At 47.3% G+C, this 61,516-nt stretch overlaps 1 protein-coding gene across 1 annotated transcript; it reads right to left on the bottom strand.

Annotated features, from left to right (window-relative positions):
- Positions 1–12,726: 12,726 nt before the first annotated feature.
- NTN4 (netrin 4) lies at positions 12,727–59,767 on the bottom strand. The gene is made up of 10 exons (XM_058804870.1): positions 59,700–59,767; positions 56,548–57,077; positions 39,369–39,647; positions 29,706–29,832; positions 28,204–28,392; positions 21,828–22,038; positions 21,029–21,141; positions 19,807–19,875; positions 17,998–18,168; positions 12,727–14,404 (listed from the first exon to the last, which is right to left on the bottom strand). Exons 1-10 carry the CDS (start codon positions 59,713–59,715, stop codon positions 14,268–14,270), a joined length of 1,842 nt encoding a protein of 613 aa, XP_058660853.1. The 5' UTR covers positions 59,716–59,767; the 3' UTR covers positions 12,727–14,267.
- Positions 59,768–61,516: the final 1,749 nt, after the last annotated feature.

The following is a 61,516-nucleotide window of genomic DNA, read 5'->3' as shown; positions in this document are numbered from 1 at the left end:
CAGACAAAAGTACTCAATTAACAGCCTGTCAATCCTACTGGGTGATGATTCCTGAAATAACACCTTTTCCCACCCCTCCTTGCCTGGAGTGGGGTTTTTTTGTGAGCTCTAATCAATGTAAGGACTAACCTGCACCATGGGAACACCTATGCAAAGATATACTTTTTTAGCTGTTTCTTTTCATAGCCAAAGTGCCTGGAGAAAGGCCAAGAGGAATTCTCAGGCATCTTTGAGCTGCTGGGCAATTCAGTAAATCTCAGGCATCTCTGAGCTGCTGTAGGACAATCATGGGTTAGGGAGTCAGGGAGGCAAAGGATCAGTTTTATCTGGCTCACAGATTTACAGTCACTCTTTCCAGGAACACATTCCAAACTACTCTGGTTCAAAAAGTGCATTTCTTTGTGCAGCCATCATTGCCTTCTAGCTCATTTTCTGATTTCTATCCTGATTTGAATATTTAAAAGGAGGATGTGTGCCAGGAAGTCACTGCTGGAAAGCTGCAGCCTTCCTTCTTGTCTCTCAGGGACTACCAAGGCACCAGAGACCACAACACGTTTTTCCTACTGCACAAAACATTTTGAATGCTAAAAATGTTAATACACTATTGAAGCCTGGAATTTTTCCTTCAGGTGTGATGCCTTTAGGCCATTTGTGCTTCACACACGACTGCAGGTAAGGGCTTGTTGCGCTGCCAGAAACATGCAGTTAATGAGAAGTTATTCACTGTCCTATTATAGTCAATGAGAGAGCTCAGCAGGCACTCAGCTTTAACATACCCTACTTTTTCCTCAAAAGCTTTGTTCTGGAGTCAGGGCTGCAGTGAGGCTGAGGCAAGAGATCCATCTTTCCTTTGAGGAGGGCCCTACATGGGTGCAAACACTCCAGGAGCAGACTGGCTGCTGTGGGCTCCTGCTAAAGCAGCCAGGAGATGTGCAGGGAGCAGGAGGTGATGGTGGCACGGGAATGATCCCGAGGACAAGAGGCACTGTAGAGCACCAGGAATAAAACCTCTTGATATAAGGGATGGTGGAGGTAGGGCACCAGATTTTGCCCTCTCTCTGACTGTGTGCCAATATGATTTCACTGTTAGTCCCTGCTAGAGCTGCACAGTCACAGTGCCACAGTTCAAAGCAGCAGGGAGGCTGCCCAGGAGGCTGGGGATGTCCCCGGGCAAAGGAAAGGCAGGTGTCCTGTTGTGCCAAGTGTGGCACCTCTCACCCAGAGGTCCGGCAGGGAGCCACACATCCCAGACGTAGCCTGCAGGGGTCCAGTCAGTCCCTGTGGCCCAGTGGGACCATGGGCTGCTTTACACCAGGAAAGGTTAGTGGCATAAGCCCTTGTGCTTGGAGAAGCTTCTTACTGCTCTCAACAACTTTGCAGAAGTTGGCTGTAAGTTGGCTGCTCAGGTAATACCCCAGTGGAGTGTTCATCTCAGGGCTCCCTGGGTGACTTAGTGCTTCCTTCTGGCAAGCTTTGTCATCAGTTGTGGTGTGACTCTTTCATTCTGATGGCATATTATTAGTAAAATAGTCCCATTCTGGCTCACCTTTTCCAGCAGGCTCATTTCTCAGGAAGGTGCTGATCAAAACCTATGGATAAGGGCTGGAGTTCTGCAGTATACTTGAATCAACATCAGGTTTTATTTGGGTTTCTCAATTTAGATTTAACTTCAGGCAATTTGAAGATGTTAAGGTACCAAAGGGCACATTCCCAAGCAGCTGCACTCAACACAAAGGCACAGGATTTTTACTGGATGTTGGCAGGGTCTTGTTCTGTGTCCATAGGCAGCATCTTGAGGCACAAAGTCAGGGCCTCAGAGTTCATGAAACAAATTCCTTTTGCAAGGAGAGAAATCCGTATGGCTTTGCAGAAGGGAAGGATTTTGGGGGGGATCACTGCGCTGAGCTGTATGCCTGAACCATGGTGTATCCTCAGAGCTCACTGAGATGGCTGGGCTGTGAGTTCTCCTCTCCCACTGCTGTCCTCAGCACCTTGCAGGACCGTGCTGGTATTTTGGCTCCTGAACGTGTGGCCCCGGCGTGGCCGGGCGCTGATCCCACCTCTGCAGCAAGCAGAGCGTGTTGTTCCGCCTGTCTGCTCGCAGCTTTCGCCTTTCTTCTGTCCTCCTGCTATTCTACCGCTACCATAAAATGCAGTTCTGACCTTTTTGTCCTCAGCAAGCTATTCATTTAAAATACAAATGCTGTCCTCAAACAGCAGTCATTAATATGAGGCAGCAAATTCTTTTCTTTGTTCTTTGTTGTTGATTTCCCCCCATTGGGAAACTGGGTGGCAGGAGAACTGCATAGCTGCAGAAGCAGCTTGCTAATTGCATACTTTCAAATACTAATTTGTATGGGTTGGTTTGGTTAAAAAGGGGAAAAGAAACAAGGCGGGGGGTGATAAAAAATGTCAAGGTTATAAACTCCACAGAAGCTCTGTAGCCTGGAATTTTTATTAATTCTTTAAATGTAAATTGCAGGCCCGTGGCTGCACATCCATGCCCCCCGCAGAGTGCCAGGTAGTGTGGTGCACTTTGCCCTGCAGACCTTCGGTGCAGCAGTCAAGCCGAGGAGCTGAGCTCTGCCCTCGGCTGCCCGCAGCGCGGCCGGCGAGGTGCCAGCCAGGAGCCATTCCCAACGGGAACATTGCTCCCAGCTGGCGCCCGCCTGGCTGTGGGCAGCAGCCATGCCCTGGCCCAAGTGGGGTCAGGCGTTGGTGGGCACAAAAACATCTCTGCCTTTGTGGAGATGAGGTTTGGAGTGATGGCACACAGAATCAACAGGTTGGAAGAGACATTCGAGATCATCGAGTCCAACCCAGCGCCAACACCTCAACTAGACCATGGCAACAAGTGCCACATCCAGTCTTTCTTTAAGCACATCCAGGGATGGTGACTCCACCACCTCCCCATTTGCCTCCCCAGGCAAACCATTCTATCACCCTCTCTGTATGAAACTTTTTCCCAATATCCAACCTATATTTCCCTTGGTGCAGCTTAAGACTGAGTCCTCTGCTTCTGTCAGCACTGCTGGGAGGAAGGGACCAACCCCCACCTGACCACAACCACCTTTCAGGTAGTTGTAGAGTGTGCTAAGGTCACCTCTGAGCCTCCTTTTCTCCAGGCTAAACAACCCCAGCTCCCTCAGTAATTCCTCATAGGGTTTGTGTTCCAAGCCCCACACCAACCTTGTTGCCCTTCTCAAGTCAGCCTTGTGTCCGTGATGGTCAAAGGGAAGAGGTGAAAGAAAGTACTCATCAAGGAGTTACACTTTTTACTAAACAAAGAGGTACAGCTGGAAAAAAGGCAAGTCTTTGAGCATACCAGCTGAGATTGCTACTCAGGGATTCCCCAACATGCATCCCCATACCTGCCAATGAAAGTGCTTACTAAACATGAACTGCAACTTTCAGTATTTTGTAACGTGTCTGGATGATTTGTATTGGAAAAAACCCCAAGACTTACAGATATTCAGCTCTTTCAAGCTCTTGACTACGAAGAGGTGATTATTATTGTTTTGAGTGGTTGTCTTTTTTGCTCACTTTTTGGCCACATTTTTGCCATGCTTGATGTTTTTGTACAGATTCTTCCTTGCCACCAAATAATGTTTGCTATTTCTCTTTGAAAAAGGATATTTTTATATGCTCTTTTCAGAGAAACTTACAGCGCCCATGCATGGTACTCATGCATAGTGGGGACATTTCTGCCTGCAGCAGTTCCATTTGGATATTATTGTCCCTTTATTTCCTTTCCTGTCTCTGTTTCATGCATTTTCTTGTTTGGAGAAGCTCTCTGCACTCACCCTCAGCACCAGTACTGCCCTTGCAGCCTGCAGAGATGTTTCCCCAGCACGGCTGCTGCCCATGCAAGGCTGCCCCAAAATGTGTGCTGAACTGTTGTGAATGTGGGAGAAAAGCAGCCCTGTGCTGCTCGTGCATGAAGGATGTGACAGGAGCCAGTGCCCCGAAGGACCTTCCCAGGGCAGCGAGGGCTGGAGGGACAGGCACGGCACAGGGATCTGGAATTCACTGTCACCCCCAGCACAGCGGGCAGAGCATCAGCAGATAAAGATACTGGAGGGCTCCAAGGCTGTGAATGCGAGGGAGGCAAAGTCAAGGAAAAAATTTATTAACTGTGTTATTTTGTGGCTGTTTGCTCAGAACAGTAGCTATCTCTGTTTGTTCTCTCTCTTGTCACACGATGTGATACAGAGTCAAAATGGATTTTATTGTGTATTATTTGCATTAAAAAAAAAATCCTTCCCAGTATATGCTACAATAGATCACTGTTATTATTTCCCTCTCTGCTTAATAAAGTTATCATGGATGCATGGCAGCATCAAGGGAAAAAAAGCATGTGGAGGCACCAGCTCTCTCAAAAATAACTTGTATTTTGTTGCTGAGAAAAGGTCAGAATCATTGGCCAAGTTCCACAGCTCAAGTGGGTTTGCAGTGGAAAGCACTGTAACTACCTTGAGCAGCAACAAAACCAATATCTAATTATAACACATGCAAATGTTGTGTTGGCTGGGAACTGATGCCTGAAGGTTGCTTCTCAGTTTAAAGGGCAAAAAAGTCGATCCTTTAACAGGAATCTCAATTTTTTTGAGTTTTGTGATGCTTAATATAATTGACCAATTGACCATTTTCTTAACGGTAAGAGAAAGGATGAGTCAGTAATCTTTATGGCTTATTATTAAAATAGGGTTTAATCAGTGAGTGGCAGGGAGAAATTGCAGTGGAAGCAATGCTTAGCAGCTTGTGAGCCATTAGGATAAACCCAGGGTGAGGTCTGTAGCAAGCCAGAGGTGACCCTTACTGGCTCCCAGATGTCTGCACGCTCAGTGAGGGATCCCCCCTGCCCCAAGCCTACAAGAAGGGGCCTTTGGTGGGCTCCAAAGCCACACGTTATGTTTTGTGACAGTTTTATGTGTGCCGGAAAACAGAATCACACAATGGTTTGGGGTTAGGAGGGACCTTAAGGATCATTTGGTTGCAACCCCCTGCCACGAGCAGGGACACATCTCACTACACCAGACTGCTCTCAGTACCACCCACCTTGGCCTGGAACACTTCCAGGGATGTCAGGGTGGGTGGATACAAACCACAGAGTTTGAAGTGCCATATATTTCTGGTTCTCAGCAGGCTTGTTCCATGGCAGCTGAGCTGTCACCAGCAGGCTGTGAGCTCGCATGTGTTCTCTGGCTCTGGGGTTCCTGCAGCCAGGCAGTGGCTTCTGCCTCCACCCTGGGGCATCTGCTGCTTGACAGTGGCCTGCTGGCAGAGGAGATGGGCTGCAAAGCCTCTGTTGGGACTGCAGAAAGTGGGAGGTGTGGTGGTCTTACCATGGGAGCACTGCCAGCCATGAAGGCCCAGCTCCATGTTGCTCCCAAGTAATGCCAGGGAAAGAAAACAAAATCCTCCAGAGAAGACAAAGGACACAGCTCTTCTCCCCCAGAACTGGTCTCCCTGGAGCCCTCAGACACTGCAGTCTTTTGGGAGAAAACTTCTTTGGACAGCACTTAGTATAACCCAGCACCAGCATCCACCAACAGAGTGCAATTCTGCACCAGCTTGGGAGGGGGAATTGGGAAGACATGTATCTCCATGGGGTACAGATAATTAAAATGAAAATGTTTCTTCAGTTTAATGAAGAAACATTCATAACATTACAGAAATTGTACTAAAATGATGGTAACACACATATTCCTTTGACAGCAAAGCAATAGGCTCTCTTTGCTACAATTGACTCAGAAAAAAATCCTTCCTTAACATAACATGGAAGCAAAATCCTTGCTTCCCCAGGTGGGGGAAACTTGAGATTACCCATGTAGGTCTATTTTACTGGATGCCTTCAGACAAGCTGTTCCTCAGAATAAGCTGCACTGCTAACACACTGCAGGAAAAATAACAGTGCATGAAGTGTAACATGAAGCAAGAAGTTATCGCAGTTGTGGGTTCAAGTTTGAAGCTGGCATCCAGCTGGCAGAGACCAACTGACTATTAAATATGTCAACAGCCCCAGATGAATGCCAGGATAGCCTTGTGAACAGGAACTCCTGATGGTGTTTTTTCTTGTACCGTTGCTATTTTAGTTCTTTTTGATTTCTCTCTATTTTGGATGTTACATAGAGGATAAAAAAAGACTCTGCTAGAGAAATCAGAGTCCTGGAAGGAAAAGAATGACCAGCTGGTCGCTCCTCCTTTGCCTCTGGCTAGTATAACTGCAGTGTATTTGATTTTTTCAAGTCACAGAGGGTTTAAATGACAGGTATAGTACGGCCTCAGTGTATGTCATCATCTGCTGGGTATTCAAGGATTTCTAAGGATTTAAGCTTGCCTGTTGTTTGAATACAGGATGAGCACTGATTTCTGTTCTCTGGCATGTATTGTGTTTCCCTGAGGGTGGAAAGGGAGACTGGAATTTAAAGCGATTCTCATTTACTTAGTATTTCCCTGTACAAAGCAGGGAGTTTTCCAAAGCTGACTGGAGTGCAGTCATTTGTGGCGAACAACCCCTGGCTGCTACCTGGGTTACGTCGGCATGTAACAATACCTGTCTGCCCCATGAATGTCAGACAAAGCTGTCATAAATCTTGAAGGTCAGGCAGTAAAATTAATAGGAATTACAGAGAGCAGGACCTTGTCAGCTTCATAATAGTGCTGTGGGTGGAAAAAAAAAAATCTCATGGTTTCCTTCAGGCTTTCGGCAAAGCACCTACCGATGCTCAGCGGCCATTATCCAATTATAAGTGCTTTTGGCTCAGAAGAATTCAGTGGTTACTGCTTTTAGTGTGTGAAATAGTCACCGGCATGGAGCAGACCCCGCACGGATGGTGCCCCTCCTGTTGCCGTCGGTGTGGAAGCTCCTTGCAGCACCGCTCCGATTTTGTCATTTGCAGTAATGCTTTGTCATTTCAGAGGTGACCGGGGCGCAGCCGGGCCCCGGCCTCTTCCCTCTCCTGCCTTGTCCAGCTGATCGCTATCTGCCAGAGGTGGGGCGTCCTGTTTATGTCCCCGAGCAGGACCGGGAGTGCAGGCCCGTCCCAAGGGCACCGCCGCCACTGTCCCTGGTCCCTGGAGCGCTGCCGCCGGGCTGCTCCTCGGGGCCGGGGCCGGGCTCTGTGCGAGCCGCCGGGCATTGTATTCACTGCGCCTTTCGGGGTTTCTGCCGGTCACCCGCCGCGACCAGGGAAATATTTTTATTCCCCCTCTGCTGCATAACTTGGCTTCTGTTTTCTTGTTGTTGTTTCTTTCCTCCTGCCTTTGTAGATGTTGGCGGTGGCCAGGGCCAAGTCACGGGGCAGGATGTGCTGCCTCTGCGGAGGTACAGGCATGGGAATAAATGACACAGTTCTCTGGAAATTCTCTGGGCACTGCAAGGTGAGAATCTGTACCCCAGAGTTGTCAGCTTGGCTCTTGGCACAGCTCTGCACCACTCCATCCTCTCCTGACCCCCCCGCCTGGGGGCTGCCCAGGGGCAGCATCCCTCCCAAAATGTCTGTGTCAGAGGTGATGGATGGCAGAGACAGGGGTTTGCTGCACTGCAGAGTGGCTCTGGGCACGTTTATTTTGCACACACAGCTCCACTTGAGCATTTTCAACCCCCTTAGGTGACTGCAGGCTGCATGTGTGGCCATGACCAGGTTAGACTCCCTTGAAGCAGCCTCCCTGTTCCAGTCACACCAGCAGCTCTGGGGGCCTTTTTGAGGACCTGCTCTGCAGGTCAAGGCTTCTTCTTGTAGCACTGTAATTAGGAGACTGATCAGGTCCAGGCAGCCATGCCCTGCAAGGGGCAAATGCTGAGGCTTCCTTGTCTCCTGTGGCTGGGGTCCCTTGTCACTGTATGTGCCCACAGCTGCAGAGGTGACAGTGTCCCGGCTTGCACCTCTGTTCTGTTTAACTGCCCTTAAGCATTAGTTTAATCCTCTGCTTCTATGCCAAGAGCATCTTGCTGATGCTCCTCGAGTTGCACAAGGACCTGTGCATCTTCCTGCCCCCTCACCTACCCCTGTGGGGCGGATGGGCAGCTCTAATGTCCCCTCAGGGTGCTCCTGGGTCTCTTCTGCAACCCTGGGGGGGCTGGGGGATCCCGTCCTGACCGTCGTCTGCCACCAGCACCGCACGTTAGGTGAGGTGAATCTCTCCTTGGTTGTGTATCTGAAATAATGTTTTCTGATCTCTGAGTAACAGGTGTTACTCAGATAAAGCCCAAGCAGAGATTATGCAGCAGATTTGACCACACAGAGGCTTCACAAGTGCTCGAGGTCAAATGTGAGTTGCACCTGATGCAAATCAAAGAAAGCTCTCATAAACAGCAGAGACAGAGAGCAAACATATTTTTTAATGTATAAATCTTAAGGTAATAATGTGAGAAATATCTCCTACTGATCCAGGCAGAGATCATATGTGAATCTGCCACAGGAACTGCAGTGAGGAATGCCCTTTCCTCCAAGCTGATGCCGGCTGAATGGGTGGTTGTTTGGTTTTGATCTTTTTTCACCTGTTGGTGTACCTCAGGCATGTGTCCTGAGCCTAGAGCTGGGCTGCATTTTGCACCTGCTAGAAGGGGTGCATATCCATGTCCACAGCAAGTCAGTTGGGGGAAATTTCACTAATGTTTGCTTTAGGAAGCAATTTTATTCTTCTCAGCAATTTTCATACAGATCTGAGGGTCTTTTGCCAGCCCTCATTTCCAGATGGCTTAAAAGTCATGTCCTGTGCTAAATAACTGTATTTAATTTCCATGTGTAAATCTGAGACAAGAGGCCAAAGAAAGAAATGCAGTCAGTATGAACAACCTGCCTGGTCAGGAGGAGCTCAGAGACATGAGCAAACACCTTCTGGGAAATGAAGAAGTGAGCATGGGGATGCACACATGCACACCTTCATCCAGGCCCACAATCCCCCATGACCTTTAGTGACCTGGGAAACTTTTTTTACATGTCTTCTACAGCTGAAATTGTCCAGGTAGTACTTGGAGATACCTAGAACTGCACATGGCATTGCAACAAAGCTTGGGCATGATGACATTTTTCTGGGCTACAGGACTTGGCTGGGCTTAAGTGCCCACATGGGTGCATCACACCAGTGATACATCACATGCTCAAGCAACCCAGCGTTATTTTTGCTCAAAGGACCCCTAAGAGTGGTGGAGAAGTGAGGAGATGAGCTAGACACAGAGAGTGGCTCTCCCAATGCCTGCTGCAGCACTTTGGCCTCTTGGCCATGCTAACATTTTCAATATGCCTACAAGTTTCCCATATATAGTGTATTTCCCAGCCTTGCTGAGGCATCACTGCCTTCCCTTGAAGCAATACAAGGCATTCATGAAGTTTCTGTGCTGAACTGTGGGAAAAGAGCAGCAAGAAACTGTGACCCCTGGGTAAGAGCATGCTTTGGAAACACCATCATCAAAAAATCAACACGTCAGCCCAGAAGGCCCACAGACAGCTGATCCCCGCCAGCCTTATCAGAGAGACAGCTCCTGTGGATGCTGAGGCAGTAGCCACCGGACATTTTTGAGATGTTTATTCTATCCTGTGTTGATATTGAAGTCAATACAATAACTAAAAATAAAGATTAAAAAAAAAGTACACTGCAGCTATTTGTTCCTGAATTGTTATGTTTACCCATACCAGCCCAGATTTCCATTTAGGCAGGCCTGTAGTCCCAGATGTTCAGTCATTTTCAGCAACATGGTCATATCCCAGAAGATTTGGCCTGCTGGAGCAACTATATAAAACGTGCCTGTAATTTTCCATTGTGACTGGGAGATTGCATTCCTCAGGGGCGAGCAGTCACCGGCTGGGTGGCCCTGTGCACATGCAGGCAGCACAACCCTGAGTCCTCTGCTGCCTCTCACCATGGCAGAGGGGCAGAGCACTTCTGTAGCCCAACAGGGCCTGGTCTGGCATGAGGAGGGTCCCGTCAGTGGCATTTCCTAGGGGAGGGGGCCATGCTGCTGGGAGCCATGGCCAGCTGCTGCTGCAGGCATGGATGTGGCTGGGCCTGCAGGTGGCTGCTCTGCTGGCCCTCCTTGCACTCAGAGCCTGTGGGCATGGTTAGTCTGTTGAGGTGATCCAAAGAGAAAAATGGTCTTTAACTGAGTGAAAGAAGGTGCTTCACTAATCACCTCCTGCTTCCTGATGAATGGGCAGAGGTACCCATCACAAAGGCCCTGCACAGCTGGGGAGACTCACCCTGCTTCCAGGTACTGGTGTAAGGCCACCTCTCAGGAAGGATGTGGGATGTCTCTGAGTACAGCCTCTCCAAGAACCCAGCTTCAGGTTAGGGAAAACCAATGGGCAGATCTGTGTGGCTTATTCTGCTTTCTTCCACAGGCAGCAGTGGTGGCAGGGGACAGTGGAGAAAGACACAATGGCTTAGTGCCTATTCCTGATAATTCTTTTGGCACAGGATTTGCCTCAGAGAGTGCAAGGAGGCATTGAAAATTTGCTGGAGCCAGGTGTTTCCTTCTCTGTGCCAAAGCACCTGCTGAGGGCTCATGTGCCAGAGTGGAGTGCTCATGTCCTCCAGAAAGTGGGTGTCCTGTGAATGCCTTGAAGGAGGACAGGTTTGGGTCAGGTGCTGGAGGGGCTGTATAGCTGTGGACAGCCAGGCTCAGTGCTGTGGTGGCAGCTGGCTGCAGCACACCTTACCTTGCCTTTCCTCCTCCAGCAAGCCCAGGGTACCAACACCGCTCACTCCTGCAGTGCTGACAGACAACCAGGAGCACGGGGCTCTGGCAGGCAGCCCCAGCCCCCATCACTGATCCCTGGCCACTGCTGACATCTGGCCTCCAGCCTTGGGAAAAGGAGACTCCACCATGCTTCCTTCAGCAGCAAGGAGGTCCTTGTTCTTTAGGGGCAGGTGAGGCATAAGGACAGCATGAGGATGCCCTAGGGAGAACTGTGGCAATTCCCATCTCTACTTCCTGAAAATCCAGCACTCACCCCTTGACAGAAGCAGCACAATTCAGAAAGGGCAGCCTGGCCTCAGCTGCCATCGGTGGGGCAGTTCTGGAAGAAAAGACCCTTCTGTGGGTGCTGTTGCCAACTTTGATTATGACTGGGCTGGTTTTCCTGCCACTGATTTTTGTCACACAGAAGGACTGGTCAAGGCATTGCTATTCCTGGAATCATCAAGCAACACATCTATTCTTCAGGTGGGCAGAGATAGACATCCTCTTCTCATACACATGACAGAGGGCAATAAACAGATAAACCAGGCAGGCTGCTTCCATTAACTCACTGAGCTGCAAAGACAGAGTCCAAAGAAGCTTTTCTTGCTAAGGAGAGCCTGGTTGGCCATTTTGTGATCTCATATGAAAAGAGGGATAGAAAAGGTCTAGAGGGTAAGTCCTGTGAGGAGTGGCTGAGGGAGCTCGGATTGTTCAGCCTAGAGAGAAGGATGCTCAGGGGAGACCTTCTCTCTCTCTACAACCACCTGCAAGGAGACAAGAGGACATAGTCTCAAGCTGTGCCAGGGAGGTTCAGGTTGGACATCAGGAAGAATTCCTTCACAGGAAGGGTGTTAAACACTGTAATGGGCAGCTCAGAGAGCTGGTGGAGTCACCATTCCTGGAGGTGTTCAAAAAACATCTGGACATGGCAGTTATTGCCATGGTCTAGCTGATCAGGTGGTGATTGGTCAAAGCTTGAATTCAATTATATCAGAGGTCTTTTCCAACCCAACTGATTTTGTGATTCTTTGATATCCAGCTCATCTGCTCCTTGTAATGGGACACTTCTTGCAGCCAAAATCCCCTGACAGAAATTTCTCAAGGGCAGATGCACCCCTCAGAAGTTAACCCCTTTCCTCCATAAAACCATCAGTGTCCAAGGCTAGGAGAGGAGTCAGACAAGATGCTGTAAGCAGCACTGCCAACAAAGCCATCCTGGTTTCCTACAGTGCTTGAGCTGGCTGGGACAGTGGGATCACACCCACCAGCTTTCACAAGGCCACATGAATCAGCCAGCCACTGCAAATATATTTTCTGTGGCATTAAAATAAAATGAAGCTAACAATGTGTGAAGCAGGTAAACTCACAGTTTTAAATCAAAACAGAGCTATTGGAGGCTCTTGGTCCCTGAGTGCCTGTACAGGGGAGCCTGTCCCTGCACTCTCCTGCAGCAGGGAGATGGGTGCTGCTGCAGTCACTGATTAACCACCCACCTGGGGAGCAGCTGCCCACACTGCGGATTATGGCTTGACCCCCTGGCCACTAATTTCTGATGCTTGACTTCACTCTGCAGTGTTTTTGTAGACCTTTTGCCACAGCATTTGTTTCCCACAGCCTTTTGTTTCCCCTTAGTAGTTTCAAATGTAGGGAACAAACCTTATTTCTGCCATCCTCCACTTGCTTCTTATAAGTACTTGCTCTGCAGCTCAGCCTTCAAGACTGTGTGGAGGCAAGGATCTGGCCAGCTTTGAAAATATTTAGGTACAATTCCCCTTCTTATGAGAAGAGCTTATAAACCTCCCAAAAACAAGAGGTGAAATGAGATTTTTGTGAGCCATCCATGCTGCTTTGCTTTCTACCATGTGTTGCATTTTACCCCCCAACCAGAGAGGAAAATATCCCCTATGGCAGCTTCTCTTCACCCACTGCAATCTTTGCTTGAGCTCTTTCGTGCAGGCATGCAGACCCTGCTGCCATTGGCATAAACAGCAACAGGAGAAGAAGATGTTGAAATCATATTATATTTATTACATACATGAGATACAAAAACAAATTACCAAAATAGCATCTTTTTTTCTGTGAGTCCACAGGACCTTGAAAGAAAAATACATACGTAAAGTGGATTGGTAGACTAGTGACTTTTCTGGTGTTGTATGTCTTCTTTCCCCTCACACTCATGAACAAAATACATTGTGGTTTAAGGATGCTTTACAGAAAGGATATATTTTAGTGCTGAAAACTGCAGTAAACTGTGCTATATTTCATACTGGTGTTAATGAGGGAGTATAATGGCTGTATATATTGCAAACAATAACATAAACAGAAGAAAAAAATTAAGTGTTCAGTTTTAAATACTAACATAAAAATAAAATAAACTCCAGGCCCACCATGAATTGCTGGGTTGTGATATGTAAATGCAAGTCCTTTCTGTTCTCTACATCCACTCCTTTTCTTGCAGTCAAGAGTTTTTCTCCTCCTGCAATTGCATTTTTATCTCAAAGTCTCTTCTCCCCACTCTGTTTGCAAAGTCTTGCTGGAGTCCTGCCCACGGGGTCCAAGTGCTGGTCTGAAGCTGGGACTTCAGTGCAAATACTTTATCTTTCAGATTGCATCCTCAGATACTCTGAGTGGCCAGTGCCAGGCTGGCCATTCCCTTTATACTGTTAATGCTGTCCAACTGTGGGGGGTCCTCAGGAGTGCTTCTGTTTCTGGGAGTTTTTTCTCACGTGCCACCTTCAAATTCTTCTTTCCCCAACACAATTAGACTCCCCACACCGTGAAGTGGCAAGCAGTAAAGTGCTTTATACAATGAAATATTTACACTAGGGCTAGGTTCATCTTTTAACACTTCAAGCACAAAAGCTCAGAGACACTGCACCCTCTGCAGCTGGCTCTTCTCTGCAGCCATGCAGTGGGTGGAGAGCTGGCCTCTGCCCTGCATCACGCCTGTGCCAAGGCAGAGGGGTTCAATTCACTCCAGCAGCTCTCTCCTCAGCAGCATCAGCAGAGAATCTAGCCCTTGAAACCTTCAGCAGGGCAAACAGGCTAAAAGCAAGTGGCACCCCATTCTCTTTGATGGGTGCCATGTCCTAACCTGTAAGGGGGTGTTTCTAAGGAGTGATTCTCATTGCCACGTGGGTGGCAGCACCTACCCATTGCCTTCCCCACAGCATCCTCTGGGAGCCCTGGAAGTCACTCAGGATGCACACTGGTGGCACTGGCAGTGTTTGCTTCTCAGCAGTAGCTCTTTGAGGGTGGCAGTTCAGTCTTGGGTGATCAATGGCTTCATGGGAGTTGCTCCAACAGCACACTGGAGCGAGACAAGCATCCACCACCCTTCCTTTTTTTTCCCTCAACATAACAATGAGCAGGGCTCAGGGTGAGGCCCTGACAAGGAAGCTATAGGCAAGTGAAAGAACATCGGCCAGAAAGGGTTAAATTAGACAGCGCCTACAACTCTGAATGCCTCACTACGCGTTTTGGCACTATTTTCTTACATTCCAGTTTTCATGCTAGAGGTCTTCTCTTTGTGGAGGCTGTTGCATTTTGTGCATAAAGAAATGCCCTAGGCAGTTGCACACCTCTAGTTGCAGTCTCTTTTCAAAATCTCCAAGACCTTTCTTCCAAGAGCCGACTTCCACTGATGGACAAAACTTTTCATGTTGACAATGAGTCTGCCTGTTCGGACGTCCTCGTGTCCTGCCACAAGATACTCCAAGCCTGCAAAGCAGCAGAGCGGTCAGGGACTGCACAGTACCATGCTCAAGAGGCCTATTGAGCTGCAAAGTCAGCCTGGATATCTAGTCCCACGCAAAAAAGCACTTAAACAAAGAAATATTTATATATATTGGCTCTCATGTATATCTGTGTATCTATAGCTCTATCTGTGTCTTTGGCAAAATGACTCCTGTGGCTACCTGTCAGAGAGATGCAGCACACAAAAAGTGACTTTGTGAGCTTCTAAATATAAACAAAAGATGGATGAACTCTGGGGGGGGCACTGCAAGTTTTTACACCTCTTCTGGGAACTGCTACTACCTTCATTTGGCAGCCATCTGCATCACTTCTCCCTGAATAAATCTGGGCCTGGAGATCAGTTCAGCGAATTCAAGGAATGGAACAGTGCAGGACAGTCCAGTGCTCAGTATCTTGCTCGGAGTGGCCCGTGGCCCCTTGGAGGCAAAGGCATGCCAGACCCCAGTGAGAGGCAACACTAAATGTGCAGGAACCAGTACCCTGGAAGAACCTGAAGGAGTGGCTGTCATACTGAAAAGAACTAATTTCTGCCTCTGCCAGATGTTTTAGAGACATGACAGGGTCTGACAAAGCCTCAGCTGGTTGTTCAGAACAGATAGAAAGGGCTGGAGTGTGTCCCTGTTGTGCCCTGCTGCAGGGCTTTCCTCAGGCATCTAGGTCTGTGCTTGGCTTTCAGGACACGACTCAAAAGAGTGCTTGGAACCAGGTAACAACTGCTAAACAGGGGGATAGAGCAAAGCCTTTGGCTTGAATTAGGTAAAGAAACACTGCCACAGATCCAAACAGCCTAAATGAGCCACAAATGTGCCATAAATGGGGATAATAAGGAGTATAATCCCTTTCATGGCAGGAAGAGAGCTCCCTGCCAGGGTCAGCATGCCACTGCAGCACATTTAGGGTACAGCTAGCATTTGACCCCTCCTGTACCCACTGCTTCTTGCACCAGTCTGGGGAACACTGGTGCAACCCAGGCACGGGAGATGGGCCTTCACTGGGTGCTCTCAGCCATCCCACTCCATCCTGGCTGCAGCTTGTGCTGTTTTGGGCTTCCATTTTGCAGTCCAGAATAAAGAGAGGGTGCCTCCCAAGTTAAAGGTCAAGCAATACAATTTGCTTTCTACTTCATTTGAGTTTTTGGGCACACACATTCTCTCTTCTTCCACGTAAACACAGGATAGGTGTGTGGCAGCATTGCCCTTCAAAAGACATTAATTTTGGCCAAGTCAATCTTGCTGTTAAAAATATCACTTTTCAAGGGTTCCTAGATTTATTTCCCTTGAGAGAGAAATGTGGTATGCATACTCAGAGAGCAAGCAAATATTGCCATGGTTGCTGACTGTGTAGGGCTTTCTAGATTTTCAACCTGATGCTACAGAGCTGTAAAATTAGAACAAATGAAATGACTGAGATGCCACTTGAGGCTGTGCAGTTTGTCCTGGCAGGCTGCTCTCTGCCTCTCTGCCTGTGCTTGGCAGAGCCATGGAAGAGATGGGCTCCTGTTACCTTGCAAACAGGTGAGACCTTTAAATCTTTCAGCCCAGTGTCCCCCAGAAGCAGAATCTGCTTCTCTGTGTGTGTGTGTGTGGAGCAGAAGGTGTGCAAGGGTGGTGAAAGGGTGCTCCTTGTATGAACTTAAGCACGTTTTTCATCTGAAAATAGCCCTCACAGATTTGATAAATGTTTGCAGGTTTTTCTGCCTTGTCAGAGCCTTTAAGCGCCTACTCTCCTTTTGGCATCCCTTTACTTCTGTAAAATGGGATAAAAACACATCTGTCTTACTTTTCCGTTTATCTTTGATCTCCTCTATGTTTTTGAAGATGTGGTTTCCATTATAGCTGTATGTCAGAAAATTGTTTTATGTCAGCTTGACTTTTCATCCAGCTGGTTTTGGTTTATTCACCTGTAGGCCATAAGCTCTTACTGTGATAGAGGGTTGAATCTGCTAATATTGTACTGCAAGCCACTCAGAAATGAATGCGGTAGCTAAAGAAAATAATGAATTAAAAAAAAAAAAAATCAGGAATCTTTTTTTCCCTCTTTGACATCACTGAATCTTAAAAGATTCACTCAACAGATGTTTTCAAGTTTCCTATTAGCACAAACTTCTTTTCAGCATGAAGGCTGAGACTAATTTATACTCATGGGACCAGCAGCTGCATTTCAAAACAATACCAAGCTTTGCAGTGTAAATCATGGGAGCTGGCAAGGAAGTAACAAGGGATTAACACCTGATGTGTCAGACACCTGGACTGTCACTAAGGACAGTTGCATCTCCCCCTTTCTGCTGTTTTCTAAGAGATCTCCACTGATTCTGTGATTAATGCTGTCTTTTCATCTGTTGGGGAAAATCAGTGAAGCTCTTCTGAAGTTAGTCGAGTGGCAAAGCTGGGTGTCAGGTGTGGGGCTGCCCTGCAGGCTCAGTTTTGGACAGCTTCCATTGCATTCCTTCAGGTTCATATTAAGGCAGCTGCATCTGGGCTTTCTTGCTTGAGTTTTCATTGCATATGGAAAAATACACCAGCTATGGCTATTTGATTAGTGATTTATTGGTGTTCCAGCAATATCCAAAGTCTTACTGCACTTAAACAGTAGAGCCCTACCTAATGCTGCTGATTCCTCTGACCTTTGCAGCTGACAAGTCCTAGCTACAGCTGTGCTATCACAGCAGCTTGCCTTCAAAACCAGACAGTCACTCCTGAGGACATGAAAGAAGGCTGCAAACACCTCATCAGTGAATGACCTTTCTGCACAGCCCAGCCCCACAGATAGCCCTGTAGCCCCTAGTTCCTAGTGCTGCACATGAAAGGGATGTCTCAGCACCTACATCAATGCTTCCATTGCCATTTTCCCAGTGGTGTATACATCCCATGGAAAGAAAGCCCTTCATTTGAATTAGTTGGCAACTGCTCATTTATCTTGGAGTTGTAAAGAAAGGTGTGTCAGCTGGAGCTTAGTTTCGCTCTGTGGAAGAAACCCCTGTACCTGCATGTCCTTATCCATACTGGAGACTGCATGCTTTGTTTAGCGACTGTTGCTTATACTCCATTTCAGTGAAAGAAGATGGGAAAAAACTGTGGAGCTCTTCCCTCACTGCATAAGAAAATGTCTTCCAAATCTTGTAGATCTAAATTTGTGTTACTTTCAAAGAGAAATCTTCCCCTGAGTTTAGATTAGAATTTCAGTGCAGTATCCCAATTCAAATTAGATTTACATATGTTTTTATAGATTCAAATTAGCTTTTGAAAGATGTATCATGCTATTGGGGTGTGATGTGAACCTCCCTCCCTCTGGGAACAGAGACTGCTAAAGCTGAAAGCCTGTTGCTATGCTATGCAAAGAGAACTGTGTGTTTCAAAGCCTATAGGATGAACCAAGTTTTTCTCTATGAAATTTCAATTTGATGGAGATTGCTGTTGGAATCCAAGTGATGTAACAGACAATAATTTTTAATTAGCACCGGGCTGCAATCCCAGCTCGTTGGTATGAGGAGATAGAGGGGCTGCAATGAAATCTGTGTATATGTGGTGGGGATGTACTGTTCAGGGAGTCAAACTTACCAGGATTGAGGATGGGACAAGTGCAGCCTCTGTTAGTCCACGATTCAGGGTAGAGTGTCCTCTTGCCCCGGAGGATCTTCAGCTTTGTGGACTTCAGGACTTTCTTAATCTTCACACTGACTTCTGCATGGGAGCCTTTGTCATGAGCTGACAAGATCTTTGTTTTGATCACTGGGAACACAGGAATTTAAAACCAGGAATATACAAACTACTTACAGGGCTCTTTTTTTTATCTTGGTCTAGTGCTGGTGTCTGGGTGAAGCAGTGAGGACAAGTGCTTTGTCACAGGAGTTAGCCCAGTGCTCCTTGCTGGGGAGCCCAGGATCAGAGCAGCTGCTGGGAAGCACGTACATCCCCACACCCATGGACAGAAATGCTGCCAGTTGCTTTGGCCATGGCCTCTGGAACTGCCAGGAGAGTGTGAGGTCCCATTTTCCCCCCGAGTTCAACAAACCCTTTGTGTTCCTTATCTCTTTTGGAAATCAGTTGGATTTAGGGATGGACCTGGAGGCTTTGCTGGCCTCAGCCTCATCCCACCCAGTGCCAGTCCTGCTGCTTTGCAGAGCTGCCAAATCCAAATTCAGTGGAGGACAGCGAGCCATTGGTGGGGTCTGGGGCAAATCAGGGAGTGTTTTGAGCTCACTCATACCCACATTTCCTCCACCTGGCATTCCACTGCTGAGCCCCTGTGTGATGGAGGCTCAGGGCTCAGCTCCTCCAGCTGACCTATACTGGTAGGTATCCCCATATTGCTGGTGCTTTTTCAGCACCCACACTGGGAAGCTCAGGGCAGCCTCTCTCAGTGAGACCTCCTGGAGCTTATGATGAGCCCCATAACTCATCTGTCTCTCTAGTGTAGCTGACACCTTCACATGTTGACTGATGAAAGTGGGGGCAGCCTGAGTGCACTTTAGATAAGATTTATGAACTTGGAGGTTTTGTGGCTTTCTTTTTTTTCCAGTTTCTTATCTTTTGCAAGATTAAACACAGTTACTATCGTGGCTGGGAAGCAAAACAGAGCAGAATCAAATTTTTTCCTAATATCACAAATCCAGGGCTACATTTCAACAACTGGCAACCCCTTGAACTCCACTTTGTGGGTTGCTCTGCAGCCTGCAGAGGTATGGGCTATCTCTCTGTGCATTTTCAACTTCAGTGTGAGACGAAACAGGTGCAGGAGACCCCTGCAAGAGATTCCTTGTGAAGGAAGGGAGTGCTGCACAGAGCATTCCTTGCTCTGCCACAGTATGAAGGAGGCAGTTCGTTGGCACACACCAGGGAGGTCTTGGGAAACAAAGTGCCTCTTCTCATTCATTTAAATCCAAGAGACACATAGACAATATCTATCATCCCCTTGCAACAGTGGGAGTTCTCAGTAGCTACTGGAATTGTTTTATCCATGGAGTAGTGATCACAGTCCCTCCTTACATTCAGTATCATTCAGATACAGTTATTTCTAGACTCTGATTAGGGCATCTTGTCTACTGACACCGTTTCAGTGACCCACTTTGGGTAACAATGCTTTATAGTCTCTCTTGGACCTAGACAACCTCCCAGGGATATTTCCAGCTCTCGTCCTCCCATGATTTTTGTTTTGATAGCAAGAGAGATGGGTAACAGAACAAGATTCACCCTCCTTGACTTGGAAACATGATACCTGTACATTTTCGCTGAAGTTCTGCCTTTAGACTAAGTGTCCCGTGGGTTTGCCAGCATGGAGTGGTGCACACACAGCAACTCTCATGCTCTGTATTCACTTTTGCACTGCCTTGCAGACCTCCCTTTGCAGACCCCTCACCCACAACTCACCATAAGTGTACTTCATCCCGCAGAAGACCTTGGGATTCCCTAAAACTTGCTCTTTACATTCGCATTTACCTGGGGAAAAAGAAGGAAGCAAATGGTGGTGAATTGAGCTTCAAAGACAGGAGCATTGGCAGGCAGAGCCCAGGAAGAGCCAGAGGTTTTTCAAGTGGTCCACAAGACCTCAAAAAAAAAAAGGAATTTGCAACTGTTTTCAGATTGAGAGTGAATACAGACTCTTGGTCCAAGGGCAATTACTCCTTGTTTACAATTAGAAGAGAAGGAAAACAAAGGCCTTATTATTTTGCCTTGGGATGCAAATAACATGCGTATCTTTCCCTGTGGTATTTTCCACACCGTAATGTACCAGACAAAATTTTAAAAGGAAATGTTGCAGAGGTTAAGGCAGATTAATGACTTCCGTGATCTTAGAACAAAGAACAACACGATATACTTATTTACGTTTAAAATGAAGTGGCCTAGACAAATGATGGAGCTTTCCCCTCAATTAACTCAATTATTGTATCTTCGAGATGTTATCAAGCCCCTCTCTGAAAACGGAGGAAATGATGCTTGCCTGCTTGCATGCAGCAGCTGCAAGGGAGGAGAGCCTGCCCTGCACCCACCTTCATGCAGCACCCACCTCCCCCAGGCTGGGAACACTGGAGGGAAATAACTCCTCCAGCTGCATGCTAGACCATCTCAAATTGCATCACAAGCTGCAAGCAATGCCCAAATTATTGTGGGTATCGGGGAAAGAAATTCTGAGTTAGAAATCCCCTACCTGCCTGCCAGTGAAGTGGCACACCCCACCCTTTAAATAAAGTTGCTGGTTTGTTGAGTTTGAGGGAATATAAGGATACCTTTAAAATGTGATGGTCAAGTAAAACATGAGGGCACTCAGCCTTGAAATTCAGAGCTAGGACTGCAAATTCTTACCTTACAACAGCTAAATGCTAGGTACAGGCATTCAGCATGGAGCATCTGTCTAATGGGTTTGCACATCCTTGCATTGATAGGATGAACCATAAGGCCTCTGAGACTCTGGCTCTCAGAGGGGAAGGAGGTGGCCACAAGGACATTTCTCCACATGTTAGTGCGGGAATGTCCATTTCCCCCTGCAACTGCCAGGGAGCTAACTACAAGTCAGTGCAGCAGACTAGGTCTGCAGTGGCTGCTGGCTGGGAGGGATTGGGTGGGTGGAACACGTGCAAAGCCGCAGTCCTACCAGAGTGCCGGAGTGCTGAGAAGCCCTGCTCATCCTCCCAGCCCCAGGTGGACTCGCTCTCATTGAGCACTGCCTGGAAAGGAGATGCTTCATTGTGCCAGGGAACTTCTGAGCTGTTGAGAGGAAAGGGAGATGATCAACCTTCTTTCAGGAGCCATTGGAGAGCAGGGCCACTACCAGCCCATCCTCCAGACACAGCGTGACTGTGTGTCTTGGTGGTAAATGCAAGAGGCAGTTTTGGAAGGTGAACAGGTTGAGTGTTGTCAGAGAGGATCATGGATCCATTTTGCGTTTAAAATACGTTATAGAGATTTATACACCACAAATATTTTCAGTCTGGTAAAGAAAACAACATGTCAGATTTAGAGAGTGGGGCATTATTAAAATGTGCTGTTTTCTAAAAGTCAGAGCTTGACTCCAAACCCCAGTTAATATAAGCTGAGTTAAAACAGCAAAATTAAGCCTTTGGTCTCCTCTCACTCAGATGTCCCTGAGGCCCACATTTTACACATTGTGGAGAGAAAACAACGGTGAAGGTTATGGAAAACACCTGGTACATTAACACCAGCACTGAGAGCAAAAACTCCAACATCGCTGGTGCCGTGCCATGGCGTGCCAGGCTCCCAAGGGATCCACAGTCTCAGCTCCCACTCTATCCCCACTTCTTGGCCATACCAAACCCATATCAAACCCATACCAAACTCCAAGTATTTGACACAATGGATACTTTCAGCCTGCTTGCCATGTGCAAGCAGAGCCTTCCTGGAGCTGAGAACACAGAGTGAGACCCCCAGCTCACCTGTGGCAGTCACCGGTGTGGGGGTCGCAGCTGCGGGCGCAGTCGCAGGGCCGGCAGCCGTAGGGCCCGAAGCCCCAGTAGCCGGGCAGGCAGTGGTCACAGCGGGGCCCTGCCACGCCGGGCTTGCAGGGACAGTCCCCGGTGCTGGGGTCACAGAAGGTGCCGGGGCCCAGGGGCAGCACGGCTGATCCCACGGGGTGGCAGGAGCAAGCTGCAGGGGAGGGACACCGTGAGGGACAGAGCATCTGTGAGTGCACAGCCTCTGCATCACCGAGGTGCAGGAGATGCCTGCAAAACCACCTCTCTGCCGAGGGACACCTCCGGGGCTTCTGAGCTTTTTTATCCCTCACCCAAACCAATCTGAGCAGAGACTCCCTTTGGAATCTGTAGAATTTTAAGTTTTGTGAGCTAGTTTTTAATTAGTCAGCCTAGCCTGGTGTTGTGTAATGTTTTGCCAAACAGGCCTTTATTACTTTCCTTGCAGCATCTGGATTCTAATCCGGCCAAGTACCCAGGGATGTGCCTGCCTCACTTGATGTTTGAGCAGCTGTGAGTGCTTCATTGAAAAATGAATCAGAGTATAATTGCCTTTTGAAATAATAACTACTGCCATGCATCCAGGAGGTTAAAAACTCCTCCAAACAGTCATTTTAATCAAAGTGAAGGCTGAGCAAAAAGTACCCCTCTGTCTCTGTCTGATTTTTAAAACCATCAATTAAAAACATTAGGAAAAAAGAATGAGGGAACTGACAGCTCAGAGATAGGCTTTTGCATACTCTCCAGGACACGGGTTTGCAGAGTGCACATCACAGAAATGCCAGCTGCTCTATTTTCTCCCTCACAGCCTCTTGCATCAGAACAATGCACTAGAACTGTGCTGGGACATACTGGCTTATCAGAAAAGATGCCCTAAAATAGGTGATGTGAAGTTTTCCTTATCTATTCCTTAGAGGGTTTTTTTTACATAAACATAATTTATGTCTGTTACAAAGCTACTTTCCCCCAAAGATGTTAATGTTTTCAAAGAACAGAAATGCAGCTATCAAAAGCATGAGCCAAACCTCTGACCATGTGGTCAGGTCAGCAGGTGATGCTGTGGCCTGCAGGACCAGCAACTGAGTGACTTGTGCTCTTTTTGCCTCAGTGTTTGTACCAGGACATGGTATGGTCAGCCTTACACTTTATGGCAAAAAATTCCCTGCTGAAACGCCTTTGCCCAAGTGTCATTTACATAAAATTGAGTTTCCTGAGAAAATTATACCTGTAGGGAATATTTTCATTAAATTCTAATACCAATCTTTCTATTTTGCAACTCTGAAGGCAACAAAGCTGGAAAGCCATTACAGGCAACATATTTTTTTCTCTTAAAATACTTATTGCTGCACACATACATTTAATTTTGCTCTGACAACATTTTTGTGGTTTCAGGAATCTGACATACCTGGAGTATAGTTTCAAAATATTAAAAGATAGATTAATATTGGCAGTTAACTTAGAGGCGACTATGATTCCAACATCTTTGCCAAAGTAATCCCCAAATTTCCCCCACCCTTTCCACTTGCAAACAAATATAATTATATAAAATTAAAAGATTAGAAAGGCTCTCCACAAACTGTGTAAGTAGCTGCAGGCAGTGAACTCTGGTACCTTTAATAGCATAGTTTTCAACAGTGTGCACTGCGACTTGCATACCTTTCTCCTGAAGTCTGTGAAGTGTTTTACACCTGATACACACAGCCAAATGCTCTATTTTCCTACTAGATGAGGAGGGTATTTCTGGCATTCCTCAGGCCCTTCAGGGGAAATATCTGGCACTTAAGGCTCTTCTATTCTCCTCCAGTTAATGAGATAAACCCACTGCTCAGCCAGAGATTTGGTCCCGTTTTGGTCAGGTTTCAGCTGAATTTTACATACAATCCCATTGGGGTTGGAGCTTTTATGTTTTATACAATTCTTTTACGTACCTTTTTCCCCCTAATATAAAATTTAACATCAGTGGCAACATTACGGTGAAGCAAGAATATTAAATTTACAAAAGCTGTTATGCAAAAGAGCAGCAAACTCATAGGTAATTAAAAAGACAACTAAAAATGAGAATGTAATTGGCTATACTTTTTAATAAAAGCCAGAAAGAGATGTGTGTGAAGGCTGGTAATTTCTAACAGGCCTGAATATCCACTTCCATGGATCCCATCCTTCCTGGCTACTCCTCCATGAGTCACCTGAATATCCACTTCCATGGATCCCATCCTTCCTGGCTACTCCTCCATGAGTCACCAAGGTAGCAGCTGGCAAATTGAAGGTTTTGCTCTTGGATTGTGGGTGAAGGCCCAAGATGACACTAAAGGGCATTAATCTGAATGGTTTGGGGGACAAATTTTCAACCCAGTAAATGTTTGTGAAGGGCTGCAGCAGGAACTTGCTGAGCAATGCAGACAGAAAGTGAAGTCCATCGCTATGCACCAAGCACAGAAATTAGGCTCTAGAGCTCAGATGTGAGCGTGTTATATCACATTTAAAAGAAATGCATGGAAAAATGATGGAGTGTTTCCTTAGTATGGCAAGGGCAGGAAGGAAAAGGTTGCAGGACTGATGCAGGATTTATATAATGTTTGAAATCTGGAGCTATTGGTCCCTCATAGGCCAGCCATGCTGTGTTGGTTTTAGACCACATTTTCCTCTTTCCACACAATCTGCACCTCGCTGTAGCACAGGTAGTAGGAGTGCCCCATCCAGGAAGGTGAGAGGAGCAGCTGAGCAGCAGAGAAAGTAGCCACAGGCAGTGTTGGATGGCATTCATTGTAGATACACAGGTGCAGAGTGTAAGACTCTCAGGGTGAGGCTTCTGCACCGTGCCTGTCTCATGTGTCGTGGCCACTTCACCAGAGGGGCGGGAGTCTCCACAGCCAAGGGAGCTCCTGTGAGAGAAGGAATGGCTGGGCCCTAGCTTTGGATCAAGAGAAACCTTCCATAAGCTTGATCCTTTTCCTTTCTTTTTGATTTGTAAGCAGCATTGCTAAAAATGCCATTTTACCAGCCAGAACTACATAGCAGTATTCTGCATGTGACTTCCATGCACAGATGAATTAACAGCTGCTTGTCCTGGCATTGCATGTGCTGACTGGGATGGAAAAATCAGTAAGTGGGATGCCAGCAGAACTGGATTTCCCTGCCCTGGATTGGTGATACTGTTGTGGTTTCCTTGGAAACCTGCTAACCTTTGGAAATGACAAATATTTACCCTCAAACCCCTACAGTTGAAAAGCAAAATGAACTTCACAATTATAAAACTCGATTTTATTGCCTGCAATTGTACTGTAGCTGAGGCTTAAAAACTCATGAGGATGGAAAGAAAAGAACTCATAGGTATGACAGGGGGAAAGAGTGATCAGATTGGTGTTTTAAACATCAGAATGTTTTATTTTATCAGGTACACTCCTACTCCTGAGCAAATATTATGTACACTCTTTGCCTACAAGAATCTCTAAAGTATCCTTAAAGATTATGGCTTAACAACTCCTTTATTTACTTAGACCTAGGTATTTTTAAATTTTCAATGGTTGAACAATAATGGTGTCTCGAGCCAGAAACAAGCAGGCAGTGCCATGGCCTTCCCACGAAAGAATAATAGGGCTCCACGCACATCCCTTGTTACTGCAGACCATGGCATGGTGCTTGGAAATGTTCCAGGCATAGGCTGTAATTGATCTTATATAATTTAATTTAACAGTCATTAGTCATTTTCTATGGCCCTGCAGCTGCCATCTCCCCTGTGAGATGCTGAGTCTCTGGGTGCAGGGAGCATTCCTGGCAGCAGGAGACCAGAAGTGAAGAGGTGAAGGGGTCTTAGGGAGGAGTGCTTTTGTGAGGGTTTGAAAAGCCCAGAGAAAAATCATCTGGGAGTTTGTAGTAACAGGGTCTCTGAAAAGAAAGCATTCAGATAATTCCTATATTTGTGGAATTCAGTTTGTGCTAGGAAAAGTTGTCTTCCTCAGACACTTGAAGGACTATCATGCTCTGCAATTCATAAATGCAGAAAAAAAAAAAGTGATGAAGTAGAGCTACTTAATGAAGAAGGTAAATAAATGTAAACTTTTTCTCACTATACTCAAGAGCACCTTTCAGTTCTTGTTAAGTATATGTTATCTTTGGCTTTTAAATACCAGAGTTCATGAGTGTCTAGTGGTCCATAAAGCTGGATTGTTGCATTAAAGAGTAATGGAGGCTTTTTTTTTTTTAATGTGGAAATTGGAATGCCATGGGCCAGAGATTCAGAGATGAATGCAGAAAGCCAAGAGAACCGAGCACTGGCATATGTCAACAAAAATACCCATTAATCATCTAACATCCACAGCTTCCTCTGGCTCATAAAGGTGGGGAGAAACTTTTTAATCAAGAACCCTGGAATTTGGCTAACACATAGTTAATGATGTGATGTACTGCCTGACTTCATCAACAACGTGCACAGGGTTGGCAGCCTTCCCTCTGAGCTGGGGCTGCTTTGCAGCAATATGTCCTGAGACCTCTTGTTCCCATCTGGCTTTGCAAGGAAGGAAAAGCCACTCAGTGCTGGCCAGCCCAGGAGGTGCTATTTGACTTCTTCTTGGACCCTGCAAACAGCCACAGATTATGGACTGGGCAGTCTGGCACAAGGACAAGCCTGCAATGAGTCCCTCATGAACTCCCCTCCCTTAATGGACTGAACGAGGTGACAAAGGAGGCAGAGCCACTTTTACTGCTTCCAAAGTAAAGGGTGGTGTCTTTAGATGGCCAGAAAACCACACTCAGCTCAGGGCCAAAGCTTCACATGCCTCAGAAAAGTGCACAATCTCCCCTGATGGGAGCTGGCTTGTAAAGAATATCAGGAATTACAACCCCAGCAAAGATACCAGAAGCACAGTACAATGATGCTTCATAGCTTGAAGGTCCCATGCAACATTTATTTCAGTCTTCTGTCCTGCATTATCTACCAGCAGTCAATTAATACTCTTTTTTCTTTTTTAATCAGCAAGGATGAATCCACAAGTTAGAAAAACACACATAGCCTCTGCTCTGTGTGTAAATACAACACTTAAGCCTGTTTTTTTTCCTAATGAGACTCCAAAACAAAAGTTGATTGCCTAAGTTCTGGCTATAATTAAGGAGGGAAAGTATCTGATATTACAGAGGAGACTTAGAACTTTGATGTATACAAGTAGGTAATGAAACTTTTTTAAGTCATTAAATTCACTGTTTAAAAAAATCATTGTGTACATACTACAGCAGTGAAGTAATTATTTACACAAGCAATGAACTGTGGTCAATTCCATTTCCATAAAGAGAACTAGGGCTGTAAAACAGGCAGTTCAGCTGTTGCTGCCCCTCCTTGCAATGAGTGAAAGGTGGAGAGGAGGAGGACCTCTGCAACAGACTGCCAGGAATCTCATGAGGATTATATGCAGCAAGGGAGCAGGACAAAGGCAGCTGTTCCCCACCAGACCTCAATGAACAACTGAAACCTCACACATCCTCCCAGCCTGGGGTGCAGCTCCTCATTGCAGGAGGGTTCCCTCTTCCTTTACATGCAGGTACTTCTCCTTGAGAGGAGAGAGACGTGCTCAGTGTCTCCTCAAAAGACACAGGCAGGGTGTCAGTTGGATTTCTTTCTGTCACTTGTGAAGGTCCCCCCTCATAGTAAGTGAGTCAGCAAGGAGAAATGTGGTGAAGCCAGTGGGTGGCTGTAGGCTCAGAGAGGAGGGCATGCCTGCACCCTGGATTTAGCTGACCAGTAAAATGTTCTCAGCATAATTTGGGGATCTGGAGTGCCTCATGGTGAGTCACCATCCTCACAGTGGTCCTTGGGGAGTGTGGCTTTTGGATTGCTTCTTTGCTTGGGAAAGATTTAATTTCACATGTGCCTGAGTCATTGCTTTTAGTCTTGCGTCCTCAGTGTCCCACCTTCTGGAATATCAGTTAACAGAACAGTGTTCCTGTCTGTCCTTCCATACCCACCTGCTGCTGCTGGGAACACGAACTGGTGGGCGATGCTATTTATCAGTTGCACCCCTGCTGGCTGAGGAACCCCGTTCTGAGGTTGCAACAACCACCAAACAAGGAGAACGTGAAAACAAGATGCAGCTTTTCCTCTCCAAAAATAGCAATAGGAGAAAGTAAATTAATAATCTCTCTTCCCCTGCCCTCAGGCTACAGGGATCCTCGGGACAGATTTGTCAACAGCATCTACAGACTTTCACCCACGCTGCTTTTTGCAAGTAGTATCAAAGAGGATTCAAGTGAAGCAAGAAGACTGCTCCAAGGAGGGGGAAGAAGATCTCACCTTTGGTTTGACACTTTCCCCCCTGAGAAGCCCCTCAGTAGCACGTGGCTGCTGACTTACGTTTGCAGGCGTCTGGGGCAGAGAAGGGCCTCCTGAGGTCGCGGTAGAAGCCCAGCTTGCAGCGCTGGCAGTGCTGCCCTTCCGTGTTGTGCTGGCAGTTGTCACAGATGCCGCCGCTGCGATTGCCCGACGCCAGCCACGCAGCCATGTCAAAGTGACAAGTGTCGGCGTGCCCATTGCACTTGCACGCTGAGGCAAAGCCAGAGGGAACAGAAAAACTCATTAAGGCAGTGAAAGATACTGGTTTATAGAAAAGAGACACAAAAACTCAAACCATGTTTTGGAATGGGGACTTGACCTATGAACCCGTTATTCATTCAAATGCATGAAGTAGCACTACATTTTCATCTACATTTCCCAACCTCTGGAGATAACATTTAAGAAAAAGGATTTTTAAAAATTCTTTTATTTCCAATACAGGTTTTCCAGTACCAGGACAGCCACAGGTGGTCAGGCCAGAACAGAGAGACCCACATTTACTGGTCCTGCTGAGGAAGGATCCTTCCCTCCCAGCTTTAGAAATCAGCACTGCCCTATACAACATTTGCCATGAGGGTGCTGTCAGGATATTCCTCCATAGCTGAGGGAGGAAAGAGGCAGGTGGAGGACAGGTGTGTGAGAGAGTACAAGCATCCTCCTTACCCTGTGCTGGCAGTGGAGGAAGTCTGCATGCCCACACGACTGAAGTCAAGGGTCAAGTGAGACTTATTCCAATGCCTGCTCATCAAATGCTGCTGGTGTGAGTAGGAATTCACTGTCATTCCCTCAGGGATCATCCACACTGCAGTGAGCACGACCATAGCCCACACTGGCAGGCTGATGGTTGCTTATGTATGGATAGCATTGTAGCCAGGGCAGGATGGCACTCAGTAGGCCTGCAAGCCTTCCTGGGGTGGTGTGGGGAGTCCTCAGCACCCTTCTGCCTAGACTGCTGCTCTTATTGAAGCAGATGGCTCCATGACCTCTGCATTCCCCTGCTTGCAGCACTCTCCCTAAGCATCCCCCCTGGCACTGCAGAACTGATCTACAAACCTCCAGAGCCCATGGCTGATCCTGCCCTTAGTGCCCAGGGGTGAGCAGAGCCCACACCCAGCAGCAGAAAGTCATACCTCCTGCAAAGGTGTTTGTCAGGGTGTCCATGGAGAGGACAAATCTGGCCCCTTGTCAGCCAAGGTACCCTGGCAGGCTGCAGACTGCCCACAGCAGACCTTATCCCCAGGAGATGCACTTGGGTCCCAGAGAAAGGCCAAACCAACAGACATGGCGGTCTTGTGAGGATTGCCAAGTGAGGGGCTGTGCAAACAGGGCTGTCCTGGCCACACACACACAGTGGGTGCTGGGCAGGGGTGTGGCAGTGCCTCTTCACTACTGAGCTTCTTGGAAAACACCTCCCCACCACCTCAGGATGTGCTGCTCTTGGACACACAGGAGAAAGGCACGCATGGAGGAACCATTTCACTCTGGCAAGGATCTGGAGACACCATTCCTGACTGGCTACTTACACTGACACTCCCTGGGGGCTCCGGTCTTGCCATCAGCAGCCTGCCAAGGCTGGTCGTTGTACAGCGGGGCGCAGTGCTGGCAGTGGGGCCCTGCGGTGTTGTGCTTGCACATGCATTTCCCATGGACCTGGTAGGGGAAAGAGAGCAAGGGTCACCCACAGCAAAGGCCAGAGTCTCTGGGGCTCAAGCAATGCCCACACACAGGAAATAGCATGCCAGCTCCATGCTGTTGCATTGACTAGAAGGAGGGATATAGCATAGTGTCCAGTTCAGCCAGGGGCAAATATTCTCTAGTTACACTTTCAGTTAGGTTAGTCTGTGTAGATCTGCATGTCATGGTATTGTATACCATGACATATTACTTTTGGTAATTACTTTGCTAATTAATTACTCATGGTATATTACTTTTTTTTTATTTTTATTTTTTTGAGATCTAAAAGCATCTTTAGCCATTTCCAGATGCAGCATGAATTTCCAGGAGAAATTTAAAAAAATGCCGGGATTCAAAGCACCCTTGGGAAACACTGTAAAACCTTTCTCTTTTTCTCTCTCATAAACATGAATACACCTTTGCAGTGTTGCAGGAATAGCACCTACAATCTCAGCACTCAGCTCTGTGTGCCCAGCTATCTCCAGCAAAAATAAGTACGAGAAAAAGGAAAATCAGCCCCCTGAAACATAAATATCTACTCATCCTAGGCAGAATTTTTGCCCCACAAAGGAAGAATCAAGGACAGCACAAGGCCCGTGACTGACTATACTCGGACATGTTCATGACAGATAATTTAACAGCTAGACAGCCCAGTGTAAGGGGGTAATTGGAGATGAAAAGCCAGCACAGCACACTTGGTGCCAGCTGCCCTGTCAGTCCCTGGCATTACTCACCCCTTTGGCAAATGCAAAGAAAACAGGATGTGGCCAGAGGGCACGAGCAGCCGGCAGTGCCTGGATGCAACAAGACCAAGCTCTGCAGCAGCATAGCTCTGCTGGCAAGAATGAAGGCCCTGCCTTTTCCCATGGAGCATAGCAGGTAGCTGCCTACTGTAGCTATTTTGATATGTGCCTGTGTTTGCAGCTTTACTCTGCTCCACATTTTGCTTTTAAATGCAGAGTTCAGCTTCTCCTGCTGCTCGTGATGGAGCCAGGGGCCCCAGTCTGTGCTGCCAGCGTGGCCCTGTGCTCATGCCACAAGCTGGCCATAAAACCAACGGAGCTGCACCAGCTGCTGCTGCTTTTGGCATTGAGGGGAGCACAGGGTGGCTGGGGCACCTGGTGATCCAGCCTGGAGCTGGGCATGGCTTTAACTGCTACTGGAAAATGCTGCCTTCCACAGAGTTTAACTTTGGTTTTACAAGTGTGCTGTCCCTAACTGCGTCACTTGCTGTTGAGACTGCCACACAAAAAGGTTCCTGTGAAAAGCCTGAAGAGTAAACAAAACAGAAGAGGACCTTGAACATGTTGTAAACAGCTCCTGCTTATTACACAGGTGCACACACACACACCACACACATTCCTGGCTTATGGTAACTTTCTGATTTATTAATTTGAATAGATGAATTAATTTACTTCAGTTGCTATCTTACAGAAGTCAAATGTAACCAGTACAGATAAAATTTCAAAACTGACCTGAAAAGTCTTTCCAAGAGTTTTAAGCAGAAATGAAAATAGCAAGATCTTTCAAAAACTTCTTGAATTCATTCCTGTCCCATTAAAATGTCAGATCATCAAAAAATACAAACAGCAGCTGTGCTTTATAAGCAATGGATAGGTATGGATGGAGTCAGAATGCACAAGCATCTAAGCTAAAGTGAAAATACTAAGCTAACATTGTTTTCTGTGCTATCTGGCCTCATCACAGGAACTAGTTGGTTTCACTGCAGATACTACTTGGTCTGCCTGGTTTACTGTATTGATATAAGCTTAAATGTGTGCTGATGTCTGAAAAGAATGAGAAGTAAACATAGAAAAGAAACAACAAACTTGTGGAGGGTATATTTAGTTCTCAAAGTGTGTTTTGTGTTTTCATATTTTCATTTTTGCTACAACCAACAAAATGTTCTTCAAGCTTTCCTAAATTACCACTCGCCAATAAATTTCTGTCTCATATTTTTTAGGCAAGGTGCACACACAAACCAATGTCACAGAATCTCTTCACACATATTTAAAACCTGCATGGAAACAGAAGATGACTGAATTTATACTGGTCATCTTCTGGTGGTTTTGATGGTGTCCTAACTCTTTGATGCCACTTTTGGTAGGAGCTTCTTGCAAGACCCTTGGCCATTGAGTGGTTAGGGCTAGACATACTAGCCTGAACCACATCTGTGTCCAGAGACATCCTCCAGAAACCCTTCCTCACAGGACTGTCCCAGCTGTAAGGGTAGAGGGACCCACCAGACCCAGGACACACATGATCAAGAAGGGAAGGTGACTGTAAGGAGTCAGAGGGTGCCATGGTCAAAACCAGAGGGTCCTTTGGTGCTTTTGCAATCATGATGCCAAAGTGAGAAGGACATGGGAGCAGAATTGCAATTGAAATTGTCTCAGACATGAGGACACTTGTGATTACTGTGGGGATGTGTGCTCCCCCTTTCTATGCCCACAGCCTGTAGTCTCACCCTCCAAATTCAGTTTGCTCCTTGCCAAAGCCACACAAAGAATCAGTGGGGACTCAATCAATCATCCAGAGGTTGCTCAGCATTAATAATCCAAAAACTCATCTGAAACTCAGCAGCATCTCAGCAGAAACCCTCAAAGGATTAAGCATCCCAAGACACCAGCAGACAGCAAGGCAAAATGCCTCACCAAGGAGCTTTCATGGCTCTAAAGACAAGAGCTTGGATTTTCTGAAAGCCCAGGTACTGTAGAATAGAACATTGTTGCATTGCTGAAATAAAGGACGGTGGGTGAAAATAAAACAGAATAGGATGGGTATTCCAAGAATCTGCTGTGCCACCATTAATTTGGCATGCAGAGCTAATAAATAAACCACTGAATAGCTGTGCACCAATATATTAATATTAATCTGTATGTGAACTCTAAGGAAAGAAGTTGTACATAATTAAAAACTGTTGCAGCAATGGAAGGCTTGTGGTCTCTCACACTGTGGCAAGGACAGCTGCAAAAGAGCCAAGTTGAAGATGATGCAAATCAAGCAGCTGGTGTTTATCTAGATAGACTCAGAGGCACAGCATGGCATGACACTCCTGGTATAGATTGCTTGTAAAGGCGCCATGCACCTGGGCAAAAGGAAACAAATGGTCTCTCTGGAAAGCTTAAAAAATAACAGAGTAGCACAATTCTGCTGTCTGTGCAAAGGCAAGCACAGGGCCAGCACAGAGGCCCGTGGGCTTGGGCTCCTGCCTGACTCAGCGGGTGCTGTCCAGCTGGGCCAGGAGGAACCTGTTCCCCATTCTTACCCTAAGGGTGCTGCCTTGCAGTTTCCTTTCCTCAGGGTTTATCACAACCTGCCTCCATCAGCTGCTCCCTCCCAAGTGCAGATCCCTCTGTGGATCCCACATGGCCTCTGCTCACCTGGGCAGGGCCTGCCAGGGCTGTTCAGTAGCCCAGCCTGCAATGCACACTGCAAACCTGTGTGCCCCTGCTTGCTGCAGGGCTGGGCACCCATAATCTCAGTGGGATTCCTGTTTGGGTGAACGCCTGCAGAGGCCTGGCAGATGCAATGGCCTGGCTGACCCCGCTTCTGCATCAGAAGCAGCTACCCAGACCCCAGTCTTTGGGAGTAAGCTTTGGAAAAGGCAGCAGGTTTCCCAATTCTGACACTGCCGTGTCACTTTGCAGCACTGCTACTTAAATGGGCTGAGAAAGCTTTGCCTCTCCAAGGTCCCCTCATAGTGGCCCCAACCCCTATCAGCCAGGTAGAGTGTGGGGTGCAGACCCACTAAGGAAGAAGCTAAAGGGGCAGTCAAACTGAGGGAGCAGAGGGAAACACAGTCCTTAATAGCTTGCTTCTCAGTGCAACCATTTAGTTAGTACCTTCTTTTCCATATTCCTTTTTCACAGAAGTTTAATGAAAAGTCAGACCTAAGTGATTCAAAAACCTTGCCTCAGGCTGATGTATTTGTTCTCTTAAAATAGCATTACAATTACTACCACCCAAAACAGCTCTGCATTGAAATGTCTCTCCAACCTAGCTTTATCCCACTGAAGAAAATATCTTCTTTCTTTTACGTAATTCCAGCATGACAGCAAACATTTTTATGCATTGGAAACAACAAAAAATGTGGATAGTAGCAAGCCCTTTCTTGCAGCCCATAGGTAGACATTTATTTTTTTTTTAGTTAATAAAGAAATCCTATGAGAGCTAGAAATATGAGAAAGGTCAAGAAGGGGTAATACAAGGAGAAGTGGCAGCAGGTGAAAAACAGCCAACAGACTGTCTGCACTGGACAAAATTAATGTCTGTGAGAGCTGTAGGAGGGCCACTTGTGAGACTGGTCTGCCATGCAAATACCCTGTCATGGCACAGAGCAGCTGGGAGACAGGGCTGAGAACCCAGCCCAGCAGCTCTGCTGGGACACAAGGTAGATGGGAAAATGACATACCTGGCCTTCAGGATTTCCCCAGCATCTCAGCACCTTTCTGAAGGCAGAATCTCAGAGTCTGATCCCTCTGCATTGACAGGGGGAAAAGCACATATTTTCTTCCCTTTTCATTCACCTCAGCTTATAGCTAGCTGTAAGGCATACCCACTAGGGTCATTATGGAGCATCACTAAGTACACAAACACAATTGCCAGTACGTCTCACTCCTTTAAGCATTCACACGGCTCCTGACACATTTAAGCAGCAAGGCCTTCCTATAACATTTTTCATTTTGTCATGGGGTCTTTATATCCAGTTCACTTTCACACTGTTCCCCTTCTTAGCTTGACAGCCCAGTCGCAACGTCAGTCACTGGAGGGCACAATGCTAAGAGTGTTACAAAAGTTGCCTTCTGCAAGATAAACGAGCGACTGATTTCTCTATACAAAGACAGTTGCTAGGGCATGCTTCCTTCCAGAGCCTTTTGTTGCCAAATTATAACCTTCCAGCGCTTCCTTTCACATTGCAAATACATAGGGCTTTTTCTTTAGTTGAATCCTATAAAATCCTTTTCCCAATATTTATCATGTTCCAAAATGTTAGGCAGTGACAAAGACTGCTGCACTGAGGGAAAAATGCTTTCAGTCACCTGTTATAAATTGATTTATATTGTAAGAATTCACCCACTATATGGAGTCCAACACAAATGCACACTAAAAGAAAATCAATGTCCCAAAGACCTGATAGCATAAACAGTCTAAATAGCTGGGAGGGGCAACTGCTTTTAATAGAATTTCCTTTTTGGAACTGTTAAAACTGTATTTTTTTTTCTCTCTCTCTTGTTTTATTTTTTTTAGCTTTCATGGAAAATGGGCACGATTCTAGCCTAAAGGAAAATGGCAGCATTCACACTGAGTCTCTACCATAGCTTTTAAACTGTGTTGTGCTTCAACTGCTGTGCCAGTTTTAGAACCAATGCCTACCGGTGGCTGTCAGCACATGGAGAGGTATTCTTTTCCCAAAGCACCAGACAACCAAATTTATGCATGAGAAAATTCTCATATTCTATCTTGTTCTTGTGAAAGAATACAAAGCTTGTTGTCCAGGGTGTGGGGGCTGTGCAGTAGGGCTTTTTTTAATTCCTTGTACAATAGGCTTCTGTCAGCGTTGCTCTGGAAGACCTTGAGCATCTTTTGATGTCAGTAGCATGATAGCAATTTATAACAGCCACTGGGTTGGCCACATGGGAAGTGGGGGGAAATATTCCCCTGCCTAACTACAGAAGTGCTTTAGCAGAGTATCTTAGTCCACCCAAGATCCCAACCTTCATAACTATGGAAGAAGCTTGGAGAGATCAGCTAGCTAAGCTGCAGGAATCTGCATTCAGGGAGGGCCAAGGAGTCTCTGAGATGGATGAACTCCAGCTCTCACCTTGAAACAGAACTGCAGAACCCAGGTGAGGTATCTCTGGGTTTGCTTTCCCCACTTTGGATTCCTAAATTGCAAGATCCTACTTATCCAGGCTTACACAACACTTGCCTCTCCTCTTGCGTGCCACTTGCCGCTGCTGCAAGCAGGCCACGGGGAAGCTTTGGCTGGTAAGAGGCATGCAGAGCAAGCATGCACTGCAATGGCTCCATGTGCAGAGGTACTGGCAAAGGGTGAGAAGCTCCTGTGCCACAGATCAGAGGAAAAAACAGTTTTCTTGTGTCCACTGAAGATCAGGAGGGATCTCCTATTTATGTAAACTCATTTGTTTGCTCATATTTGTGGTTTGCCATGTAATGCAGCTCAAGAAGTGATCAGCTGCTTAGCATGGTATGATAGGAGGTCTGTCTGTACATGCATGTCTTTTCCTGGGTATGCACTGGGCTTTTGCTGATGAGATTTGAGTAGTGACCTTTTGAATAAATTTGGGAGAAGTAGGGAAGAGAGAAAGTGTATCTGTATCAACCTGACGGTTGCCTGTTGCACACAAATGTCCAACAAGGGACAGACAGGATCATACTACCCATGAGGAGCAGCCCTTGCCATCCCAGGCAGACAGGTGTTCTCTGGGGAGCTCATGGAAATACACCATCTGCTAGAGCAGAAGTTCCACCTGTGTATTCAGAATTCACCTAAAGGCTGACATGGCATTTCTGGTGCTCAAACAAAACCAGAGTTTTCCTGCACAAATTCCATTCTCTTTTAGGAAAAGGGTAGGTGGGGGAATTGCCACAAGGAGAGGAGCATCATGGAGAGTTTTGCAGCTAGACGGTGATGACGGGACAGAAATCTCCTACCAGACTCTGTCAAGTTGAACTTTGCTTTGACTTGGCTCAGACAGATTGCAGACAGAGGTTTCCCCACCCCAGAAAATGAAGCTAGAGCTGCTTCTGCCAGGGTAGAAGGAACCGCTCTTTGTTCCACCCTGTTTGCATCCCAAGCCCACACACTGAGGGTGTTCCAGGTAAGTATTATATCATGGCCAAGTGGACTTGTGGCCTCACTTCAGCCACTCACAATATTTACCTTCAAACCCATCACTTTCTCAACAAAATTGCCAAGATCTCAAGAAAAAAATACATCCAATGGGAGGAATCCTGTGGCAGCAAGCTGGGCCCATGTCCCAAGCTGACCATCCTGGCCCCTTGGGTGAGGATCCTGCATCAAACCTGCCAGAGCAGCAGCCCCCAGCATTCTCACATACTCACACTCTTTTGTCAGATTGTCTCTGGGTGAGGTGGATGAAATGCTTCTGCTCACTCTGTGAGATCTGACTGAGATCTGGCAGCTGTGCCCAGTGCTGCTGGGATTCCCCAGAGCAGCCCAAGAGAAAGATAAATATATCACATCTGTGTCTTCTGCTGGCCAGGCAGGGACTGAAACTAAGGCTGCAGTTAGGATTTTGCCTATAGGCTGAGAACAAGTGGGGGGCTAAGAAAACTGCCACAAAGATTTTTTGGAAAAGTTGTTCGGTTTATTATTAAACGATCTTAAACATGCTTTGATTTCGATGTTAACTGTAACTTAGGGCATATTCTTCAGGAGTGCTCTTGTCTAAACAAGCATGAAAACAGAGCCAGATTTTATAATCGTATTGTGAAATGATACTGTGCTTCTGTTGTCCTCAGTTTTACACTGATGGTTCTGATAAAACCCTTAGTAGGTAGAGGTTCATAAAGACTATACTGAAATCTCTATCAACCTCTTGAATGACTGGTCATAATTCTTCAGATTTATGTTTTCTGTGAGTTTTTTAGCTGAAATGGATAAAAACGCTCCGTCTCTGAAATCCTACTCTCTTTTCAGAAGTTTTTTCACTTCTACCACCTAAACAGCCATGGACATCGCAATCTTTTGTCCCTTTTCTGTTCATTCACATGTGTGATGAATTCTTCCTATCACCTTGGAAATAGCTCTCTCTTCCAATCTTGATGCAATGCACTGGCAAACCCCAGGCTGCGTTGCAGGAGTTGGGTGCCACTGCAGTCCCCAAACAGCAGTAGGCTCATGCCACAGGAGCCAGGCATGGACTAGGCTCAGCCAAAACTGCCCCAGCTCTATGATGGAAAAGGTGGTATTGGGAGAGGAAAGCTCTTACCACACCTTGACCCTCCCTGCAAACCACGAGGCATTGTCACCCCTACACTGGCACAGCCCTCATGGGACATGCAGGATGGGGGGTAAGTAAAGCACAGTATGACACAGCAAAATGAGTCAGCCTCACTGCAGAAACGTCACCTTTGGGACTCCTGCCACATAAGCATTTATAACCAGAGTTGAATTTCCCCCTCGGGGCCAGCACAGGGGTTTGTTGCTATTTCTTGCTCTGTTTTCAGTGTGATTTTGGCACTTGCTTCCTTCCCCCAGCCCTGCCTGTTACCTGCACACTACGGTTGCCACAGCCTGTAACTGTACTGGAGGCCTCTTTGCCTGCAGGCTCTGTTACAACTCTCAGTGGTGCTCCAGGGCATGCTCCCATGCAGTTGTATCCCACCAAAATAATCCTGAGCAAACACCTTCTTTCAAAGACTTTCACTCAGGGGACATCTGCAGAAAGCGGAGCAGTGCTACTTGAAACACTCTTATCAATCACAGAGCTGCACGCTTTCAAACTGGTATATTTTCAAGATGTTGCAAGGCTAGCTCTAGTGGAAGGGAAACATCCTGTCTATTTCATGTCTGAGACTGTAATTAAGTGAAATGAGAGCTCCCCAAAGAGCTGGACTCCTTACCTAGACTAACTGCCTCTTTTTTTTAACCATCTTTCTCAGTCTAACATTCAGTACAGTATGTTTGGCTGTTCTGTCTTTCCCTACTGCTCTTCCTTCAGCAAAGCCAGAGCTTTCAGAGCCAGCCTGGATGAGCAGAAACGATAAGATGTGCTGGTGGCACCAAGTGTCCTTGGACTGGCTGGGTACAGGCATGCCATGCCACAGGCATCCAATGTGTTGGCCACTGCTGTGCCTGTCACCTGCCCTATGGGTTAGTGCCTCTTGCTTCCCTGGAGTTTAGGTCTTGGTGGGTCCTTAGGAATTGGAGCTCAGAGCTCTTGTGATGGGAGTCCTCTCAAAACCAGAGCACAGAGTTTTTTTCCAGAGAAAGGTATTGCAAAGTGCAATAGAAAGCCCATGAGTGAGAGTCAAAACCATCTCTATCCCCTTGGTTCAAGACCCAACCCAATATCCTTGGATCCTCCAGAAGCAATGGTAGTTACGTGATCCCTCGTATCTTCAGAGAAGCTCTCCTCCTTCCTTGTTATCAAAATGCCCTGCATTTTTTATCCTTTAGATATTGTGTTATTGGAAGTCAGCATTTGGGGAAAGATGGATGTCAGCAATTTAATTATTTTTAAAGATTTACCTGAAATAAATAAACTACTGCGGAGCACCTTTGAAAAGGATGAGAGTCCCACACCAAGACACAAAGGAAGTTCAGCACTTCAGCCCCACATGGAGACCACCCCCTTTGTAAAGACCACTTCTGCTCACTGTGCTTGGAGCTCAGGGCATCAAATGTCAAATATTGCGTACTTGGACCTACACCATATTCTATACAGTCCCTTACTGTTTTCAAAATTCTGCTTTCCTGCAGTGTGTTGTGCTGTGAGACATTGTTGGGTGCATGGACGTACCACATGGAAAACCCCAGCTGCTTTGGTGGGTCTGAATCCAGCGACAGGGATGCAGTGGTCGGCGTGGCCGTTGCAGAAGCAGCTGCCCTTGACGATGAAGTCGTAGATGGCGTAGTGCAGGGCTGGCGGGGGCTGCGGGGCCGGGCTGGCCGCCAGGCAGGGACAGCCCTGCCGCTGCAGCAGCCGCACCCGCAGGTTGGTGATCTTCAGCTGCGCCTGGGCCTCCGCGCTGTACGGGTCCTCCGCGGCGTAGGGCGGTGACAGCGCTCGGAATATCACCTGGCAGAGAAACACAGAGATGACACGGCTGGGAATATCACCTGGCAGAGAAACACAGCGGTGCCAGGGCTGGGAATATCACCTGGCAGAGAAACACAGCGGTGCCAGGGCTGGGAATATCACCTGGCAGAGAAACACAGCGGTGCCAGGGCTGGGAATATCACCTGGCAGAGAAACACATCGGTGACAGGGCTGGGAATATCACCTGGTAGAGAAACACAGCGGTGACAGGGCTGGGAATATCACCTGACAGAGAAACACAGCGGTGACAGGGCTGGGAAGATCACCTGGCAGAGAAACACAGTGGTGCCAGGGCTGGGAATATCACCTGGGCAGAGAAACACGGTGGGTGAAGCAGAAAGAAGGATGTCAGCCAGTCCCAGGGTGGGCCATGGGGTGAAATGGCAATGACAGCATCCTCTGGAGTGTGCACCAGGCTCTCATGATGTTCTACCCTCTCTATAAGGAGTGGGAGCAGCAAATCCACTCCAAATCAGTGCACACAGGGTGAGCCCCCATGATCCCTTACATTCCTCTCCACAAGAAGTAAGGACTTTATGGGTGTCAAGTGACATTTTGCCATTAACTCAAATCAGAGGTGGGTGCCCTGGCCTCGTGGCATGGGCCAGCAAAGGAACCAGCACCTTGCTGGTTGATGTGCATGTGAGGAACTCTTCATTAACATTCCCTCTCCCAGAATGGGTGTATTTTTTAACCAATATAGCTCATATTTCCAAATATTTGGTTCCTATCAGTCCCAGGCTGCTTCCTAGTGGAAAAGTGATTAGGTGTGGCAATTAGTGACAGCAAGTTGATAATCAAGAAAACTGAGATAAGAAAGAAAGGAAAGAGGGGGCTTCCAAAGTTTAAACAAATACTTATCATTCATTCTTTATTTTAACTTCACTCTGATTGAATAGGTAAATATTGGCTTTAGCTGAATATTGAGAGTACTAGATAAAAACAACCAATTTTCTTGAAAAGGCTTATTTTAAAGTTTTTGGCGGCCTGCAGTGAGGAATCAGAAAGAGCATATACTTTATATGACTATCACAGATATTAAACAACATATCTCTGATATATTTTCGCTATTGGTATATTCAACTTACAGTGACACTTTCAGAATAGCTAAGTAGTTTTTCACTGAACAGTCACCGACAGCTTGATGAACTACAATAATTATAAACAACATTTGATCAAATCACTTGAGCGCTTGAGGGTGTGATGCAGCTAATGGCTCCATGCACTACTCCCAGCAGTGAGTTAAAACCTCCTCAAACTACAGTGCCGCCACACTGAAATCATTCATGCCACCCAAAATGCTGGCCAGCCTCTTGCAGGCGGCAAGGAGGCAACCATTGTTTCCTGCCCAGTGAGAGGCAAGGCACCAACTTGCTGCTGTTGCTATCAGGGATCACAGCCTCCTGCCCCTGAATCCCCTCCTTCCATAGAAGGCAGCTGATATGCTTTAGCTGATGAAGGCTTTCCTTTTATTTGACCAGGATCCACAGATCCTGGAAATAATGACCACAGTGCTGCCAGCTGGCTGCCCGCAGGCTTTGCCTACCAGCTGCTGCCTCCATCAGCCCCACCACTGCTGGCACTGCTCCTGGCTGGGACCTGGCTTTTCTCCAGGGCTGCCTGAACCCAGCCAGAGGAAGCTTTGTGTCAGCCTGCAAGGAGATTTAGCCTTGTTTTGGAGCTGGATGGCGGCAGCACGCTTTTGTGTGCCCTGCCAGCCCGCCAAGCACAGTTGCCACCAGCATGCTGGGGACAGCCCGGCTGGGCTGTGCTGGAGCTGGGCCTTGCATGCTGGCAAACACATCATAGCTGCAGTTCTGCACTGCCCTCCTGCAAACACTCCCTCCCTCCCAAAGGTGTCTGAGCATCCTCTGCCAGAAAGACACAGGTAAGGGAGAAGGTCAACTGGGAGAGGTGGTCAGAGGGCAAGGCTGGTGAGCATGCTCCTTGAGCAGAAGTTTTGAGTCCAATGACAGCTATTAATAAACAGTAACATGTTTCAAAAGAGGTCTTTTCTCCCCTCTCCTTCAGAGATAGACTGAGTTTTTTCTTCTTTCCTAAAATAAAAATATAAACCAGATATCAATAGAAACCCAAGTGAACCCCAAATACAACAAGTCTTGCACCTCAACCCAAGGCTTGTTATTTACACAAATTTAGAACAATGCCATTCTGATCACATTTACTTGCTAGTGGTTTTGTGAACACAAGATGTTTTCAGATACAGAAAGAAAATTCCTTGGGAAAAATCCAATCTGAAGACATTGATTTCCTTTTAGTGGACATGACAGAAAATGCTGGGTCAAGAACTTTCAGTAAAACTAGCATTTTGGGTTTCTTGATATTACATAAATTGCATCTCCGAGAATTCTTTGTTTGTCCTAATTCAGATGAGAACAGGGGAGAAACTATATAAATGGGAACAATTTATGCTAGATGGAGCTGCATACTTTCCTCTCAGGTATTCAGTTTTCCTTGTTTATCTATCCCTGTTTAATTCATGTGACTGATGTTTGTGGTTCTAGTAAAGACAATCATAGCAAGGAAATCAATAACCCTGAGTTCCTCTGCACTGACAGAGTTAAATCTTGTCTGTGTGGAATTCAGGGGGAGTTGTGCTGCTGATTTCAATGGAGCCAGTATTCCTGCTCAGACCCTAAAATGCTACAAACATTTCTTTTTATGGCTACATGAAAACAGTGATGCTAAACATGAACTCCATCTGTAATTCCCAAGGGGTGCAGGCTCCCAGCTGCTCCCCCCTGGCTGTCCTGTGCTGCTCTGGCTGTGCCCAGCAGCCCTGGCCTGGGGAGCTACACTGTGCCCTGCAGTGTAGGAACAGAGTGAGCCTGGTGTCAGTGCTGCCAGCACAGCAAACATCCCCATGCCTCCATCCCAGCCCCCAGCAGCCCTGATGGAATGAAGTACTAACTGGTCATTATAATATGTAGGGCATCATACAGACAGCAATTTTCTGCTCTGACACAACAGACTCAGCTGGGATTCTACAAGCCCTCAGACACTGCATAATAAGGATAAGGATGTGTTTCCCAGCAAGATTTTCCTGCTCAATCATTAACATCACTAATTTATCCCAGCTGGTCTCAGGAGTCTGCACATCACTGAGGCCACAGTGCTCTTACACAGCTATCATGGGTCTACACCCCTGTGCTTTCCAGCAGCCCAATCACAAATCCACACACAGGCAGTGCCAGATTTCCTGCTTTTACCTCTTCTTGGGCTTTTCCATGCAATTGCCCCATCAATAGGATGGGCACAGGGTTTCAGCATCCTCTTTGCTAATGAACTACGGTTTGCACAGCAGACTTGATCAGGTTTTCACACCTCTGGTTCTTCTGGCAACTCCCAGCTACAGCAATCTCCTCAACCAAAATATAATTCAGTTTTTAGCAGTGTAGAGGAAGTGTGTAGGAAAAATGGAAAAGAACACTTTGTCAACATGTGTGTGCATCTGATGATGTGGTTTTACAAGCCCATTGTCTCCCTAGTGCTACTGTCCAGCCAGGACTCTGTTGGGCAGTGGTCCCCAGACACTCTGCAGGCAGCAAGCCTCAACAGTAAGCACCCCAGGGTGACCAGGCTTCTGTCTTTCCCACTCAAGTCTCCATCTCTGTGTACAAGGCCTTCTATCAAAACATCAAAACCTGGCATCTCAACACTCAGCAGACAATGTGACTTATGCAGTATGATAGCCCCACCTATGACAGCAAAGTGAGGGAGCCCCTGATCTTTACACCAGTAGCTCTGAAATGTATGCACTAATTAAAATATTATATTTTGTAAAACAAGTCACAAGTAATACATTGAAGCACCCCAGCATTTCTGTGCTTTACATCCATATTATATCCTATCAGAAAGATGTTTTTGTTCCCAGTGTTGCTAGCTCACCAAAAATCTCATGATATTTGGGATTCTTCTTAAATACAGTCCCAGGAACTGAATCTTTATCTCAGCTTCCACTTAAAATTAAGTATCTACCAATAACTCATGTCACAAACCAGGAGGCAAATAGAACTGCTAAGAAACAAAATATCTAGTCCTTGGGGTAATGTTCCTTCTGTGAGATGTGGCATGATGCAGTTGGCTCCCATGTCCTATAAAAGTAACCTTTGCATGAAGCAACATCGAGGAGTGATTTAAAAGATGCACAGAGATTTTTTGGCATGGTGGTAGTCTCTCTACACAGCCAAATAGGAGCTGAAGTCTGTGGTGTCTGATAGAGGAATGTCACTGCTGTGCCTCAAGAGGGTTGGGTTCACCTGACCCCCTTAGTGCGACGCATGTTGGTGGCAGGAGGGAGCCCACTCCAATCCCAAAGGAAGCCCACTCCACTCCAAGGGAACAGGAGTGGCTAAGCTGTCCCACAGTACCTTGCACATGCCATGGAGTAAAAATACTTTGCTCTTCAGCCAGACCATTGCAGCTGTCTGCAGTTTGGTCACATCATTACATAGACAGCCTCTAATAAATTTCCACAGGTTTTCAATTTCCTCATGGGCTGTCATGAGCAATTCTTGCTCTGTTGATTATTTCACAAGTTCTAGTGGCAGAAGAAGCCTGAGCTCCTCCTGCAGCAATGTAGCCCTGAATATAAATAAAGCAGCAGTCATGGATGTGGTGCACTCAAGTAACCACTTGCACCACAATGACATTGATATATAAATACATAAAGTCCCTTTGCAAGAAGTACCCTAATATGTTTATGTGTGAGAGGCAATAAAAGGACATATTTATATATATCTCCACAATGGGAAGGAAAATGCAAATGAATGATTTTGACAGCAACAAAATAAACTGTGAAGTCAAAGTTGCCTGAGGAAGTCAACAAAACCAATGAGAGACTTGCCAGGAGCAAAGGTTTCTCAATGAGTCATGGGCCCACCTCCACTGAATGCAGCTGCAAGGGCCTGGACTTCTATCAAGATGCAAGTGTCCAGAGCAATGGAATGGAACCCTGTGGGATACAAATGCCAGGGACATTGAAGAGATTTGGGTGATCCACAAAATTTCTTCCTCATAGACCTTCAGAAACAGGCACAGTTACAGAGGCTTGCACAGTCTTGCAGCTGCTGTGCATGTGCCTTTCCCTGGGTCCCTGCACCTGGCCAGAGATGCCATGCTCCCACCTCCAACTGAGAGCCTGCCCTCAGCCAGGAATGGATAAAGAATGGAGAGAAGACAAATGGATAGAAGACTCAAGAAGCATATACACATGGGAACAAGCCAACAAACAGGACTATGGCAAAAATAAAAGCAATAAACAAATATTAAAAACATAACCACATTTTTACTTGGTTTTAAGTGAAAACCATGGTGGTAACATTGCATGAAGTGATGTGTGGTTTCTTTCCAAAAGAGACTGATGAACTCTACCCTGTATTGTCTGACCTGAATGCATGAAAATATATCTATAATTACAACAATGACCATCCATATTAGTGATTCATGTAATTAGCTCAGGGGCATTAGATAAATTCAGTATTGGCTTATTTGATTTTTGCTGGTAGATTTATCCCTTTCAATGCATTTTACAGGAACAAATGAAAAAAAAATATTATGAATAAAAAGAATGCAAAGTTTGTTGTCTTATCCAGATATACAGCAAAAGAAATGAGGGATGTGCACCACTTTACAAAAGGGTGGATTATGTCCAAGTAAGTGTTTGACAGAAAAGTTAAGGTGTGCACTAGGAGTCTGCAGTGACTCTTGGTATGCAGGCACTAAATAAATGTGTTTAATTGGTCTGTATCCTGGGGCCCTGTGGAATCTCCACGTCACTGGAAGTGATCTGATTTATTTAGTGCCTGGACAAGGTTCTGAAAATGTGGGCAGTAAATGCAGTGGTGGAGCTCTGCCAGCACATCCAGGACCTCAGCCCTTTGCCTCTTGAAAAATTTCCCTCAAGCACGACAAGAACTGAGGTTAGACAGTACTTGCCTGGTGCTGGGGCTGAGGTGAAAGTGAGCCCTTACCTCTGACATCCGGGCCCTGGGATTCCCAGCTGTGTGCCCAGCATTGCCGCACATCTGCTTGTGCTCACAGGCCTTGGCTTTCACTTCAAACGATGGCACAAGCTGAGGTAGTCCATGCTCTATCCACTCATGGTACATCTCTGCCATCCCCCAGCCACTGCCTGCCTGCACCCTGGCCCCTGCACCTCCCTCCAGCCAGCCCAGCTATCCACCAGCCCAGGAACTCTCCTGAAGGCACTGCCAAAAGGTGGCAACTGCTTTCAGCCTTGGCTGCTCTTGTTCAGAGAAGCTCAGTAGGGAAATTGTATTGTGGCACTCTCCTGCTCACTAGATGTAAAAGTTATAAGTAGTCAATTCTCTTGGTAAACATTATGGAAAGATCCCAGGGAGCAATTTTATTTGTAGAAATGGGTAACTAAAAATATTATAATGATGCAATATGTGTGCCAACTGTCAATCTGCCACACTGTCTGCTTTCAACTTCCACACAAGAAATGTGCTAGAAGCAATAAGCTCATCATAACCACAAAGGCCTGACTGATGGAGCTGGATGTAAATTTAGCTGCAGAAACACAATGCCAGTGAGGTGCTCCCCCTTCAAAGAGAGTGTTCTCACACCTCTTTCCCACACCCCTGCTCAGTGACCTTCGTGTTGCAGAGGAACCTTGGAGCTAAGACTGTTCTGTGCTTGTCCCCTGTGCCTTCCCAGGAAAGAGTAATTAAACTTCTCACACCATAACAGTGCAGGGAAGACTGATGTGAGACTGTCTTACTGCTCATATGAGGATGGCTTGACTTTGAAGGTTTGCTGTGCCATGCAGCAAGACCCAAGCTGCAGCAATGAATCTGATTTGGTACCTTTAGGGAACATGGACAGTCCTACTCTTGCCCTGACACCTTTGAGAATGTTGTGTTGTTTTTTTTTTTTTTTTTTTTTTTTGGTTTTTTTTTTGGTTTTTTTTTTTTTTTTGTTTTTTTACAGTGGGAAGCCTCAGACACAGGAGCTGCCTGGTTTACCAGGGCTCCCTCAGCAGGAGCAGCTCAGGCACACCTGCTGTCAGATGCACAGTTTAAACACCAGAGCTAGTGCAGGCAGCCAGCAGATTCTCTGCCTTCCTACACCTTCTGAGAGACACATACTCTGAAGGCAGCTGCTTTTGTCTCCCACTTTCAGCATTCAGGGTGCAGCTCTATGCTGGCATTTACCCTGCTGGTCAGTATTTTAGTTTCTGGGATTTTCTGCATCAGTGTGGTCACAGTCTGCCAGGCTCTCCTTGGCTCTTCCTGGAGGGCACAGCTGTGTCTGCAGAGGAATATTTTGCTACAGAAATGGGCCCTGTGCCATTGCACTGCCTGTGTATCCATGTCCCTGCCCATCAGTCCACTCTAAAAACCTCTGAAACCACTGTCTAACTTCAACCACCTTTTGGAGATACACCTTAAATGTTAATCTCTTGAAAGCTTTAAGAAAACAATCTCATTGCTTCACAAATTTAAGCCTGTTGGATTAGTACCCCTGTGAAGAAGGCCGATAGGGCCACAAAGCTGGTACCTCCTACTGACAAAACAGATTTATTTCATATATTACCACACTGAGCAACAAGATTTTAGGAGAGAAACCAATGTGTATCTCTGTGCTATGTTCATTGCAATGACTCTAGGCTAAAAAAGGACACATTAGCTTTTGGCAGATGCTGCAAATAAATCACATGGCGTGGAAAGTTCATCAGCCTAAGCTGGGCAGGTATTATCCACCAGCTCCTCTAAAACACTTTGTTTTTCTGCCTGTCAGACCAAGTGGACTGCTGGAAAGAAGAGCCTCTTTTGCTTGTGGAGAGGTCAGACTGCCCCCATGGTGTGCACTTCAGCATCACCTGGATGAGGTGAAACAGCAACAGAAATTGGAAAACCTGCCTTGCCACTGCAGAGAGGAGACCATCAAAGACACTAAAATCACAGTGAGCATTGGAATCTTGCAGGCCACAGTATTTGGCACTTGATCAACATCCCCAGGCAACCATGACAGTAAGCCACTGTGTAGCACCACCAGCGGTCCCTGAGCTCCCCGAGATGCTGGAGAAATGGCAGCAGCTTTAACAAGGCTCCTTCATATAATTTGACATAAGACAGCATTTGGCCCATGCCTCCAGTCCTTCTGCAGTCTTTTATAGCACATAAATCAAGGTAAATAATCCCTTGCCTTACAATCCAAAATTTATGCAATCTTACAGAGACTTCAGGACAAAAATACAACTATTTCAAATAATCATCCCTCCCAAATTAATTTATACCAAGGTAACTTTTGTCTTTTGGGAATCTCAAAGTATTCAGTCATTCTCAGAAGTGAGAAGCTCTCCAGGAAAAGTTCCAACTCTCATGCAGCAGCTGACCAGTGAGGGCTGGAAAAGACACAAGGAGAGCTAGGGAAGACCCTTGGGATTTCTCCAGGATCCTTGAAATCTCTGGCAATAATCAGCCAGATGAGAGCCATCTTCCCAGCTGTTCTTCAACATTCAACTACACAATTTCATTAGATGAAAATGAAACACTGCTAGGTCATTCCTGTCCTCATGCAGTCAATGATCACAAAAGTAATGTTCTTATCAGGAAAATCTCACTACAGCTCAATCCTCTTGGATTTCTTCATCTCCGGTTAATAGTGCTTCTCCAATAATTCACCATTTATTCCACAATGGCTCCATTTTGCTTAACCACTACTTTTGCTCATCAAACAGATAGAAACACTCAGTTTCTTGGCTCACAGAACCCTCCAGATGCATGATATCATCGGCTATGGGCTATCAAGGAAAACAATTATTGCCTTTTTCTCATCTCTAGAATCATCATTTCTAAAGTAAAGGCTGTGCTAGCCCAGCCAGGAAAATGAACGTGCACATCTCAGCTGATGGTATGAAGTCCTTTGACCCATCAGCAAGAAAGATGGTATTTAAATACTCATCCCTCCAGCAATTCCCCTCCTTTCCTCATCCCCATAAAAGATTTATGTTCTCAGCCTTGGCTGGCGAGCAGTACCTGTTGTGCATATGGAGGACCAAAAAAAACCTGGAGCTACCTCCAAAGAGCCAGACAAAGGACTGGACTTGCTTCTTCATTGGCAGGGCTGTAAGAAAAGCTGGCTCGCTCCCCAGAGCTGCAGAATAACCTCTTTAAGGACTTCTGAGCACAACACACCACTGCAAAAGCCTGAAAGGCAGCAGGTTAGTGTGTCAGCAACTGCAGTGGTACTGAGGATCAAGGGGATTTTCTTTCAGCCTAAGAATAACATAATTCCATGAATATTTTTCAACTGCTCTTGTTTATAATGAAAAGGCTTTGTATCTATAGGACTGTCTGCTTGAACTACCATGAGATACACTAAATTCTAGGAAAAAGAACACTTGTTGGAATTATATGTAACTGCACACTGTCAAAAAGGTCACAAGGAGCAGCAGCCCTCTTTCAAGCCATAGCTACAGATTTCGATTACTGGAATGAGGGATGCTGCAGAGAGACTGGTGGTAAACAACTCACAGCATATACATCGAGTAAACTGGGTTCTGGACATTAACTTCTTTTCTTCCTGTAAAATGTTATCCATGGAGAATTTGAGAACTTTACCATTTGTGTAGGATTTTGAATGTTGTTAGAGTGGGTATCTCACACTGACACCTACTGTTGCATGGCAATTAATCTCAAATGAGCTTTTGATCCAAAACTTCTGAGACATGTCAATACACTGCTTTAGGTTACACGCTTCCCATGTAACCAGCTGCATCCAGGAATCCCAATGAGAAACATGGCAGTCCTACTCTCTAGCCAGAGAACTGGGAGCTGAATAAGTGAGCTTGCCTTCTCTTCATGCCAAAAATGAGCTGTGAAATGAAGCAGTGGGGTGCAGTGCCTGAAGAGAGGCACTGTTAAAATCCCGTGGCACTTTTCTCAGGGGAAGCAATAGTCCCACTAGCAAGGCCAGATGCCAATTTAGAGAATTAAATTCTGCCTACCCAAACTCCTCTTGTTTCATGTGGGTACAGTGCTCTTCACATCCTTCATAAGAAGTTTGGAAAGGGTCTCCTGGAGCCCTGGGACCCATTCCCTCCTGCTGTTGGCAGCCTACAATATCCCCCCTTTCACAGACTGGTCAAACTCCCTCCAAAGAATAATTTGTTTTAGCCATAATTGGAGGTCGATCCAGAAGCAGTTGTTAGAAACTTGCTGCTCCAAATGGGGGACTGTGATATGCACTGTTAAACACTGGCTATGCTCCATCCCAGAGGTGGCTGCATTTCAAGAGCTGGCCAAGCAGAGGGCCAACCTCTAAGTGCCAGAGCACTGGGAAATCCAGGAAGGAAAGGAGACGATCCTATGGGCTACTTGTAATGGGACAAATCATGCAGAGGATCATGGGGCAGGTTGGAGAAGCATCTTGCTCTTCACATGCCCTTGTCCTTCAGAGATGCTGAGCCGCCAGGAGGCCTCATAAGGAGACATGTCACTCCTCTAGAATGGCCTGTGGGAGAGTGGGAGGGATTGTCACAACTAGGTGAAAGCTAAGCTAAAGTTTCTCCTTTTCCCCTGATTCACTTCTTCCTGCACCATTACTTAAAGAGAAAATCTCCCATCCTCCACTGCTGGAAACTTGCACCAGCTTGGAAACCCCCCACAGTGCTTGGGAAGATGGGCTTCTCGGCAGGAAGGAAAGCCTGAGGACCAAACCAAGGGATGCACTTCACCAGCAAGGAGGCTGGTGTGAGATGGTGTCCTGCTAGTGTGCAGCTACTGCCAGTTGCCACAGACTGAGATTTCTAGGCTCCTATATAATTTTATTGACTCCAGCCTAGCCTCATTTACTTCATCTCATTAACTACTCCCCTACGAATCATTATTCTTGTGCTTATGAAACAACAGTTCCCATGTCTTCCTAGATTTAGTGATACAATGCAAAGAGCTGGACAGGATTTGGCCACCCCCCAACCACGCCTAGCTGAACATGGAATTTTGCACATGGCATTTCTGAACAGAGCCCAACAATTTGTGTTTTTCCAATGATAGGATGATGAGGAAGACACTCTTAAAGAGGTATTTTTCCTACAAAGTGCACTTCTACAAAGTGTAAAGATGGGACTTGAAAACATACATCCCTAGCTAGCTATGTCCTCACACATCCTGAGCACTTCTGAATGCCTGCCAGGATTCCTCTTTCCTGCTCATCAGTTTGGTCCTCTGATTTCTCTCTGTGCAGATGTCAGTGGCACAGGACAATTAAAAAAGATGCTTGCAGCCCTCTAATGGGTTGACATCCCAGGCTGTTTTGAGGTAATTCTTGCATATTTGCCCGGGTTCTTTGTGGAGTCCTGCAAGTAACTGAACTCAAATCTCCTGTTACCCACAAGACCCTTGAAGGACCTCAGCACAATTAAAATGTAGCTTTAGTTAGGGACAACAATGATAAACTTGAAAGCCAAGCTTATCCGGGCCAAAAAGGGAAAAAAGCCCAACCAGGCTGAAGTTTCTACAACCCAAAAGTAGGACTCAAATATAAAAATTACTGACCATCTTTAACTCCTATTTGTTTCAGCAGCGAGTGTTACAACCACTCACTGTCCTGGTCAGACTTCTGAGTAGAAATACACATTTTAATTCTGCTCTACACAGCTAATTTCAGGTAAAACCAGTAGGACTGGTGTCCAAATCCTCAAGGAAGAGAGGCAGGCTGCATGCAGTAACAGAAAGGCAGAACATATGAAGGATTTTCCGCTAGGGAAGGCACAAGATCAATAAAATGCTCAGTAAGACATGCATCCCACAGCAAAACAGTGGCAATGTGATGTTTCAAAAGTTAAAAGCATGTTGGAATTTGTTGCTGGAATATAATCAAACTGCAAATATGCCTCTTCTATAAATAGCAAATAGCAACAATAGTTGAGGTCTCCAAGTGATTTATTAGCAGTATTCTGAATAGATGAACACTAAAATAAGTTACTAATTTACTAAAATCTTGTCAAGGAGACTCTGCTTCAGTAAACCCTTTTATCCTGGAGCTTGTCTAAATGGGGACACTCAGGCGAGCTAATCTGAATTGACCACAGATGGGAATGTAAAGTGAATGAGATAATTGCATTGCAGAGTGGACAGTCACTCTCACTCACAGTTAAAGAATTAACATCTGCTAAGGGCCCCTTGAGCCCTCAACAGTGATCCCTAGCCAAGGATAATTTTAAGATTAGTGTGTTGAAAAGGAAATATTAATATAATCTGAACTATGGGAGGGAAGATAGCCTTTTTTGCATACTAGTAAAATTAGTATTCCTGTCTGAGCATGAAGCTGAAAGAGTTTATTTCTGCATCTTGTTTACTTAGATCAGATTATGTTTGGCTGGTGGATCCAGCTCTGATTTCCCTTGCAATAATGTGGCTGAAGGGTTACACCCTGAAAAACAACGAAAATACTCAGCACTTGTAGCATTTTTGTATTATTCAGGCTAAAACTTGGCCACAGCCTTTCTCTTAAAACACTGGTGATACAAGGTTAACATTTAGAGGTTTCTGCCTATGCTTAACAAACTGCTGTTGTGAAACAATTAATTCACTGTATTAAGCATAGGGGAAGTCTATAATGACCTCTCTGCATGCAGCTGATTTGATATTATTCCCTGACATGTGAATGTGTCTCCTTCACAATGTTGCACATCCAACTCCTCAAAGTTGGCAGAGGCTTGAAGCTTGCTGGAAACCCAGGCTGGCTGTACCAAGGTTGGATGCCAGGGCAGGAGGTGGGCACCCACCATCTGCCTCCTTTCCTGTTGCCTACTGAGGAGAGGCTCAGTTGGTTTGTTTGGCTTCTGTACACCTGCAGAGAAATCACTGACCACTTTGCTGGTTGTTGAAACAGTGGTTCTTGCTTGCATGGGGTCAGACTGCAGCCAGGCTGCCCTGGCATGGGGCTCAGCTCAACAGAGCCCCTGCGGTCTCTGGGCACATGCTGACCTGTGAACACAGGTTTACTTTCACCAAGGAAACTATTTAGACCAAACCCAGGGCATTTTAGTGCAGTGTTCCTGACATCAGTACAGCCTTCAACCTCTTTGCTTGGCAGTTCTGCCCAGATTTGTCCTTTCCTTACTAATCCCACCCCTGGCCTATTGATCCTCCATCTCTTGCCTGCCTCAGGCTGGAGCCACATCCACATCAGAGATAACCAGGTCTGGTGGACTTGCAGCATTAGGGACAGGCAGCAAAGAAGAGCAGGGACCTACCAAGCCCCTGATGAGGTGATTCTACCCATCAATAGACCATCCAAGTGCCACACATGGTGTGTGACACAATTACCTCTCTGGTTCCCAGCGCTGAGGTGGCACCCAGCTGAGGTGACTGGAGCCTTCCAAAAGCATCACTCTTCCAGAGCTCTCCAGCACCCCAGTGCCACCACTGTGTGGGCAAGCCCAGAGTCACACTGCTACAGAAGGATGAAAGGCATCTCCCAGAGCCATTTCAGCATTTCTGAGAGCTGGGTCTTTGAAATTAACCCAGAGACCTGGCAGCTTGTTTTCTACACTACCATAAATCGCCTCAAGATCAACATCATGGCAAATTCTGATGAGGGACGGTTTTTGTCATAAGAGTTGAAGTAGGCATCTGAGGAATGACTCATGATGATGAGGGCAGAATGCATAAAGTATGATCTTTCTTTTTAAGAGAAAGTGAGGCAAATACACCTTTGACCCAAATTAAGATGCGTGATACATTGAAAAAAGGCCCAAAGCCCCTGAGTACTGTGGGGTTCTGCACACTGCTACCTTGAACTGGGGCTTGCAGGTACTGTAACAGTGAGCAGAAATGCAGGTGGATCAGCACTGCCTGTTCTTTACAGAGGGTAAAACCAGAAACCACCAGCCCAACAAGCTGCTGTCTCTGTGCCAAACTCAGTGATATCTGGGGTGAGTCACCACCACCTGAGGCCTCACCTGAGCCAAACTGCTCATCCAAGAGGACAGACAGCAGTGAGTGAGCTGCCAGCACCATGCAGAGAGACCCCAACATCCTGCAAAATCCTGCAAGCCCTTAATGCAGTGCCCAGAAATGCACATGTGGTGTTGAAATGTCTGAAGTGTGAGAAAGCAGCACTCAGACAGTGTGACACATGGCTTGGATCACAGGTTACAGCTGTTACATACCAGTTTTAAAAAAAAATCTAAAAAGTTAAAAAAGAAACCCAGTGGCCCTCACAGAATTTGTAGTTGTGCTTTAAAGAAGATGAGTAATACCCTTCAGAGTAAGGAGTAATACCCTTCAGACATGGACATTTTGGATGACTGCATATTTAAAACCACTGTTTCAAGTGAAATTACTGTTTCCATATGTCTGAAATTAGGTGCTACCAAAGTGGGAGTAAAGCACAACATAACTCCAAACAGAACACAAAATTCTGATGTTTCTTTAGGTCAGATACATGTTGCTATTGGCAGCTACTAGTAATTGCTGGAATGCAGCACACTGTAATAAATTAAATGTGATATTTGCTAAGCATGCAGGCTTGCCATCTGGAGAGCTGCTGCTATTACTTTGCAGGTAAAAAGTGGTGTTCAAGTGCAGGAAACTGAAGTGTACCATGTGAGTAAAATCTTCCAAGCTCCAGCCCCTTGGATGGAGTATTTGTTTAAAACTTAGAACAATTAAATGCTCTTGACTTTTATAGCTTCTTTGCAATAACACAGACTAAAGCCATGCCAAAAGAAGAGGTCCCACAGGAGCAAGCTCAGTATGCAGCCTCTCTTTGCAACATGCTAATGCAGATGCACCAAAGAGCACCAAGTTACTTTTCTTCTTCAGATAGGCACTGGTTTCTATACACAAGACCTTGATTCTGCTGTCCCCAGATTGCACCAGCCCAGAGAGGAGCTAGCTTGAGGTCAGGATTTGTGCAGGCTCTCTCCAGGCACAGGTCCCATCCGGTGCGCAGGGACAGCACCATCCTGGTATGCAGTGACCACAATGAAAAGTGCAACAGGGGACCAGTACCAGTGGGGCAAATACTGCCTTGTAAAATGCCCCGGGTTTCTTGTCCAAGAGAAGTCCCACTGACTGGCCTAAGAGCTGTGGATTTCTCCATGCCTTCCATCACAGGCTAGCATAACTTCATGATTCAGTGAGACACAGAGGCTGGCACAAGTACTGAGGGCCTGAGAAATTCCCAGTGGTGAACATACATCCTTCCTTTTGTGGGTCTTACTTCGTAGTCAGCTCTGATTCAGAGCCACAGAATTGTTTGTCTGGGAAAAGACCTTCAAAGATGGTAGAGACATGGGTAGAGACATATTTCAGTAGATCAGGTCGCTCAAAGCCCTACCCAACCTGGCCTTGAACACTTCCTGGGATGAGCCATTCTCAGCTTCTCTGAGCAACCTGTTTCAGTGCCTCATGACCCTCATAATCAAAAAATGTCTTATGTCCAATCTAAATCAATTTCAGTATAAAACTGTTGCCCCTTGGTCTATCAGAAAAGGCCATGCTGAAAAGTCTTTTCCCACCTTTCTCCTAAGCCCCTTCATATATTGCACTCTGAAAGGAAGTTTAGGCAGCTTTTTGGGGGCACAAGCAAAGGGTGGCAAGAAAAAAAAGGTAGCACTTTTCTCTCACCATTTGATTTAAAATGTAATGGAATAGTCACTCTGGATTCTGTCTGACAGGTCTGGAGATCCTTGTTTCTCAGCTGATGAGGGCATGGAATAGCTTCTCCCAGAGCAAGACATTGGCTGCCTCCTGGGACACAGCTAACAGATGCACTTTAGTGAAAAAACAGCTCCCAGAGAGTGCAGAGAGTGACTTCCTAGTCAGAGCATGGCTAGAGGTGACCACAAGTGACTGCAAAGGGGTTTGAACACATGATTTTTCTCAACATGAATGCTGGTCTCCAAGGATCAGGCTTTTACCTCAAAACCAGTTCTCAGCAGAAAGTGCAATGAAATAAGCGATCTCCTGATTCACCTGTCCGATTTTATCCTTTCTCTGTATTAGGCCAGACGGAAATTGTAAATTTGATTAAGCTTTCAGGCAAGTTCATTAAATTGGGCCACTAGAGGGAGCAGAGTGCAGGGCTGGTGACCGGGGATGCGTCCCCGCGAGTGGGGGGACACAGGAGGGCAATCCCACGGCCGCGGCTCCCAGGGGATCTCCCCAGCACCGGGGGATGGAATGGCACACTGGTAAGAGAATTATTGGTAGCGCCTACAAATGCATCACTCGTTATCTGCTGTTTCTGATAATGAAAATCGTCCGACTTTCACGTATAATTTTCTTCTTAGCAAATCTGATGTTTTTCTTCCTTTTTTTTCCAAGTTCTTTTCACATAAGTGTGCACAGGAAAAAAGACAAGGTATTAGTTTTTAAGTTACCTGGCTAACCTGGTTTATGGGAACCATACTTCGGTGCGAGGTGAGTAGATACTTTGGTTACATGCCTGCTTCTCAGTGAAGGCAGACACTATTAGAAGTCAATCTGGTGATTGTTAATTTTAAGGTAGTTGCATTTTGGTGAGACTGATTTGCATCACCTTAAAACCACACGCCTGCAAGGTCTGGAGAAAGCTGTCCAGAGTGGCGCTCCCTTTGGCACTCCTGAGGAATCAGCAGCACATGCCCAGGCTGCACTTGTGTAGCGGGGTTCGCCAGGTGAAAGGAAAGGAATTGGTTTGAAAAGAGAGGGACTGCGAACACAGCAAAGCAAGAGGAAGGGTGGTGCCCGCATCACCTAGGAGTGAATTACGTTAATTCACCTTGGGAAATGACAGGAGATGCCGGTGAAATATAGTGAAATATGAAGCGTAAACACGGGTGCAGAGATTGCAGGGAGAAAGGGGCTGGAGTAGAGGCTCTCCCTGGCACACTTACCTCTCCTCCAGTGCAGGGGAAGGGGCTCGAATATCTGGAAGTGCAAATGGCTCCTCTCTGCCTCACGTCATCCTCCAGCCCGAAGGTGGCCGAGCAGTTAGCAGCAAAGTATTTGTAAGGCTTCCACGTCTTGCCGAAGTCCTGGGAGCGCTCCAGCACCATGGCAGCTGGCCTGGGCGACTTGAAGACCATGATCAGGTGAGTGAAGTAGAAGGCGGCCTCCAGGTCCAGGCGGATGGTCTCACGGAGGGCATCGTGGGCCGCCTGCCACCAGGTGCGGGGCAGGCGGAAAGGCGAGTCGGCCATGGCGGTGGGCGGGTGCGCCAGCCCGGCCTGGGCCCCGCTGCAGCGGCCGCACCGGGGCCGGCGGCAGCGCCGCTCCGAGTCCTCGCTGTAGCTGCAGAAGGGCTCGGCGTGGCGGCGGCCGCAGGACGTCTGGGTGCGCAGCGCCCGCCCGTGCGCCAGGTTGCCCATCCGAGGGTTGCAGGCCTTGTCGCAGGGACTGCTCGCCGCCGCCACGCCGCGCAGACCTGCGGAGGGGCAGAAAGAGAGCGGGGCTGCAGGCGGCTCCTGAGCTGGAGCACCGCACCCCGTCAGAGCGGACACGTCCCGCTAGCGGGATGCCGCCCCCGCCGACACCGACACCGTGTGCCGCGGGTACCCACCGAGCCCGAGCAGGGCTGTGGGACAGTGTGGCGCTGCTGCTCAGCTCTCCCCTCTGTGGAGCTCATTGCGCCTAAAAAAGGTTAAAAAGCCACCCCAAAACCTTTCAGGGTTTCCCTGCACTTGGGGAGATGCCTGCCTATCAAGAGATGCAGAGCAGGCAGCAGATAGGGCGAGAGATGAGTACGGCCTGCCCTCCCGGCCCCGGGCACCAGAGCAGGGCCGAGGCTTCAGGGCCAGGCTACCCTTGCCCCAAGGCCTCCAAAGGGATCCAGGTGGCCCTGGGGAAGTGGAGAAAAGCAGAGGAAAGGCAAGCTGCCGGCAAGGCAGCATGCTGCCACCAGGCCAGGAGACTGCCTGCACTGCTACAACCCAGCCCACTGTGCAGCACATCAGGGGTCGGGCTGTGAGAGCCCACAAGAATATCACCTGCCAGCAAGAACCTCAAGTCTTCACGCCCTTTCCCACCTCTCCATCCCCACCCCAAGTTTTCCCACCACCAGAAAGTGCTGCTGACACCAGTGTTTAATTGTAGCATGGCATAAGTTTGGAAAGGCTGTTGCTGGTGAGTGTAAATGGAAGAAAAAAAAGTTTTGGTTGAAATTATGCTGGCAAGCTGCCACACAGCTGAGGCTCTGTGGTTTTTGTTCAAGCTTTTCTGGAAGTCCTGTCAATTTTAAAATCCACAGTTATAGAGTCAAAGAAAAATAAAATCACCATGAAACCTATGTAACTCTCACATATAATCAATGTAACTCTTGGTGCAGCAATGCTTGATTAGGGGCTCTCCAACATTTTGTTAATTACTTTCAGAGTAGGTCAAAGCGGTATTTGGGGAATTGTTTAATATAAAAAAAAAAATCTGTTGACTTGGATGTGTGGAGGTCAAAGCATCTGAGGTGCATAATGTCTTCTTTATCACCAGGCCAGTCATACACAGTCAGCTTTGTGCACCAATTAATGTCTTCTTCTTGGCATTTTTGTTATATCTGAAGGTCATTTCAGTTTAGCATCCAATAAATCCTTTATCTGGGGTTTATTCAGCTTTTGCCTACAGTGTCATAGCTGCAATTAAGCTATGTTATGCACTAGCAGTGCTAAGCCTTCCAAGCCTGACAGAATCCCCCATTTCTCCCACTCTTCAAGAAGCACTCTGGATAAAAACCATTTTTACCACAAACGTTCTATATGGGTTTTCTATAGCATTTCCTCAGAACAGCTGTGGAGCACTGCTTGCTGTGCACCCAGTACAAGGCAATTCTGAAGCCAGTCTCTGAATTTCCCTGGGTGAGCAGTCTTGGGAAATTGCTCAGTCAAGTTAGCTTCCTACAGTGTGCTGGTAAAGCTGTGTTGGAGATGACCTACAGTTACTGTGCAGGACACATTTGCTCCAGAGAAGTAAACAAATAGAACTGTAAGGTCAATGTAATATCACCTACAACTCCTGAACATCCTTTTCAAAGCATTGTATAAACATTAACTAACCCACGTAGCTCTCCTGTGGGATAGGTAAGTTAAGTGCTATTATCATATTATCAGTTAGGCCAGCCAGTAGTTGGCCTAATTTATGTCTTTGGCTGCTTTCCTGGATTCTTTGGCTTACGTGTAACACAGAGCAGTTGGCTGCTACACAAATAGATGAACATTTACTGCGGTTCCCTCACTTGTGGGATTGCAAAACAGATTTGGGAAGTGGTAGGAAGAGCAGGGCTCAGTCAGCCTCATCAGACAGGTTGAGATTACTGTTTGTGTTCATCAGCTCCTTTTGTTTTTAGCACACCAGGCTGCTGCCTCCAGGAATGCAGCGGAGGAGGACCTGGTCAATGGGAGGTTTATCTGCAACTGCAGTTGGTTGTAGGGCTGTCATAGATGGCCCCAGGGCAGGGACAAGGCTCTGCCTGAGCCCAGCTGGGAGGGGTTGGCTACAAAATCCCATGTCAGACCCCGGGACCTGAGAGCATTTGATTGCTCCCAGCTCGGGGTATGCTCCAGCCCTGGTCATGCACGGTCACTGACTGCAGTTGTCTTGGGGCCAGGCATTGAGGGTCCCTTCCTCAGCCGGGATGAGATCTGGGGCAAGGGATCTTGGCTTCAGCAGGGTTTGAGAAATGCTGCTGGCAGACAGTCGTGGGTCCCATAGGCAAAAAGGGGGGAGAGGAAACCCCCTTTGAAAGGGTGTTTGTTTTCACTTGAATTGGAAAAGAGTTGCATGACTGATGCAGAGCACTTCATGTTATGAAAAGTGACGACTTTCTAGTGTAACACTGGCTGCCACAGGGATTCAGTAAAAGGACAAACTGAGAGCAGAGGTTTCTATGCTGGCAGTCACAAGTTCACAACTGGTCTGCCACAGCACTGGGAAAGGTGCTTTTCTCTATTTCACTTAATGCATCTGCCCAACTAAATCTTCCCATTATATCTACTGTACATGCCACCGGGCTGGGATCTTCAGTGATGAGTAAGAGCGTGCAGCAAGTACCATGACTCACCTGGGAAAACATCCATGGAAAATCATATGCTTCCTGCTTAAGCATTTTAGCAACACATGCCTTGTGATGTTTCGTTTATATCTTGTGCCTCATTAAATGTTTGTTTCCCATCAGAGTTTTTTTCTTCTTTTTAAAAAAGAAATTTGGCACTCGGCTTGCACCCGGCCGAGGAAGCATTACGCAAACTGTTTATGCCCGAGTGTGTGCGCTGCGGGACCCCGCTGCGGGCAGCTCTGAGCGCGAAGTGTTTACGCTGCGGGAAGGGGCTTTGGAAACCCTGCCCGCGCTCCTCCGCACCCCGACGGCTCGGGGCACCGCCGCCCAAAGCGCCTGCGGAGCCCGCAGCGCCCCGCCGCTGCCACCCGCAGCGCTCCGCGGCATCCCCCGAAGCCCCGGCCCGAGCCCACCCGGCCCCGCCGGCGGCTCCGCGGGCAGAGGCGGCCCCGCGCAGCACAGCGCGGTACGGCCGGACCCCTCTTTGTCTGCGGCGCGGGGCGCGGGGGGGACGCGCATCCCGGCCCCTGCCCTTGCACAGCCACCCGCGCACGCCGCGCACCGACACGCACCGCATGTGCGGGCACACGCGCACCCGGCCTGCGCGCGCACATATGCATACGCGTGTATGTGCGTGTGTGCGGACACGTGCGGACAGAGACCGCACTGTGAGCACGGTGCGCGCACGCCCGTACGGTTCCCCGTGCGTGCGCACACCCGCGCACACGGGCGCGGACGCTCCAGCACACGCGCGTTCCCGCACACGCACACGCGGCGCGCATCTACCTCGCACGCCCGCGGAGGACGGAGAGCGCCGAGCGCGGCCGGTCACGACCCACCTGCAGCGGCGGCGGCGGCGCCCAGCAGCAGCAGCAGCAGCAGCAGCGCCAGCCGCATCCCGCGCCCCATGGCCGAGCGCCCCATGGCCGAGCGCCCCGTGGCCGCCCGCCCTGCGCGCCCCGCCGCCCCGCGGCGCGACCGGCCCCGCGCGGCATCAGCGCCCCGCGCGGCACCGCCGCCCGCCCGCCGCGCACCGCGCCGCCCCGCGCCGCCCGCCGCCCGCCGCGCAGCGCCCGCGCACCGCCCCGGCCCCGCCCCGCAGCCCGGCCCTCCCGCCCGCCCGCCGGGGCCGCCCGCCGCGGGGGGCTGTTGCCGGTGCGCGGCCGGGCGCGGTGCTGCAGCGGAGAGCGCCCGTCCGCACGCGCACGCACACCGCAGGCAGAGAGAGGGATCCGCGATCCCCCGGGACAGCCGGCTACCCCTCGCCAGTGCCCGGAGGCTACGGCTTCCGAGCCCGGGCGTGCTGTCGAGGCACAGAGGGTGGAAGTGAAGCTGCAAAGCCTTCCTTCGGCCCGGCCCGGTTTCTAACGAGGGACTTAATTTACCACAAGTAACCCTGCGCAGCTCAACTTTGAAGGCGTTACTTGTTTAATCGGCTTTTCTGGTAACTGAGCCATGGAACCATGTGAACGTGAGAGGTTTTCCCTTCCTTCCTGGGAATTGGCAATCTCTGGCTTAGCTCCCATAAGGTTGATGGGTTCGATAGCACCGGTCACCACACTGCAACAGCAGTTTTGGGCTCTGTAAGTAGGAAAAGGCACAGTTACATCCACTGCTCCCCACCAGACCATTACCTTTTTAGGTGTCAGTGAAGGACTATTAAGAGAGCAAGGGTGGAGCACTTCTGAGCAGTAATTTTTTTTACTCACCTGAATCTAATCTGTGAGGTGAGCATGTTGCAAGAGCTACAAAATGCTACAAATATGTCATTCTCTGCACTTTGAACTTGGACAACTTAAGAACAATTCTGTTTTAAAAACCAG

The sequence above is a fragment of the Ammospiza caudacuta genome, chromosome 5, assembly GCF_027887145.1.
Source record: "Ammospiza caudacuta isolate bAmmCau1 chromosome 5, bAmmCau1.pri, whole genome shotgun sequence".
Taxonomy (NCBI): domain Eukaryota; kingdom Metazoa; phylum Chordata; class Aves; order Passeriformes; family Passerellidae; genus Ammospiza; species Ammospiza caudacuta.
Note: the sequence above shows the minus strand (reverse complement) of the source record. Positions and strands in the feature narration are given on the sequence as shown.

Excerpts from the sequence above, each read along its gene's own strand:
- NTN4 (XM_058804870.1), bottom strand. Across the intron at positions 19,876-21,028 it reads CTCAGCACTCCGGCACTCTG|GTAAATGCGAATGTAAAGAG; the intron begins GTAGGACTGCGG and ends CTTTTTCCCCAG. Across the intron at positions 18,169-19,806 it reads CGGGATGAAGTACACTTATG|TGATCAAAACAAAGATCTTG; the intron begins GTGAGTTGTGGG and ends CTGTGTTCCCAG.